Source organism: Ambystoma mexicanum, chromosome 5q, assembly GCF_040938575.1.
Source record: "Ambystoma mexicanum isolate Mex_15411 chromosome 5q, UKY_AmexF1_1, whole genome shotgun sequence".
NCBI lineage: Eukaryota > Metazoa > Chordata > Amphibia > Caudata > Ambystomatidae > Ambystoma > Ambystoma mexicanum.
Window position 1 is genome coordinate 731,589,653 of NC_090933.1, and position 72,089 is coordinate 731,661,741.

The following is a 72,089-nucleotide window of genomic DNA, read 5'->3' on the forward strand; positions in this document are numbered from 1 at the left end:
TTTCCCTGCTTGGCAGCGTCATCGGTGTTGAGTTGCCCTATTCCTAATTTTTATTGGGTTAAGTGAATTGCAGGTCTATGGTCGTCCCTGTGTCTTGTTGAGTATGCCATTGCTTATTGGAAGATACCTTCTCATTGTACAGTTACATCGATGACTGGTGTTCAGCGGACCCAGAGACCAACAACAGCCACTATGGTCATGGCTGTGTCTTGTTGGGTCTGTAGATTGCTTATAGGATGGCAACTTCTCAGTGTGCATTTACTTCAGTTCTGTTCTACCAGACATACGAGTACATCCTAGGTATGAAGAACGGTACTCTGTAAGCCTGAACGTCAAGCAACAGTACAAGCACAGTACAATTGTACTGTACAAGTGCTGAATTATATTGTATCATTGTCCCTTCTGAGAGCTAAGAGTGCTAGGGAGCTCATCTGATTGGAGAGCTACATAGTCTGGCTTCCCTTCCCATAATTACCCAAAATGTTAGTTGTGAAAACCCTTTGGGTAAACATGGGAATGATATATGTAGGGGTCGGGGAGGTAATACAACTGTTTCTGATAGTTATAATTCTACATTATGTTTGAACTATCAAACAAATCATTAAAACAGAGTGAATTCAATTATGTTAAAATGAATAAGAACATCATGGACTTCAAATCCCATAATGCTCTTAATAATGAGACTAGGAAGAGGGGCTCAGAGTTGCAAAACTGTAGTGTGCAGTCTAGTGGTTGTAATGACCCACACCTGAGTGAGACATTTAAACATTTAAAGGCCCTTCAGGTACGGGCCATTGAGAAGAAGCAGTGGGAACAGCAGAAGCAGGATGAAGAAGTAAACGCCAGAGTCGCCGCTGTGTTGCAAGCGGGATGCCATGTCGAGAGAGTGGCAAAGTTCGGGAATCCTGAATGCAGAGAACACGTATTGGGAAGCAGCACTAAGACTAGCTGTCCCAAGGGAGAGAGAAACTCTCCTGGTCCTGCATACTGCTCCGGTGGGTGGCGTTCACTGGAGTATGTGCGGAGCAGAGAAAGCTCCCTTTTCAGGAGGCACGAGCAGCAGAGTGTTACCAGAGCGGTCAGGTGCCCAGACCATCCAGACGAATGAAGAAACCAAAGCAACAGGTCCAACGGAAACGCAAGGAAAGACCAGTGAGTTGGCCCCCGGGGCGCTCCGAAACAGAACACTGACTCAAAGTAAAGCCTTTGAATAACGAACTGTTGGATTAAAGCATTTTGGGTGGAACTCTTTGTTAAAGAGAAACCAAGTAGGAGAATATTGTAACCACCATTGCCAAAGTAAAAAGGAAACAGTATTTGAATAAAGTGACTGTAATCTAAAAACAGGGAGATTACCTGTAAAAGAAGATTATAACCAGCATTGTACAAGCCAAAGAAAGGCAATCATAAATTAAAGAGGCTACAACTTTCCCAATAAGGGATACCTGGAAAGAAAACATTGTAGACTACATCACCAGCAGCTAATCGGTGGTGTAGAAGGAAATCAAGGATTGCAGGAGAGAAGCCCTCCTTGTATAAATCATCAAGGGGGAGAGGAATGTAACCTGCATTGCCTGTGGCAAATGAATCAGTGTGAGAGACAGTGGGCCTCATTACGGGTCTGGTGGTAACCCTGCTGGTTACGGCCGGACCTGCAAAAAATTATTGACGCCTGACTCCCTGGTGCCACTGGGCAATACCGAGTCCAGTGGCCGGGAAGTCAGGCACCGGTAATTTTGGTTAGGACTTCATGGAAATGGGGACATGGGAGCACCAGCACTATTATGCCAGTGCTCCCGTGAGAACTCTGCGAGCGGGTGCGATTCCGCCCGGCAGGTCTGACCCTGGCGTGCGGGATGGCACTGCCCGCAGAGTTGTAGTGTGCCGGACCAGAAACAACGGTGCCGATAGGCTTACCAGCACCGTTGTTTCCGGACCGGCACCAGGAAGAAGATAATTTGAAGTACTGCAGTGTGGTAGAAAGGTTGTGGTGGAAAGAAAGCGGCAAGTCCACTACTGTAAAACCATCCTGACAAAACTGTGTTGCTTATGAAGAAGAAATGTGAGTTGAGGAAAAGTGATTGATCTTCAAAGAAGAGAACAATTATATTGAATACTGACTGGGTGTGTGAAGACTAAGGGGGTAATTCATAGAATCCACCGCACAAGTGACGCACGCGGTTGGCGCACAGTGTGCGCGTGCGACAGTCTGCGCCAGCCACGTGCGCTAAAATCCATTTCCACGCACAGCGTATTCATGGATTTAAACATCCAAAACCAGCCGTGGCGCAGAGTGGCGCAGCGACCCTGCAGCAGCACCAGTTACACCCCAACCCCTCCCCGTGCGCCATGCACAGCGCACAAATCCCGTACATGGCGCACAGGCCATTGGACCAGCATACAGCCCCCCAAACATGAAAACGCCTGTAAAACTCCCCACACACCCCTCCGAATACATGTACACCCCTGCGCGAGGAGTTTGACACGCAATCGGCCCTGTGCGAGTGGGGTACGTGAATCACTGGGGTTCGCGGGGAGTTTCACACGCGATTGTCCCTGTGCGAGCGGGGTATGTGTATTTTGGGGGTTCGCGGGGAGATTCACACGCGATTGGCCCTGTGCGAGCAGGGTACGTGTGTCCAGTGCGGTGTGCGGGAAGTTTCACACGCGATGGGCCCAGTGCGAGCGGGGTACGTGTATTACTGGGGTGCGCGGGAAGTTTCACATGCGCTTGGGCCTGTGCGAGCGGGGCACGTGTATTTCGGGGGTTCGCAGGGAGATTCCCACGTGATTGGCCCTGTGCGAGCGGGGTACGTGTATACAGTGGGGTGCGCGGGAATTTTCACACGCGATGGGCCCAGTGCGAGCGGGGTACATGTATTACTGGGGTGTGTGGGAAGTTTCACACGCGATTGGGCCTGTGCGAGCGGGGTACGTGTATAGCTGGGGTGCGCTGGAAGTTTCACACGCGATTGGCCGTGTGGCCTGTGCGAGCGGGGTACGTGTATAACTGGGGTGCGCTGGAAGTTTCACACGCGATTGGCCCTGTGCGAGCGGGGTACGTGTATCACTGGGGTTCGCGGGGAGTTTCACACGCAAATGTCCCTGTGCGAGCAGGGTATGTGTATCCAGTGGGGTGCGCGGGGAGTTTCACACGCGATTGGCCCTGTGCGAGTGGGGTACGTGTACCCAGTGGGGTGCGCGGGGAGTCCCACACGTGAATTGGCAGTGTGGCTCCTCCCAGGTGTGCCCTCTACCCCCTCCACGGCCCCTGCAGGCAGCCCACACCAGAGGGGACTACCCTGCACCCCTGGTCATGTCCCGCAGGCAGCCCATCCACCATGGGCATGCCCCCCAGCCAGACCACATGTCACCTTGCACTAGTGATCACCAACTCATGCCCCCCTGCACCCCCAACCCCCAGCAGTGAGGGGCACCTGCCAGCAGGCCCCCACTCGTGTTCCCCAGCACCCCCACCCCCCAGCAGTGAGGGGCACCTGCCAGCAGGCCCCCACTCATGTCCTACTCATGTCCCCTAGCACTCCCACCCCCCAGCAGTGAGGGGCACCTGCCAGCAGGCCCCCACTCATGTCCCCCCCTACATGACATAAAAATGCACAATCATGGCCCACTTCTACACCAAAATACCACAGGACGCCACCCCATTCTTGAGACGCAATGATTTCCCAATCCATCCCACACTGACATGCCTATCTCAAGACACAAACCAAAACTCAACTATGTACACCAACACATGTCCGTCACACACACACACTGGTTTGCCTTGATTGTGTAAACCCACATTTTCACATGCATGAACCCAATGAGCGAATTACACACACGGAAGTACAATATCAAAATATATTATGGACAAAAAAAAGCAATGGAATGAAAGCATATCAAAATAGCAAACATGAAATGAAAAGCATGTGCAAAAGAAATCCAAAAGAAAAATAGTCCAAACTCTCCCTCCACCAAAGCAAATCCAAAGGAAACGTAAAAAGAAAAATCCATTAATTCATGGTGAAATCCAAAGAAAAAGTTCTAAATAATCCATTGTCCAACTATGTACAATCCATTGTCAATAAGAAAAATCCATAAATCCATGGTCAAATCCAAATAAAAATTCCAATAAATCCAATGTCCAACTATGTACAATCCATAGTCAAGGGTCCATGAGCTCAACGAAAGAAATGAAACCTACCTAAGAAAATAACTAAGAGAAAAAGTATATACAAATGTGTGGGGCATAGTCCAATCACCCCAAATCAAAGGAAAACGAAAATGAAACCTAATACTAAAAACTATTTACAATGGTGGCGGGCTAGTCCAACGGCTCACTTTTCGATGTCCCGGGCCATGGCATCATCGCATGGAGTTCTCCACCATGACCATTGTGAGCCGTGCCTCTTCCGCCCGCCGCCGCTCCGCACCTATGGCCTGGCCCAACCACTGCCACACGGAAGACACTTCCAATCCTGGGTCCTCCTGCCCTCTGGCCGATGCCTGCCCCTCCGATGTTGAAGGCCCAGCACCATCATTGCTCCCACCTTGTTGCTGCTGCTGCTATGCCTGTGCCTGCGCCCTGGCTCTTGCTGCCTGCACGTCCTCCTCTGGCTGGGGTGCAGTTTTTGTGGTGGCCACCCCTGCTGGATGTCCGACTCCCGACTGTGGCAGGGATGTGTCCTCCACCAGCCTGGCCGCTGGGTCAGAGGCAGCTCCACAGGGTACCCAGGTGATACATGGGTGGGAAGATGGCATGGAGGATGACTGGCGCGTAGGGGGTTCAGGTGAGGAGGGGGTCGCAAGAAGGTCCAGCACACGAAGGAATCCAGCACTGGTGACCCGTCCCAGTAGGTCAACGCGGTCAAAGAGGCATTCGAGATGACGTGCAGTCTGTTCGCGAAAAGACTGCAGGTCACCTCGCATGCCCCGTTGACGCAACTCTATCCCAGCCAGGACAGGCTCAACACGGTCCCGGATAGCCACGTCCGCAGGGAAAGGAAGGCCAGTTGTTGTGCGCTCATCCCCTCCCTGAAAACGGGTCTGGACGTAGGCATTCCTGCTGGTGCCAGATGATGCAGTCACAGGATCAGGGACAGGATTACACACAGGCACCTCCGCGACGGCCTGTGCTGCCTCCTGTCCCTGCCCCTGCACTGCACCACTAGCACCAGTGGAATCCCCACCTCCAGACCCCGTGTGTGTCCCTTCTGCGGCCTCCTCCTCCACCAAACCCCCCACCAACCTGGATGACTCTGTGCCATCTTCCTCCGTCGGACCCCGTGGGGTCTCAGCTGCCCCTTCTGCTGCCGAGGAGTCCACCTCCGACCTCCGCCTCTTGGACCTACCCTCGGCAGCTGCAGCCTGGGACGCGGCACCAGACTCCTCACTCCCCGACGAGATGACAATCTGGGAGGGGAGCCGGGCCTTGCGTCGCCGGCTGGTGGTGCGATCCCTGCCGCTTTGCTCCACAGCACCCTCTCCGCCCTCTTCATCAGTTGATGCTGCAGACAGGGAGAGATAAAACATAGGCATCAGGGCACTGAACAATGGACTGATACACACATGACAGTTGTACATGAGTGGCAGTGTCAAACATCAGACATGGCATCACACTCCCCAACACACATGTCATTTCTACTCACACACATTAGCAATTCCACAGCAATATTGCACCAGGCAGCACCATCCATACACATACAACAGCATGAGCATCCGAAGGTGAGCCTGACGTCACATGAAACACGGGGATTGCACAACACATGCACACACGCCACCACACTTACATGCATGTGTACATGTCCACCAACTGTCACAGTGATGAGATCGCCATCCATGTCACATCTGGCATTCAGCCTTCTACATGTCAGTGCCACGTGCATCCATGTTGCATCATGGTTGCACACTTGTCAAATACACACACATGCACATGTACAGAGTGCAGATACATGCAGCTGGAAGCACCATCCATGTGTGACACCACAACCATGCCAATGTACATACACAGTAATGCAAACTTGTGTGCTCCCACACCTGCATTTGGCCTGCATGCTTACCAACACATACACCATCCATGTGTCTCACACATGAGTGGATTCACATGTGTCAGCCTCATGCCCCTGTACATACACATCCATACATGGCCCTACAAAAACACATGTGTAACCTGCACACAACTGGCACACCACAACACGCATAGCATCCAATCAGTATGCATGTACACTTACCGCTCGACTCCAGATGGGTCTACCTCTCAAGGACCTGGACGTGGAGCGGTGGACGTGTGCGTTCCAGGACCCTCATTTGGTGGTCTGACAGCTGGCCCCGGCGCCCCTTGGCATCCACTGCCTTCAAGAGGCGCTGGGCCTTCTCGAGGGTCCTGGACCTGAAGTCCTCCAAGCGCTCCCGGACATGTTTGATGTCGCGGACTGCCACCCCCTCCTCGTTGATGGCAGTCACGATGTCTGTCCAGATCCTGGTCTGTCCTTCATTGTCGATGCGCAAACTTCCAAAGAGGGCATCATACTGCCCCAGGTCTTGCTCCACCAGGACACCAACTTCCCTGGCACTGAAACTGGTGGCCCTCTGCCTCTATGGCTGGGGGTTGCCAGTGGTGCCAGATGGTGTTGTGCCCGAATTGGCAACCCCAGAGGCAGGTGTGGGTGGGCAACTGGGTCCTGGGTCTGGGCTGTGGAGCGATGGTATCCCGGTCAGGAGTCTTCGGTTCCAGCAGGGGTGGTCACAGCAACTGTACCCCTGGCTGACATGCAAGCAGCAAATAGCAGGGCACATGGGCAGCAGGCAGGCAGGCAGCAGATGGCAGGTGGGAGCGTGCTCTGGGCTTTTGGGGGCAGGAAAATGGCCTTTTGGGCAGGAGCGTGGTCTTCTGTGTGTTTTCGCGTGGCCAGCTTGATACAGAGTGATTTGGCACGTGAAACAATTGCACGTCAGCGTGAAATCCGAGGAAAGGCCCACAACACGGGTGCATCGTGAATCAGCATGTGAGAAAACTGCACGTCACCGTGCTAATGGAGGAAAGGGCCTTAGCGCGTAAGCTCGTAAGTGACATTTCACGTGTGGGCTGGCTCAAAAGGTACGAGTATCACGCTATTTCCTTGTACGTGCTTTTTGTGGAGAGCGAGCGGGTGTATCTTGTACTTCTTGTCGGTTCACACGTGATTACTTCACAATGTTTCCAGTTCGTACTCCCTGTTTCCTCAGACTGCGTTCTTTTCTTCTTTTGGCGGGGGTGTTGCCTACGCGCACACGTGCGTCTTGTTCACATTCTTTTTCAAGGCAGACGGTGAGTCGTGCACGTATTTTCCAACTGTGTTGCCCCGGTGTGTCGCGTACCCCTTCGAAGGTCATTGTAGGCTGCGTGTAACATGCGTATGCTTATTTTTGTGTTTCTGGGTGCCACAGCGTAGTGCGAGTTTATTTTTCCACGCAAGTGGTCTACCAGGGGTTGCGTGCACCGTCATCTTCCCCCAGGGGTCACATATAGCCTTGCCAGAGCACTAGGGTACGAATTCCATCTAGTACCCTACCCCTTTCACCCCAATTGCCCAGGACAATTGTTACTGCTACTCCCATACGCACAACAACATCAGTGCCATGGTTGGGAGGCGACCAAGCAGTAAGGGAGGCAAAGGTGGCCGACCTCCAAAAGGTGGGCGTGGTGGGCGCGGTAGGGGACATGGCCAGGATTTGTAGGGCGCCCCCATACCCCTGTCTGTGGAGGACCAATCAGGGACACCCATGCCCCCCCCAATGGTTGTGGGAAACGTACCTGACACATCCCAGCTCAGCCCTTGTTGGACCGGCCCATTTAGGCACCTGAACCAGCACAGGATGACTCCCACGCTGACTTCCAGGTCAGCAAGTCTAAGCCACGTGTGGTGGGGAAGGTTGCTGTCACCAGGCCACGTGGATCTGGGGCAGCAATGTCATCTGCTGCCCCAAGTAGGCAGGGTGGGGAGGCTGCAGGGGCAGCTGCAGCTCTATCCACATCAGCTCTGAGTCTCCCAGCCCGGACAGTGACGGTCCAGGTCCATCAAACCGACTTTGGCCCTGCCAACATCACCCTGCAGCCAATGCCTGCTCCAAGACCTATGGTCATTGTGCCTTCGCACACTTCTAGTACCCAGTCCACCTGCGCTTCTGCCCTACTGACCAGAGCGGCGTAAGCCACTCAGGATCCGCACCACCTTTGAAAAAGAAGAAGAGTGCTCTGGCACTACAGGCTGAGACCCCAGACACGGCTACACACTCCGGCACGTCAAGGAAGCCTAGCTTTAATGACGCCGAACTTGATGCACTTGTGGCCTATGTGTCGGCACATAGCCGCGAAATAGTGGTGACTGCAGGGTGCAAGACCACACCTGGTCAATGTAGGGCACACTGGCAGACCATCGCGGACATCATTAGTGCCCTTGGATTTGTGAGGCGCACAGCTGATGATTGCTAAAAGCGGTGGAATGACCTGAAACGCAGAGCAAAGAACAAGCTGGCCTCAAATCATGCCTCTACTTTGGTGACTGGCGTTGGGTCTCCACCAGAGGACAACCAACTCACTGAACATGAGTCTGTTGCTGGAACCTTCGTCACAGAGGAACAGATCCAAGGCTTGGGAGACCTACCAGATTACGACGCATTGTCCAGTGAGTGCCCATGCATGTGTGGTTAATCCATGTGTATGTTGCTTGGGTGACGGGTTCTGAATAAGTGCCAGGTGAGGGTGTGTACTCCTGAGTGGTATGGGTCACCCATGTGCTTCCTCCAAAACATTAACCGGCCCTGGATTTGGGAATGACAGTATCCCTTCTGACCACAGTAGCCAATTAGCGCCACATTACTACGGTTGCCCTTGAACTGTCATCTTGCAACAACATTGTTCTGAATTTTTCAGTGTTCATTCAGGCTGATTGTTTCAATTCTCCCATTTTCGCAACACATTTTTCAGCCCTAATGCCACATATGTGACATGCTTCTGTCATTGATTACACCCCACATTGGCCCACATTTGTTACCTTGTTATGTGAATGATTAGACTATTCAGGCTGATTGAGTATTGGCCTGCTCACATTAATTTTTGGGGCCTGTTGGAATGTGGAACATGATAGTTGTTTCATGTCATGTTGAAGTTACCAACCATTGATGTGTACATCTGCCTGCAATAACTGTATCATTGTACACTGGATGTGTTGCAGTGTGTGGCACATGCATATTTTGTCACACTATTTGGCATTTTTCATCTCATCATGTCCATCTCACATGGATGGGTGACAGTACTCATTCACTGACATATGGCTGGACTTGTCAAATGTACCATGGCTATGCTACATGCCATCTGTGTGCTGGCATGTGTCATGTATATGTATTGGACATGCCACTCACAGGCTAATGTGTGATGTCAGTGCTACCCAGCATGCAGCAAATGTGGTGCTTTTCCATCTTGGTGTCCTCAGTCTCTTTGCCTCCCCTTCCAACTCATTGACAGTGCATGCATGCCAGGGTTATTGTCATGTGGGACATGTGTAAATCATGTACTGGATCTCTGGCTTGTCAAGCCTATGTGTGTGCTTTGGTGCTCATGCCTGTTTCCATTTGTTGTCTTTCATGTTTTTGCAGGTGATGACGCACTTGATGCTGTTGAGGTTGAGGAGATGGTGCAGACCCAGGAGGAATCTCAGCCACGACCGGGCACCAGTGGAGGACGTGGTGTGGTGGTGGGTGAAAACCCTTTCTTACTGCAGACCATACTGTCCAGGGGTGTCTCTGGGTGCACCTCCCCAGACCTCTATTCAAGTGCTGAATCGGATGATGAGACTTATGCGCTGTCGCAGGTGAGTGTTTCTGGCAGGGATTCTGTTCTGTCCAACCCACCTGCACCAGGGGTAGAACACTCTATGGGGATGTCAGTGTTGGTAGGTCCCCCTTTGGCGGTTACGGATGCAGGGTCACACTCCACAACATCTGATCCTGTTCCTGGGCCAGCAGATCAGAGGGGGAATGCAGTCCTGCAGCCTCAGGCAGTGCCGGCACAGCAAAGTGCAGATCGCCTTGCCCCAAACAGGTGTGGTGCCCGCTGACGTGTTGGCCGTACGCCACCAGGCAATACTGTATGGGAAAACTCCATTTATAGTATAGCAGCACAACAGGGAGCATCGGTTGAAATGATGGCTCAGGCAATGGAGAGGGTGGCCACTTCCATTCTCCACCCCCTGAAAGGCAGATGGAGCAACAACAGCAGGCAACAGACTCCATTTCCCAATCACACAGGGAAGACATGTTGGGGTCCAAAAGAATTTGTAGATAAAAACCATACTTCAATTAATTCTATATTACTCTTTCTTGTCTTTTAGGATCACACTCTCTCTATTAATACATAGGCGACCTCTTCTCCGAACACAGAGTTAAACTGAAGTCGTTGCCACTTGTTTTTTTCATATCAAGCAAAGATAATTTTACTGCACAATTACATCTCTGTGGCGTGCATAGTTGGAAGCAAAGAGAGCTGAGTTGCTCTTTCCTAAATATCATGTTACTCGGTTTGAAAGGTGACACAATCTTGCCCTAACCTGTTTCGAAGGGGTCTGTGCCAAATGCAGACACGTCCACCCTACCTCTAAAGAGCACGAGCAGGATGTTGACAGGCATTTCGCATACCACGTTAAACACGCACACTCTCGTGCGCAAATCATACCAACCGCACAAGAGAATATTTTGATTAGTTTAGGCGATGGGAACAAGGAAAACGCTGTACACTTGCACAGCTTAATGTGACAAATCTCCACAGCACATTCAGCAGGTGGGCCCTACTCTATTTGGTATCAGGTTCAAGGCAGCACTTAAATGTGTATGTAATGTATACGTGCATGTGTCAGTAATGTATACGTGCATGTGTACACACGAGGAGCACAGGGCTAATCTTGTTATTACGTGGCACTGAGAGGAATGTGGAACAGAGTGCTGCGTTTGTACGGCCACATCGGCAACGCTCTGCAAATATCATGTTTTGGATTATCATTCTAGTCACGCCTTGCAATTTCCTAAAAAAACAGAATCACGAGAGGCGCATTTTACATTAAAGTGAAGTCACGAGCGTCTCCGGTATAAAGACAGATTGGCGTAAGGGCAAATTCCGACCCGACGGAATAGTAAGGCGCAAAGAGGGCAGACGGCCAGCAAACGACTAAGCAGGGAAGGCTCTAACCAGGCACTGGCCACGCCAAGAGGTTTCAATCTGCAGAGGTTCCGGGTAAGATACGGGGCCCTGACTTTGCAGTGCCGAAAGGTGACTTTGCAGTGCCGACGCAAACCCTGATTCATGGAACTGTCTGCAACTTGTATTTTTGCAGTGTATAGTCATTTTTGCAGTACATAATGACGTTGCACGAACGTTGCACTGCAAAAATACACTTTGCACAGTTCCAGGAATCAGGGTTTGTGTGGGCAGTGCAAAGTCACTTGATGAAATCAGTGTGGTTCCATATCCATGCGCAGGCATTGAACTATGAAGAATTCAGGCCTGAGATACAGTGCTCGTATGCACAAGATGTATTAATTATGTCCTACTTGAGACACTCAGGGTGCCACTGATGGTGCCGACACGTGTTTCGACTGTATAGGTCGTTTTCAAGGCACATTAAATCCGCAATTCTCGAGTATGTCCTAGCTGATTAGCCTGATTAAAAGATTTGCTTTGTAATCAAGTCACAATCAATTGTGGTTGCGCATCACTTGTAGATTCAATATCCTCGTGAAACAAAACTTCTTCAGAGTAACAGGCACAATGCCACATACATTATATCAAGTGGGTGTGCTGAAATACAGCGACCCTGCCTCCGACCGCCGTCTTGAATGACACCAATCGATAAAACCCTCATTGTATTATCAAAACACATCGCCCATACAGTATCCCGTTCACTCTTTTTGTTTCAAAGTCACTTCAAACCATGCAAAAAATTCCATGACTCGGGCCCATGGGGTCTGTTAGGCAGAAACCTACAGGATGAGTGTGTTGTGTGCACAGTACTGTAGCTGACATCTGTAACATCAGCCGACACACTATGCACCCTAAGCATTTGCAAGCTAGACTTATGGGCGTTGGCGAAGCTGGTGATGAATAAATCATGTTCCTTGGTCGTTCTCAACAAGTGAGCTGCTTAAAATGTTGACCACACTTTTCTGTCTAGGTAAGTACAATTGCAACACAAACAAGTCCCAGTTTCACTGCGCCAAGTATAGCTCAATAAAAATCGGGAGTCCAGGTGATTTGTATGAAAGAACAGCCTTTAAAGTCCAAGGTTTAGTACAAGCAACAACTGGGACTTGTTTGTGTTGCAATTGTACTTACCTCTGTGGAATCATACTGGCAGTATATCCACACTACCCAGATACCTGCAGCCTTGACCCTCTGTCTAATTTATACTTACAAGCGCTGTGGATCATGACTTTTTCTGCCAATGTGTTCTTTCCTCACTCTTTTCTGTCTTCAATAGCGCCTCAGCCGGCTAAAAGTACTGTAACCTATGGAAGAGGTCCTCTCTCAGTGCACATTTGAAGGTGAAGACACGCATAGCACAGTGTGATTGGATGCAATACAATGGGAGATTTAGGCAGCTGCCTGGCGGGAACATGCTCTGTACAGGGATAATCACAATGCAATGTAAAGCCTGCATTCATCCTGAGCCACAGGCCCACAGCTACATGGGGAGGGGGCACTAGGTGCCAGATGTTATGTTCTGTTATTTGGCATATATATAGCGCTCTATAGATCATTGGTATGACCTCAAAGCGCTGGTAGGTTGAACGCCCTCAGGGACCGCAGTCAAGGTCAGTAGAGAGAGTAAGTGTTGTAGGGTGCGTGGGTGCACCAGTTATGTGTGCAGCTGATGTAATTGCCTGATGGTAGCTGCATCCTAACGTTAGGTGTGGTGGTGGTATGTGTGCAGTCTGGTGGGTGGACATCCACCCTGGGATTTGGCTGCGTTAGGCATGTAGGACGCTTATGTGTTCAGCTAGATCCCATGACACGCAGAGGAGTGACGCCGAGTATAGAGTGGAACTCAGGCGACACCCATGGAGAAGGAGTCAACAACCCCACCTAACCCCACCCAACACCGGCACTTGCCCCGTAGTTCCCACCAGGTACCACAGTGTTTTGAAATTGTCGCGATATTATCAAACATCACAATAACTGAGCTATGGACATTGACAGGTGCACTGGCCGCATGAGTGGGAAGGGAAGGCAGGTAGGGCTGCAAGGGAAATAAGGAGGAGGGGGGCCAGATTTGAAAGGGACCTTTTAAGGCCAGACAGACCCAGATCAGGACAGAGGCGCTGGGGTGCTCCCGAAACCCATCTGGGTAGACTACAGAAGCCGGAGCCCACCGCCTCAAGTGAGGATAGAAATGCCAACTAATCAATTTGCGCTAACAATTTCCGCCCTCCTCATACATCTCTCAAACTCCAACCCAAACACAACCACAAACCTACAGCACAACAAACCGCACAAACTTCACTACGTTGCAACAACAAAACAAAAACATACATAGACTCGCACAACAGTGCACAACGACTACTGGCCGCAAACACCCCAGGCCCAGCCAACGGACCCACCGGGCTGAGGCTGCCAACAGCACATCACTGCTCTCTTGCACTTTTCCAGCTTCCTCCCACCAACTCCCCTCCCTTCCTCTTTCAGAGCCGCCAGAGCGCCAGGGGACCACTCCGGTGGTGATAGAGCGTGGTACAAATGTCCTTTAACATAACATTAACATAACATAGCTGCGTTTTATTAGAGTGATAGGGTGTTCATGGGGTAGTGTTTGTATGTGAGTAGCTAAGCCAAATTTATTGAGGAGTACAGCTGTAGTCTAATTATGTGATGGTGTAGAGAGTAAGCGTAGTGATTTGATATAATGGTTCATCCACCAATCGTTTAAGCACAGTGCGCTTCGAGAGCGCTAGATGACAAGGGAGGCAACGAGGGAGAACACAAAGACACTCCCACAGGCCATGAGCGGATGCTTGATAGGTTAATGTGCTGTTTGGTGCAAACACGATTTTCACAGTTGTAGGCCGTTACAAGTTGGGCTTAACAAAGAGACGATGAATTCTGCACTATGTATCAGGAAGCTCCTATGTTCCGCCAAGAAAGAGGTTATCTAAAATACAGCCGGATGCAGGAAAATCCTCTACGCAATCTCTCGTGACTGAGATGTAATGCCGTAAACTTTTCATGGCACCATTAACGCCAATAGAAATTGAAAGATTTCCACATTCACAGAAGTCTACCATGCCCAGACAGTTTTACCTTGTCCGAAACCCCAGTTTTGTCCATGTTCCCCTTGATGACACACTCAACATGAATCACATGCTCAACTTAATGGTACTCAGTATGCCATCATAGGTTAGGTTAAAGGCTTTGCTGGTATTAAAAGATCTGACAGGCTGTAGGATGAATACGAGTATTAGTAGCAAGCACTTAACTCACTGAGCCATCTCCATCTACTTCTGTGCACTGTTTACAAGGTTATTAATCCAATTCAAAACAGTACGCTACTCCAACTTAAGCAAACTCCAAACTGGGAAATGTCATACACCTGTGAACACGTATACAGACTTCATTTGGGAAATGCTCTGTCAGTTGATATTGTGAGTACATTTCAGATTGTTATTCCAACGGATGTAGCTCTCACGGAAGCATGGTTCTCTTGATTTGGCAGCTAAAGCCAGCATCATTTTGAAAAGAAGTCACAGAGTCATTGGTGTCAAACCAAACGTGGTGTGTTTCCGGCCAACATGTGCTTCACACAACAAAACACACTGGGCTAAAATAAATCCCCCCCGTGTCTCTTAAATTAGTGGGCCAGTGGGGACTGGCACTGACTCTGTCACCAGGTGTCACCGAGGTAGTGCAGGAGTACCAGAGGGATTTCCAGGGGTAGCAGTTGCTCCCTCTAGGGACCCCCTTTTGACACCCCTGCTTGTCTTCCTTTTCTTCCAACCAAATCTTGCAATGTCTTAAGATATTGTTCGTGAAGCCTGAGTTTGGCTACTGCATCCGCAAAACTGTCTTGAAATGAGGCATTGTAATAGGAATGTCTATAGATTAGGAGAAAAGTCCACGTGGGCGTGTATGAGTTGGTCCAGTGCATCAGGAGCAATGCATAGTCTTGCATGGTCTGCGAGGCTGCTACCTTTCATTTAACGGAATCTCTATCTACAAGAGTAAGTTCAAATGTTGGGCTATCGGTGCAGACAATGCTTCTGTCTCAGGTGGATAGCTCAGTGGCAACGTGCTCGCCTTGGAAGCCAGACGACAGTGAGCAACATAGGTTCGATCCCCGGGTCCGCGCTTAGAAACCTCGGGGTATTAGGCCCATTATGAGTAGCATATCATATCATATCTCCTCTCTTGCAAAATAGAGTTGACACATTGAATCGTATTGTCAGATGGTATGGCTTTATGTAGCAGAGCAGGGGTCTGTAAGCCAGAATTCTGTGATGAAGAGTACATCTGTGTTCTCTCTAAGCAATGTGTGCTGTGTTCGAATATGGAGCGGGCATTGACGGGGAAGCAGTTCGTTCTGCGGTTGCTCCTGGTCTGCTTAGTTGTTCGCAGGGGTTCCTCGCGAATTTTGATGTCTGCGGTCATGGTACTGGGTTTTCTCATGTGTGTTGGATTCGTCCTGAAAGAGGAGGAGAAAGTTCCTCTGAGGGTTGAAATTGTCTTCCTGACTCAATGGAAGGTTGGTTTGAGGGCAGCGCCTGTTATGTATAGTGGGATAGTGTGAACCATGTTCGGGTCACTGGGTAGTCTGTTCCGAGTTGGTTGTTGTGACCTAGTCTCGAGCTGAGGTTTCGTTTCAGATAAGCTTTGACAGTAGAAATGTTTCCTCTCTCTCTATGTCCGGCTTTTCAACGTTTAGAATTGTTTAGGCAGTTAGGGGCTGTAACTACTCCTGATTGTAGCTGATACTAGAAAATGCTAGAGATGGATGGTCTTGCAGGTGGGTTAGTGAAATTGTGTCTACTGATTGTATAGACAGAGTGGAGTAGTCCAAGAGGCTTCCGTGCCTCCAATTCCCTGGCGGGAAGGGTTACATCCTTCAGCCACTTAAAGGCTCAGGTTCTGCAGTCTGGATGTCCCTTTGCCATAGAGTTCTAGGCTCCCAGCGACAGAGAACTGCCTCAGTGGGTGTGTGGAATTGTTCGGAAAGTGACACTTAGAGAAGGCAGAACGGCTGGGTGCACTGTCAGGGGCGTTTCAACATCTCAAACAAGCAGGGCGCAGAGAGGAGACTAAGGGCCTCATTCCGACCCAGGCGGTAAGGGGTTTACGGCAACGTAAACAGCGCCGACCCTTACCGCCTGATTCCAAGGTACCTTAGCACCATGAAGGATTTAACACCTGCTTTTAGCAGGTGTTAAAATCCATGGCGCTAAGGGACCTTGTTGTTAATTACGCCACCGTAATTTACGGTGGCGTAATTAACGCCTTCCCCACTCCCATTATGCCCTATGGGGCAAAAATGGGAATGGGGAAGGGTAAATGGGGATTGGGGACTTACCGCCCGCCAACCTCGGAATGGGGCGGTAAGTCCGCCAACCACCATGGCGTAAACATAGTTTACGCCATGGTGGTAAAGGTACGACACAGGCGGTAACTTACCGCCTGGGTCGGAATGAGGCCCTAAGTGCAACAACCAAGTGCACTTTACTAACGATCAGAGCGTGCATATCACATATCTCAGTGGACTTTACAAAGGAGCAAATACCACAACGCAAACACTAGGGAGTACAAAACACAGTGGTGTTTACTAAAGTACATTTGTAACAGTGAAAGTTATTATAAAGCAAATAGTACAGTGTTTTTTGTACCATGGAGCACCTGTCACAGTTTCCTTTGTCAAAGAGCAAGCATCCGAGAGATAATATCAGAGCAGGGAGCAAATATCCCAGGGCAAATGGAGAGTAACCGATATCACAGAGCGAATAGCACCGGGCAAATGTCAAAATGAGTGGCAGTAGCAGAGATCACAGTGTGAACAGCATGGAGCAAATAGTGCAGGGAAAATAGCGTGGAACAAGTAAACAAAGAACGCAGTGCAAGCCGAGGGGAGAAAACACTAGGGAGAAAATAGCAGGGAGCAAATATCACAATGCAAAGAATACAACGTGTGGGGTACTCTGAGAGTAAGTAAATGTTTCAGGGTGATGCCATTTACCTGGACAACGAGCAGCGTGTGTCATGTGGTCGGGAGGTGAGCAACACTGGGCAAGGAAGATCCTGCGAGCAGGCATCGCCTTTAGCCGGGACCCTTGGCTGGCCCTCTGGGCAAGGTTACCCTACAGGCCTGAATTGCAAGGCCTTAGTGACATGACCCACTGACCGAGGACAACTGAACCAGGCGGCACTGCAAGGCCTGGAAAGGGATTGGGCTGAAGGCTGTGGGCAGGGTGGAATCCAATGGAGTTGGACTTTGAAACAACCAAATCAATTTCCATCAAATGCATATAAAATACCACAATTGGATTTATAGGGAATACCAATGGATTAAAGGCAAAGAGCTACACTTACCCTGTGTTGCCCCTCGGAGGGGGTGCAGGCAATGAGCCCTTGGGTCAAGACCAGCAGTGCCTTAGTCAGGTGACCCTACCAGGTTGGGCCAATCAGATTAGGTGGCACTATGGGGGATAGGATTCGCTTTGGAGGGAGGGTGTGGGCAGGGAGCAATCTAGTGGAACTGGTCTTTTTAGATACCCAAAAATCTATTTAATCCAAATATGAAAAAGGCACATCAAACAGATTTACAGGCATTACGAACAGATTAATTGTACAAATGAAATGCTCAGACCACTGTTTACTCTGTCCTGCCAAAATTTCAATGGTGGAAAATCAACATTGCCTTAAGGTGCCCTCTCTGCTTATGGCATTGCTGATCTGCCACAAGAGACAGAGTTGGTGGATCAGAGTGACCTTTTCTGAACAATTCAGGGGAATGTGTGTGAGTGCAGTATCACAGAGGACATTTTACTAGCCCAGTCATTCCACTCTATGGGCCTCATTAGGAGGCTGGTGGTAGCCGTGCCTGTAGCCTGTAATACAGGCACGGCTTCCGCCTGTATTTTATTTTTCCGGCTCCCAGGAATGGGCAATTACTGGGTCATCACGGCCTTACGGGATCGGTAATTGCCCATTCCTGGGTGCCGGAAAATATTCTTCCCCATTCCCATTCGAGCCCCATAGGGCTCAATGGGAATGGGGAAGCTGGATGCACCGGCACCGTTATAAACAGTGATGGTGCATCCAACATGCTCTGCTCGCAGGTGCCGGTACGGCCACAGGCCAGTACTGGCGGCTGCAGTGGCACCCGCAAGCAGAACTCGTAGTTTGATGCTCTGGGAACGATGGGACCAACATACTTACCGGTACCGTAGTTCCCGGACTGGCAAACATATAATGAGGCCCTATATCTCAGATCTTGGAATGCTCTTCTTGCTTTTGTTGGGAAGGTAAGGAACCTCTCCCACCCCCCTAGGCACTTTAGAGTAAGGCGGATCCCATAACTACATTTGTGATGTACCGGGAGCGGGGGGAGGCGTGCTAACAGACCCTGCACCGCCACAATTGTATGCAAAATGTAGATGCTTAGACTTAGTGCGCACATATAGGTAGGTGCCAATTCTTTGCTATGATAGAAACATTCGGCCCTGCATGGCTGCGCGGTAATCACCGACCCAAGGAAGAAACCTAAACAGGCCCAAGCGCTGATGATAGAGAGACCCACATTGCTAGCTCCCATAGAAACTTCACTTTGTTCTATAACTGTTGCTAATACGTGTTATCCCAAGAAGGAATGTGCCCTGCAAGGCCGCGAGACAGTACCAGGCACCTCACAGTGCATGTTTATCGCAGCCAGGCCAAAGCAGGCCCCCAAACCCCACTCAGCCAACCATGAGTTATAACACCCACAACTGTCCCAGTCCAAGACCCCTGAATTACACGATAGTAGGTGACACCAGACCACCAACCATAAACCCACTGTCCATAAAAGATCTAAAAGAATATGGCCATTCCACCTTATTTCATAATGACAAACTTTGTAATGCAAGGTACAGGGTGGGATAAATTATAGTCCAAAGCGAGGGAGGAAGCCTTGGGTGCGGATCGTGCAATACCGAATGTGTGAGGAATGAGTGGGTCAGCTCGATCTTAAGCCTCCCCTGTACCCGTCCCGAGCCTCCCAGGCGCACGCCATAATGATAGAGTAGCATTGTCTTGCATAGTAACTAATTGCAAATTCGATCTTGGTTCCCTGCAGATGAGGAGAGCAACAGACCCCACGTGATGGAAGACGGATGGAGCTGGCACCATTAGCGGTCTGGTATCCCCTATGGAGCAGGCCACCCATGTATAGGGTCTCACCAACCAGCCACACAGGTTTCTGCTGTATATGTGTGCATCATTGATGACAATGTTTTTCCTTATAACATTCTGCAGAATGTTCTTGCGCAGCAGCGTTCTTTGCTGGCATATTTATTTTGTTTGTGATTAAAACTTGTTATCCTTGCACAAATCTCTTGGCCATTTTTTCCCTAGGCTGTATTTTTTCTGGTGTAAGCGATTGTGGGCATGCCTTCACTGTTACTGTGTCCTTGGCAACCTCGTGATAACTGTGCATCTTAGCATCAAAGAACAAAAGTGTAACATTTTCACACATGGGCTTTCTAATCTGTGACCCATGTTCATGAGTAAGAACTTTGAAAAGTAGGGGCGTGGCTTGCCGGCCATGCAGTAGGAGACACAATCGAGAAGCTCCTTCAAGATCCTGAAGCAGATCCAGCCAAATTTGCGCAAAACCACTAAAAAGCACCTAAAACTAACAGAAACAGATGTTGGGACATCCGTAGATCACTTGCTGAGTCTCCCGACAGAAATCGAAGCAGGAATGGAGGAGAAAAAAGCGAATGAAGACGGCACCCCCACACATCAAAATGGCGGGCGCGAGATGCCGAACCGCCAGAGAGAAAGTCAGCGCGTCATAACCACAGGCGAGGAGCAGCTGGCTGGGGACAGGCAACACCCTGCACAGTAGGAGCCCCCCCAGAAGGGCGGCCGAAGACGAACACAGGCGGTCCAGGAGAGGGAGCCCGGGTAGCTGATACGGGCACTACAGAGGTACGGAGCTGGAAAAGCCCAGCGTGGAGAACACACCGAGCTCCACTCAGCACTCAGACACGGGCGTGAGGGCACGCGGCCCCATTTCCCTCCGGAGCCACCCCACCTGCAAGATCAATAAAGTTAAGGTGGGTTAAGATAATCGGCCAGAAACACCCGAAGACGAACAGAGGCGGTCCAGGAAAAGGAGCCCAGGAGCTGAGACGGACACTAGAGAGGTACAGGGCTGGAAGAAGCCTGGCGGGGAGAGCGCACCCAAGGTCAAACACGGGTGCTGGGGCACACAGGCCCCATCCCCCTCCGGAGCCACTCCGCCGGCAAGGATCATAAAGGCAGGTCAAGATAATCAGCCAGAAACGTACGCGGCCGGCGGAAAAACATACCCAGAGGCTCGGGGAAGCAGCGGCAGGCGAGAGGGGCAGACAATATAAAGAGAGACGGACGCCGTAGCGCCGGACACCTGCGGCAAACGGAAGACACACGTGGAGAAGACCGCACAGCGCCCACAAGCAGACCAGATAAAGACTGGGAGAAACAGAGTATACAGGGAACGAGAACCAGCGCATACGGAGCAATATCTACTACGAGCTAATCCACGCAAACAAAACGTGAAACGGGACCGCCACCCACCCTATAGGCCCAAGGGGCCGGAGCCGTACAAAGAACTACTAAGGCACATTGAGGTGCACTAAAGAAGGGTCGGTACGAAACAAGCTAAGGCACAACATTCAGCACGGTAAGCTCCCCCAGCAGATGAAGAGGGCGCACAACAACTCACAGGACAGTTAAAACCCATTGCGGAGAAGCCCGGGAACTCGAGATATTTACAGACTGAAAGGGCAGGGACAGAGACGGACCCGGATCTGCCGACCACTTGGCAGCACAAAGGCGAGTTCCATAGAGATAATGCCAAATCGGAAAACAGAGGGAAAATCTAAACAAACCAGCATATAAGCCTTCAATAAAACACCCGGAAACAAACAACCTGTCCAGCCTGACACAGCAATGGCTACCTCAAACACAACACAACAGGCGGAAAACACAAATGAAGGACCGATCCTAGAAGCAATAGCTGCCTTGAAAACGTCTTTTGAAGCCAAAATGGACATAGCGATAGGCGCCCTCAAGGCATCCTTAGAAAATAAACTGGACACTGTCATGGTAGATGTGGGTCTCCTCCACCAGGACGCCAGAAATCTGACGGACAGAGTAACAACAACGGAGCAGCAAGTGCAGCAAAACACCACAGATGTGGCGGTCACGTAAACACAAATGTCAGAAGTGATACAAAAGGTCAAGATCCTCGAACAAAGGGCGGAAGACGGTGAAGGCAGAGCACAAAGGAATAATATTTTCATAGTTGGGCTTCCAGAGGGCGAAGAAGGCAGGGATCCCACCGAATATATTGAAACCATGCTGCTCCAAGAGATTGGAGCAGGAACACTGTCCCAAGGTTTTGCAGTGGAGAGGGCCGCACAGAGCACTGACCAAAAGACCTCAGCCAGGCTCCCCTCCGAGAGCGATGATCGCCAGGATCATGAATTTCAAGGACAGGGAGAAGATACTATCATTCTCAAGGGAAGGGGGAGTGATTACAAGGAACACCTCCAAAATTACCATCTACCCAGACTACACAGTCATGGTTCAAAAACAAAGAGCGAAATTTGGTCTGACTAAAGAGCGCCTCAGGACGGCAGGAGTGCGATACATGCTCTTATACCCCGCCAAACTTAAGGTATTACATCAAGGGAAATCATGGTTCTTTGACTCAACTCAAGATGTTCACACATGGATGGACCAGCAGGGCATCCCCCAGCAAAGACAAAGAAACCGGTTTAACAACGAGAACCAGCCTCGGTGAGAGGAAACGTCGACTTTAGGAACAAGACGTCAACATAAAGTAAAGTCACTAAGCCAGATGCAGAGCATGAAGGAGCGACTTGCTTCAATCCAGCTGTGATGGCTAAGGAAAACCACAACCCCAAAATGAATGTTTCATAAGTTCGGTTGCCAGTTTGGAGGCGTCACGCTGCAGCGAGCCTGTTCCACTTCGGCGGACAGAGCAAGAGAAGCGGCGAGGCCCGACCAGGGGGAGGATGGCTGGGCGTTAGTTTGGAAGTTTTGGTTTATGTGTTGGTTATCAATAAGCTTGGCCGGCTGGCACAAGGCACTCACGTGGGAAGGACAACTTAGGCACTCACAGAACAGCTCGAGTCAGAGGAGACCGGGAAGACATACAGCAACCAACTGAGGGGAATCACCCCAGACGAAAAGGCAGAGACGATCAAGAGGAAGGGGGCACACCCCAAGAGACAGACGAAAAAAGAAGAAACAGGGCGAGAAACAAGATAAAGGCCATGGGACAGCAGAGCCTGACTAAACAATACATAGATGGACCCCGACGAGATAACAAAAGCAACTTGGAATGTGCGAGGACTTAACGCCTACGTCAAAAGACTCAGAGTGTATGCCTGGTTAAATAAGATGAAAGTCAAGATAGCAATGCGGCAAGAGACTCATCTAACATCGTAAAAAACAGGCCAAGGTGGGCAGGAAATGGGGAGGGCAAGTATACAGCACTACATACTCAAACTATGCAAGGGGGGGCGCTAATTTGGAAAGCGCCGGGAGTACCGATCCAACTAATAAAGCAGGAAAGCGATCCGGAAGGAAGACAGGTGTTGGTACATGGAATGCAAGAAAACAGGGAAATATGGCTGATTAACACCCACGCCCCAAACCACGATGCATCAGAATTCTTCAGGAGCTTAGCGCCCAGGCTGACTCAATACAGGGAGGCCACGTTCATCTGGCCAGGAGATTTTAATTGTACCCTGGACCCGCTTCTCGACAGGTCGGACGATAAACATAGGAAGCCAGCACCCCCTGCTAAGGAGCTTCAAAGGACCCTTGCACGACTGCAGCTCTTGGACATCTGGAGGCAGGTACACGGAAGCGGGAAAGGGTATACACATTATAGCGCACCCCACGGCACATTCACACGAATAGACTAACTATTTACGGGTACTGAATCTCTGATAGAATTCACAGGAATTGACATAAAAGCATGCACACTCTCAGACCATGCCCCGATACTAGCAACATGGGCACACACCCATAGGAGAACCCCAATACCAACGTGGCCCCTTTGAGCAGAGGCCCTAAGGGAGGGAGAACTGGAAGAACATCTGCAAGTGGTGATAGAAGATTACTTTGAACATATTGAGGGTAGCGTAGAAAGTAATGCCACGCTCTGGGATGCATTCAAGGTAGTGATCAAAGGGGCGGCAATTGGGAAAACAGGAGGGCTAAAAGTAACAATCATGGAAGAACTGGACAAACTAGAAAGGGAAATAAAAATGGAGGAACGAAGGGCAGAGAGGGCGGGCGAGGAACCCAGGGAACTACTGGAACAAGAACAAGATGCATAGAACTCTGGGAGAAACTAGGGAAGCTGAATTATGGGAAATATTTACAGAGACTCCACGCAGAATATGGGGACACAGGGATAGAAATAGATGGAGTAGTACACCAGATCTCGTTGTATGCAGATGACATCCTCCTCTTCGTGGAAAACCCGTGTGCTAACCTAGCTTGCCTCTTAGAAGTGGCGGACGGATACACCAGGCTCTCAGGGATAGCCATTAATAAAGAAAAGTTTGTCCTGTTTCCGCTGGCTGACCTAAAGAGGTTCCCCCGAGAGAAACTTCCAGACGTAGGTCTAGCATGGGCACCGAACTCCTTCTGGTATTTGGGGATAGCGATACACCACAACACTGCAGAATCACACAAACGCAACACACAGGTAGCCCTAGAGAAAATACACAAGGCCATGGACTTCTGGGGGACACTCCCCTTGGGGATGATGGGAAGAGCGGCCATTCTGAAGATGGTGGTACTCCCACGACTGTGATACTACTTTACAACATTCTGCATGCCATACCCAGAGCTTTGTTCATGAAGCTGAACATAATAATACAAAAGTTCCTGTGGGGAGAAGGGAGGTGTGGGATCGCAATGACAACCCTAAAGAGGGAGTATGAAGAAGGGGGCATCAGATTGCCAGATTTCGGAAAATACTACTTAGCAGGGCAACTGCAATTTGTGGTCAAATGGCTGGGCGAGGACGAATCAATAGAAAAAACACTCTTCCAGCCAGCACTGAAATCATACTAACTACGAGAATTACCATGGATCGACAAATCCCTGCTTAGGACCCTGCCAAACATGCTTAAGCTTGCAACGGACCTGTGGGCGAGGGTATGGAGACTCCAGAGGGCAAAAGATCCCTGTTCAGCACAGATCCCATTAGCGGGATTACTAGGCACAGACACAAGTACACTCGCAGCATACAAATCCCATTGGGAAGCCAAAGGAGTAGCGCAAATAGGAGATCTGAGAGTGGACGAACAATGGATGGAGTTCCGAGACTTGGTGGAAGAATATGACATACACGAAGGTCAATTCCTCCTACATAACAGAATAATATTGACAATTAAGAAGAGGTGGCCGGAATGGCCAGAACAAGAGGACATAGGAGAAGAACTAGATGCATGGTACGATATATCGTAAGGGGGACACACAACCTCCAGGCTATACGAACAATTGCTACAATCCAATAACTCGCAAGAGCTACATATAAGAGGACGCTGGGAAGAAGAACTTGGGAGACCCCTTAGCGACCAGGAGTGGACCAGAGCGCTGAAATATCCCAAAAAAGTATCGAGGAACGCAAGGTTTAGACAAGCACAATTATACACCACGCACAGGGCATATACCTGACGCCCAAGAGGATGAACAGAATGAACTTTGGAGACCCCTGCACATGCTCCCGCTGCTCCGAAGAGGAAGCAGACATGATACACATGTTCTGGACCTGCCCAGTGATATGGGTCTTCTGGGATAAAATCAGACATAAAGTGGCCAGAAGTGGACTCCAAATACAAGCAGAAAACCCTGACCTGTACCTGCTGGGCCTGTTCCCAAGAGGAGGCAGAAACAGGTCGCACCTTGCAAAAATGAAAGATCTAATATGCATACTAGCCAAGCGGCGGATAGCAATGGCGTGGAATACAAAGGAGGGACTGACAATAGACTCACGGTGGGCAGACCTCAGGAAATGGGCAATGGCAGAAACGATGGTGTGGATACGAGTGGTGCAGAAAGGAGAAGGGGAAACAGGACAAAAAATAACAGCATGGAACTCCCTGATGCAGGATCTGTTCGAACATAGAGAGGAAAGTGAAGGGGATGATCATAGGGGGGAGGAGGAACAATAAAGAAAAGACACTTGAGGAGCCCCCAAGAGCAGGAGGACACAAATCAGAAAAATCTTAAGACTGCCACGGGCGCAGAGTTAGCCGACAACAACACGATTGCCGGATCACTCCAAGATGGAAGATGAGAAGGGATACCCACGCAGAGTGCCAAACAGCCATTTATGTTATATGTTATATGTTTTGTTTGTTTTGTAATGTTATTATAAAATCAATAAAGAGTTTTAAAAAAAAGAACGTTGAAAAGTAGCTCCCTTGGGTAAGATGGGCAGGCTTGATTGTAGATGTGATGTAATGCCCTTTATCTAATGCAAATAAGCAGGGCAGCTTGAGCGTCAAGGTTTTCTGCATCAACTTTTGAATGATGGCACAGCAGTCCTCTCATTCCACTCCTTCCTGCAAATCGGAAACACGGATACAAGCCCTGGTTCAATTGACCTTCATGCTCCTGGGGTTTATAACTGAATATGCACCCATGGGTGTTTCTGGTTTATCAACTACCTTTTATAGAATCTGTTTTTCTGGTTTGTTACAAGTATTTCTTTTATCACATATAAGATCACTGTTTATTGTTGTTTTTGTTCTAAAATGGTACTGTCTGTATTGATTATTGAAATTCTGGACTGTGAATGCTCTGCAGCCTGGAGAATAGGCTAAGTTTTCCCCTGATGCCCAAGGGCAATGGACTCTGCGGGCCTGGATGAAGTGCTTAATTTGTGGGGGCGGGGGAACTGGCCAGGGCTCAACCCCAATAATTATTTCTGAGCCCTGGCACTTATGTATGATCCCAGCTTGGTTATGTTGTAGTACTTTGGCAACTTTATTATTTTAACTGTCAGTCACACAACAGTGTGCAGTGGCCAGGGTATCTGCATCCTGAGCTGGCTCATTGCTAGTCAAAGACCTGATGACCCTGGTTAGTAGGGCAGGGCTATTTATCAATTTTCATGAATGACAGTGAGTTGTAAGGTGACAATGCGGGGCACTGATGTGATCCATGCCCACATACTGCTCCACTAAGCCTGCATGACACATATTCTCTACTGCTATAAAAATCAGGTGGGTTGACAACAACAGGACAGTGACCAGCCAGCATCCCCAAGACATGGGCAAGTTCAGTGAAAACGCCAATATCGAATAGGAGTGCCTATCATGAGAAGGTCTTGCTGCAGTGTTTGACAGGCAAGTTCATCGGTTCACTTATGATTTTGCCTGCATTTGTACATTTATTTACAATAGGACGAAAGCATGTTGGCTCTTTGTTGTTTCTGTGAATACATGGATAACATGCTCCACTTGCCACCAATAGGATCAGAGCAAAATGTTAATGATGATGTCTTTTAAAGAAACACTTAAACATTTATTTTATTTCAAGACACAACTAATATGATATCACCCTCAATGAACCGGTGGGGTTGCAGGTTTAACCCCAAATACGTTGACACTCCATGGAACAGACATGGTTGTTGTCAACAGCGGCCCTCGAGCTGCCCACCCCTATTTGTCACAGGCATGCCAGAAAATATTTGGACTCTGGCACACCTTTTCTTACAAATTAAGCACTGGCTGAATTTGTTGGGAACAGTTAGAAAACTACATTGGTGAGCAAGAGGAGGACACAGCAGGGGCTGCTGAGTAAGAGGAGACTTTAGATGGGCTTGCAGGACTGCCTCGGCCCAGTTAACTCTACCCACAGCAAGAAATCACTGGGCCTGCTTTGCGATCGGTTTCCCCTCTGCGGGGGTGAAACATCAGCCCTGGGAGAGAGTGGATTTCCCCACCCATGCAATCTCATCTGATGTGGGTGAGGGCCTCAACGGAGAAGGAGGCCAGTGGGGAAGCATAGAGCGTGGAAGGAGAGGCAGTGTGCAAAGGGTTGGGCTACACTCTCCAGCCAGTGTCTCTGTATGCAAAGGAGTGAGTTGCCAGCAGGCTACTAATGCTGGCTGAGGGATTCCTATCAGTGACCCGAGTTCAGGAGTCCTGCAGAAGTGTTGTGTGAGTGGAGGAAGTATTGGATGGTAAGAATAAGGGAGAGCCCACTGATTATGATCATGGCCCTGCTCAAAACATGATGTGGTAGAGCAGCATTGTCATGGAGAAGGGACTCTGGGCTTTTGGGGTACGGGCACAGCCCCCCACCTCAGATGGCCCACAATGGTGGGGGCTCTGTGTTTGTCCTGCCTCAGTGGGCAGAGCGTTGCCAAGCGGAGTGTGGTGTGCATTACCCACCAGTGATGGAAAAGGGTTATTCTACTGACGACTCCACTACCATTCTAGCCAATAGAGGAGGATAGAAATATACTGAGATTATTGGGGCCAGGTGGAACTTGAAGGGAAAATGGTTAACCTTGATATTAGTGAAAACTTTCCTATTCATGCCTTAATATTTTTTGTTTATGAAATACTTATGATTATGTCCTCTGAGGAGGATTAGGTGTGATGGTTAGTGAGTTATAGTGAGTGTTAATGTGTACTGTGGGGTTTCTTGGACCACCCCGGTCTCTGTGTGACATGCTGGAGGATAATATGATATATGTATAACCAGAGCAGATGGGGAAAAACAATAGCAAATGCCATTGCTCAGGACCTTCCAGTCAGTGTGTAGGCGTATATTATATCCACCTGGTGTAGGCAGCCTCTACCACATCATGTTTTGAGCAGGGCCATGACCATAATCAGTGGGCCCTCCCTTATTCTTACCATCCAATACTTCCTCCACCCACACAACACTTCTGCAGGACTCCTGAACTCGGGTCACTGATAGGAATCCCTCAGCCAGCATTAGTAGCCTGCTGGCAACTCACTCACTCAACAACCCCAATACCAACGTGGCCCCTTTGAGCAGAGGCCCTAGGGGAGGGAGAACTGGAAGAACATCTGCAAGTGGTGATAGAAGATTACTTTGAACATAATGAGGGTAGCGTAGAAAGTAATGCCACGCTCTGGGATGCATTCAGGGTAGTGATCAAAGGGGCGGCAATTGGGAAAACAGGAGGGCTAAAAGTAACAATCATGGAAGAACTGGACAAACTAGAAAGGGAGATAAAATTGGAGGAACGAAGGGCAGAGAGGGCGGGCGAGGAACCCAGGGAACTACTGGAACAAGAACAAGATGCATAGAACTCTGGGAGAAACTAGGGAAGCTGAATTATGGGAAATATTTACAGAGACTCCACGCAGAATATGGGGACACAGGGATAGAAATAGATGGAGTAGTACACCAGATCTCGTTGTATGCAGATGACATCCTCCTCTTCGTGGAAAACCCGTGTGCTAACCTACCTTGCCTCTTAGAAGTGGCGGACGCATACACCAGGCTCTCAGGGATAGCCATTAATAAAGAAAAGTTTGTCCTGTTTCCGCTGGCTGACCTAAAGAGGGTCCCCCGAGAGAAACTTCCAGACATAGGTCTAGCATGGGCACCGAACTCCTTCTGGTATTTGGGGATAGCGATATACCACGACACTGCACAATCACACAAACGCAACACACAGGTAGCCCTAGAGAAAATACACAAGGCCATGGACTTCTGGGGGACACTCCCCTTGGGGATCATGGGAAGAGCGGCCATTCTGAAGATGGTGGTACTCCCACGACTGTTATACTACTTTACAACATTCCGCATGCCATACCCAGAGCTTTGTTCATTAAGCTGAACATAATAATACAAAAGTTCCTGTGGGGAGAAGGGAGGTGCGGGATCGCAATGACAACCCTAAAGAGGGAGTATGAAGAAGGGGGCATCAGATTGCCAGATTTCGGAAAATACTACTTAGCAGGGCAACTGCAATTTGTGGTCAAATGGCTGGGCGAGGACGAATCAATAGAAAAAACACTCTTCCAGCCAGCACTGAAAACATACTAACTACGAGAATTACCATGGATCGACAAATCCCTGCTTAGGACCCTGCCAAACATGCTTAAGCTTGCAACGGATCTGTGGGCGAGGGTATGGAGACTCCAGAGGGCAAAAGATCCCTGTTCAACATAGATCCCATTAGCGGGATTACTAGGCACAGACACAAGTACACTCGCAGCATACACATCCCATTGGGAAGCCAAAGGAGTAGCGCAAATAGGAGATCTGAGAGTGGACGAACAATGGATGGAGTTCCGAGACTTGGTGGAAGAATATGACATACACGAAGGTCAATTCCTCCTACATAACAGAATAATATTGACAATTAAGAAGAGGTGGCCGGAATGGCCAGAACAAGAGGACATAGGAGAAGAACTAGATGCATGGTACGATATATCGTAAGGGGGACACACAACCTCCAGGCTATACGAACAATTGCTACCTTCCAATAACTCGCAAGAGCTACATATAAGAGGACGCTTGGAAGAAGAACTTGGGAGACCCCTTAGCGATCAGGAGTGGACCAGAGCGCTGAAATATCCCAAAAAAGTATTGAGGAACGCAAGGTTTAGACAAGCACAATTATACACCACGCACAGGGCATATACCTCACGCCCAAGAGGATGAACAGAATGAACTTGGGAGACCCCAGCACATGCCCCCGCTGCTCCGAAGAGGAAGCAGACATGATACACATGTTCTGGACCTGCCCAGTGATATGGGTCTTCTGGGATAAAATCAGACATAAAGTGGCCAGAAGTGGACTCCAAATACAAGCAGAAAACCCTGACCTGTACCTGCTGGGCCTGTTCCCAAGAGGAGGCAGAAACAGGTCGCACCTAGCAAAAATGAAAGATCTAATATGCATACTAGCCAAACGGCGGATAGCAAGGGCGTGGAATACAAAGGAGGGACTGACAATAGACTCATGGTGGGCAGACCTCAGGAAATGGGCAATGGCAGAAACGACGGTGTGGATACGAGTGGTGCAGAAAGGAGAAGGGGAAACAGGACAAAAAATAACAGCATGGAACTCCCTGATGCAGGATCTGTTCGAACATAGAGAGGAAAGTGAAGGGGATGATCCTAGGGGGGAGGAGGAACAATAAAGAAAAGACACTTGAGGAGCCCCCAAGAGCAGGAGGACACAAATCAGAAAAATCTTAAGACTGCCACGGGCGCAGAGTTAGCCGACAACAACACGATCGCCGGATCACTCCGAGATGGAAGATGAGAAGGGATACCCACGCAGAGTGCCAAACAGCCAGTTATGTTATATGTTATATGTTTTGTTTGTTTTGTAATGTTATTAAAAAATCAATAAATAGTTTTAAAAAAAAGAACATTGAAAAGTAGCTCCCTTGGGTAAGATGGGCAGGCTTGATTGTAGATGTGATGTAATGCCCTTTATCTAATGCAAATAAGCAGGGCAGCTTGAGCGTCAAGGTTTTCTGCATCAACTTTTGAATGATGGCACAGCAGTCCTCTCATTCCACTCCTTCCTGCAAATCGGAAACACGGATACAAGCCCTGGTTCAATTGACCTTCATGCTCCTGGGGTTTATAACTGAATATGCACCCATGCGTGTTTCTGGTTTATCAACTACCTTCTATAGAATCTGTTTTTCTGGTTTGTTACAAGTATTTCTTTTATCACATATAAGATCACTGTTTATTGTTGTTTTTGTTCTAAAATGGTACTGTCTGTATTGATTATTGAAATTCTGGACTGTGAATGCTCTGCAGCCTGGAGAATAGGCTAAGTTTTCCCCTGATGCCCAAGGGCAATGGACTCTGCGGGCCTGGATGAAGTGCTTAATTTGTGGGGGCGGGGGAACTGGCCAGGGCTCAACCCCAATAATTATTTCTGAGCCCTGGCACTTATGTATGATCCCAGCTTGGTTATGTTGTAGTACTTTGGCAACTTTATTATTTTAACTGTCAGTCACACAACAGTGTGCAGTGGCCAGGGTATCTGCATCCTGAGCTGGCTCATTGCTATTCAAAGACCTGATGGCCCTGGTTAGTAGGGCAGGGCTGTTTATCAATTTTCATGAATGACAGTGAGTTGTAAGGTGACAATGCGGGGCACTGATGTGATCCATGCCCACATACTGCTCCACTCAGCCTGCATGACACATATTCTCTACTGCTATAAAAATCAGGTGGGTTGACAACAACAGGACAGTGACCAGCCAGCATCCCCAAGACATGGGCAAGTTCAGTGAAAACGCCAATATCGAAGAGGAGTGCCTATCATGAGAAGATCTTGCTGCAGTGTTTGACAGGCAAGTTCATCGGTTCACTTATGATTTTGCCTGCATTTGTACATTTATTTACAATAGGACGAAAGCATGTTGGCTCTTTGTTGTTTCTGTGAATACATGGATAACATGCTCCACTTGCCACCAATAGGATCAGAGCAAAATGTTAATGATGATGTCTTTTAAAGAAACACTTAAACATTTATTTTATTTCAAGACACAACTAATATGATATCACCCTCAATGAACCAGTGGGGTTGCAGGTTTAACCCCAAATACGTTGACACTCCATGGAACAGACATGGTTGTTGTCAACAGCGGCCCTCGAGCTGCCCACCCCTATTTGTCACAGGCATGCCAGAAAATATTTGGACTCTGGCACACCTTTTCTAACAAATTAAGCACTGGCTGAATTTGTTGGGAACAGTTAGAAAACTACATTGGTGAGCAAGAGGAGAACACAGCAGGGGCTGCTGAGTAAGAGGAGACTTTAGATGGGCTTGCAGGACTGCCTCGGCTCAGTTAACTCTACCCACAGCAAGAAATCACTGGGCCTGCTTTGCGATCGGTTTCCCCTCTGCGGGGGTGAAACATCAGCCCTGGGAGAGAGTGGATTTCCCCACCCATGCAATCTCATCTGATGTGGGTGAGGGCCTCAACGGAGAAGGAGGCCAGTGGGAAGCATAGAGCGTGGAAGGAGAGGCAGTGTGCAAAGGGTTGGGCTACACTCTCCAGCCAGTGTCTCTGTATGCAAAGGAGTGAGTTGCCAGCAGGCTACTAATGCTGGCTGAGGGATTCCTATCAGTGACCCGAGTTCAGGAGTCCTGCAGAAGTGTTGTGTGGGTGGAGGAAGTATTGGATGGTAAGAATAAGGGAGGTCCCACTGATTATGGTCATGGCCCTGCTCAAAACATGATGTGGTAGAGCAGCATTGTCATGGAGAAGGGACTCTGGGCCTTTGGGGTACGGGCACAGCCCCCCACCTCAGATGGCCCACAATGGTGGGGGCTCTTTGTTTGTCCTGCCTCAGTGGGCAGAGCGTTGCCAAGCGGAGTGTGGTGTGCATTACCCACCAGTGATGGAAAAGGGTTATTCTACTGACGACTCCACTACCATTCTAGCCAACAGAGGAGGATAGAAATATACTGAGATTATTGGGGCCAGGTGGAACTTGAAGGGAAAATGGTTAACCTTGATATTAGTGAAAACTTTCCTATTCATGCCTTAATATTTTTTGTTTATGAAATACTTATGATTATGTCCTCTGAGGAGGATTAAGTGTGATGGTTAGTGAGTTATAGTGAGTGTTAATGTGTACTGTGGGGTTTCTTGGACCACCCCGGTCTCTGTGTGTCATGCTGGAGGATAATATGATATATGTATAACCAGAGCAGATGGGGAAAAACAATAGCAAATGCCATTGCTCAGGACCTTCCAGTCAGTGTGAAGGCGTATATTATATCCACCTGGTGTAGGCAGCCTAGTCTCTGTTGCTCCCTTCATACCTCACAGAGAGGACATGGACCCTATAGCATCAGTAGACCAATAGACCCTTACCGCGCATTTCCTGATTCAGTTTCTGTTCATGCTGATGTAGCCCGTGTTTTCCGGCCCTGGTGCAAGAAATGGTGTCCTCCTCTCTCATCCCGAACCAGGAACAGTCCCATGGGAACCACCCCCCAGTTCCCAGGCCAGCCGGCAGGAAGGAGGGCTGTACTTCAAAATAAAATTCACAGATTACTAAATGGACACAGAAACCAAAGTGAATTTTATAAGGATACCAATGGGGACCCCCTCTTTATTTATAAAACACATTATTTTGTAACTATTGCTTATCCCTTTCCTCTCATCTCCATGGTGTGAGTACCAACTAATAGGGGTTCTGCTATGTCAGCGCGTCCTATTTTGGAGGGGTTTCAGCGATCCTTAGGGTGAGTCTAATGCAACAGACCCCTTCCATAACTTCAGGGTGGCCCGATCAACAAGGGGGGCGGGGGGGCAGTCACACTCACTGCCATGCCTATGGCCTTTTGGTCTTCAGGGTAGGCCCCTTAGGCAGGGGGCCCACCCGCAATCACTGCCGCACCTGCAGCCACCTTTTGTCTCTTCTGGGCGACCGCACTGGGGTGGGTACCAGCCATATCACAACCAGGCCTCGGGCACCATTGTTACTTCAGGCAGCGTCCCCAGTGCCGTGGGGCCACTGTCATACTCACTGTCATGCTTGGAGCCATCTTGAAATCATACAGTGTCCCCATGTGAATGGGAACGCCACCGTTGTCACCAATGTGTGCCCGCTTCCTTCTCTGATGCCAGATCTTCACCCGGCTGCTCTGCCATGGCCGCCGAAGACTTTCCTTCACCTGGGCTACCCAACGGAACAGCCCCGGTCTTCCTGTGTCCATCTCTTCACCCAGGATGGTCGGTGAGCCAACCCGGGGACATTACTTCACTGCTCTGCCCTCCTGAGCAGAGCAGACTTTCCGCTCTTCACCACCCGGGCCGCCTGACGTACGTGGCCCGGGAGCACTTTTAGAAGGGGCCCAACTCACTGGCTAAGAGGTGCAGACTTGGCTGTTCCTTTGTTTGGCCCAGGCACACACACTGTCCGGGTCCTTGAATAGTCCTCGGCACTTCCGGACTAGCCGCCAGGCAGGCCGACAGCTGCCAAGGCCCTGCGGGCTCTATGGGAGATGCCCAAACACACGCTGCCGGTGCCCAGATGCCTGGCAGAGTGCTTGAGGATGTGGCCCCTCAGGTAAGTCTTTTCCCTTTCTCTCTGTCCTCTCCATCCCCTCTTCTCCTTTTCTTGTCTCGGCTAATCTTCTTAATTCTAAATCCCCATAGGATTCTTTTCTCTCCTAGTATTCCTTGTATTATTTATTTCATGTATTTATTGGTTATTTGGAATGCACACTTTACAGCAAATTTGGTTCAAGGGGCATCAAGACAAGAGATGAGGAAAAAGGTATAAAACAAAACAAAACATTTCTTAAAAGGTCTGAAACATTCGGAATGTGCTAGTGCTATGGCATGAAAACGGGAGAAGGAATGGAGGGGAAGTGCAGGAATGGGGAAAGAGGGTAGAAGAACAGACAAAAACATTCTGACTAGGTTGTGAGACAATTTGGAAAGTTCAAGTGCTTAAACATGAACAGGGGGTAGAGGGGAGCGGAAGGGGAGTGCAGGAGGAGAGAGGTGGGAGGTACATTAACAAGTTACAAAAAAGTGCAGGAACAAGTAGGTAAACTGCATTATGGAAAACCAGAAATGCAATTATGACACACAGGTATGAGTGACTGCAGACTGGAAAAGCTGTGCCTTATGGAATGAGGGGCTACATCGGGCATTGTAAGGAACTCATGGTGGCAACAGTAAAGATAGACACAAGTGATCACAGTACAAGGGTGTTTATTGAACAATGAATGCAGGGTGGAAAAACGCCTAACCTGAACCAAAATCTAAGATGGGAGCAAGCGTTCACCATCAAATGAAAACAGGGCAGTCCTTGTGGTGTCTTGTCAAAATAATTGGCCTATACTAAAAAATTAAAAATTGCCAAATCCTTACAACTAAATATAGAAATAGTGTGGGATAGAGTTTTACTAAAGAAAGAATTGTTCTCAAATCATAAGTCAGGATGTGAATGCCAGGGGTCTCCCTTCCCCACGTTTTAAGCACGGCACAAGGTGGGGCCTTGGAGCACGGCACACGCTCGAGCTTTCTCAGCACGAGCCGACAGTTCTGTTCCAGCTATCAGGTTCTTGGATGGTAAAGTCTCTTCTCATTAAAAAGTATTTTGCCCTCGAGGGCCTGATGTATTCCACAACAAACAAACAAACAAAAAGTTATTTTCCACAGTTCACTTTGGGTGACGGCTTCTCCCCTGGGTTCCCCTCTCCTGGGCGCCAACCACTCCCGTATCATATTCAACTAATCAATTAAACAGTTACTTTCTCAAAGAACTTTGGGTGATGACTTTTCACCACTGTATCTCCCTCGGCCGGCTTTGGACCCCAAATGACAAGTGGGACAATTCACTTCTCCTTGTCTTGCAATACTTCTTGCTTTCACGAATATTAATGTCTTTTGAAACAGTTCCTCAGGGTTCACCCCTTTTGGTTGGCCTCCATCTGCCAGGTTCACTCTTGCTGCCTTTATAACACAGTTCAATATGGGACTTTAGACTTTGCTCCTTCTCGTTAGCATCCCTCCACCGGGTTCACTCTCGCCAACCTTTATAACACAGTTCACTATGGGACTTCAGACTTTGCTCCTTCTCGTTAGCATCCCTCCGCCGGGTTCACTCTTGCTAACCTTTACCAAGCGGGAGTGATTCCCTTTCGCTTCCCAATCATCTGTCGGTCAAAGACTTTCGACGGTACAGAGGATTTTGTAAGAACCCTGTATGACCACTTTGACCCCCTTTTCGCCTTCTTCCAAGGCCGTCTGGTTATCATAGTTTCTACCTTCGGGTAGTCACCCAGAATTTCCTGCTTGTGCACCCACGTGGTGCCGGACTCCTCTGTTGCTGGTTTTCCCCCCTCTTTCATCAATGTATCATTTAAGCTTCTCAAAAGTTTAAATTAGCCGTTGGCTATTTATCGTTCAACACAGTTCGGTTTCTTATGGGCTCTTCCCTCGACTCACCGGCTGAGATGAACCGCCTTGCTTTCTTCTCCTTCGAGTCAAGGTTGGTACCATCGAGACCCGCGTCTCTTCCCGGGTTGGTTATCAGCAGAGCGTCTCAGGTGCTGTAGACATCTGCTACAACACACGCTAACTATTGTTCGCAGACTTACAATTCCTTCTGCAGAGGTTTCACAGGCCTTGGTCGGAAAGGGCAAGGTCAATTCTCTCCTTGACACCCTATCAGTCTTCGCTGTCTTTCTCCTTCTCTTGAACTGCCGTGCTGAGTTAGCTCCTACGTCGTGCGGTCTGGCTTGCTCGTTTCTGCTTTCTTTTATCCCTGTGGGGAAAGGAAAGAGCCGTCAGGTGTGTGTGATTCTGGTTAATTGCCTGACTTTGCCTGACCATCGGGTTGGGACATGTCAGGTAAACGACTTTAGTGTCAGACCATTGTTTGTCATGATGGGAGAAAGTGAGAAGGGGGTTGTTAGATTTTCCAGATTTCCCACAGGGTAGGAGGTGGAAACGGGTTTGTATGAAATTATAACCTTCGAAGGAGGGGGTTTGGTAAATTCTGAAGGGCATGATTTGTAAGGGTTGTGGAACAAACTGGAATTATCAGGATTATTGCCAGAAAATAAACTAGGGGGATTGGAGGAACAGTAGTGTATGGTCCACGTAGATTGGGAGTGTGATAAACCATAATCAGAGGGACATGAAGAAGAATGACTGTGAGTGTTCAGTTAGGAAACAGAAAACCAGGGATTCTGTGAGTTGTGGTTTTTAAGTGTTATGGGTTTTGGGCTCCAAGGGGATTTGCGAGATATGGAGGGGTCATTGGATTTGGGTAAGGGATATTTTGTGGGTGGAAGAGAGGTAGACGCGGAACAACCCATAAAGGTTTCAGGGACTTCGTCCTCCTCGCCTTCGTCCCTGGTGTAATACTGCATCTCACCTTGGATATTCCACCAAACATAACCCTGGGCTCCCCTACCCAGGTGATTTTCCCTCGCTCGTCCACCCCCCGGGGTTGGGATCTGAGAGCACAAACCCGTCCCTGGCCACCTGAATAAGGAATTCTAGAGGTCTACTTGCGAGAATACCCTCAGGTTTCTCACAGCATGCAGACATGCATTATGACAATCGGGTCTGAGGACTGCAGACTGGAAAAACCACGCCTCATGGAACGAAGGGCTACATCAGCCATGCAGACATGCATTATGACAATCATGTAAGAGTGACTGCAGAGCTGGAATAGCCACGCCTCATGAATGAGGGGCTACATCAGGCATGCGTAAGGCAATACAAGCAAAAAGGTGAAGGAATACAGTAAGAATCAAAATCAAGATCGGCGGCTGACAGTACAAGAGACGAGAAGCAGCCCAAGGCTGAGAAATATATCAAAGTCAGCAGATTGCAGTAGGAGGGAATGGAAGAGCCCTCAGGCATAATATGAAGGGTACATACAGTGGCAGGCCTCATCATGTAAACGGGGGGCTAGATTAATATGCAAGGCGATAAAGGCAAGATATTGTAATATGGTAGGTGTGGTGCACACATGGGGTGGCAACACCACATGAGTATGAAGCAACAACAACAGACGGGTATACATCTCCATGACACCAGAACAATCTAGTAGCAGTGTCTCTCAGAGCATAATGCAGTAAGTGGCACATAAGGGAAAAACCGGCAGTGGATCATGTGCAGAGGCAATCAGAAGTTGACAAAAGGTAAAGTGGGTTGCATATGGGGTAGAAGGCTCTGGGATCAGGATAAGGTGCGTTCAAGGGCAGCTAACACTGCAGAAAAGTCATGTTAAGAACAAAGAGGTACCAGTAACAGTCACAAAGGATAGAATGGGCGGAAAGGGGATCCCTCCATCCTTACCTTGGGTGTAGTGTGGCACAGCATTGTGACAACACATCAAGTGGCAAACCAAGGGTAAAACGGGTTGCAGCAGAGGTAACAGGGTAGCGAGGAAGAGAGTAACGCACTGAGCCGCCGACAGGCCTGGACAGGCCCAGACAAAGGGCCTTAAATGGGGGCCTTGAGGTGGACGCTGGCAAGCCTGCCAACTTACAGTCACTGGAGTAATTACTTGTGGGTATCCACCAATCAGCGACCAGGCAAGGATGCCACAGATGCAGCTGGTAGAAGGAGCGTCGGCGGCTGTATCTGATCGGGGGACTGGATGGTCGGAATCAGAGGCAGGCGGCCATCATGAAGGAGAAAATGCTCCATGATTACAAAGACAAATCAGATGGTTTCAGCATAGGTTTCCTTCTACCACGCGGTGTGATGCAGGAGGACACTGATGCCTCACTCCCCAATGTTGCTGGGAGAATGCCACTGTAAGTTGTTGTTCTTGTTCTAAAATAGTACTGTTTGCATTGTTTATAACACTGCAGGCCTATGGCTTCCTTGAAAGGGGAGAATTTAGATGGCTCAGCCCACTGGATTATGGGATGGGTTTCCCCCTAATGTCCAAGGAAATTGACTCTCTGGTCTGGATGTGTTACAGACAATTAGAAAAAAACATGAGGTGTGGAGAGAAGGTGCAGAACAAAAAGGGAGAGGAAGGGGAGAGGTAGAGGGGGAGAGAGAGAGAGAGAGAGAGAGAGAGAAGAGAGAAATAACAGGGGTGTCCCCTGCAGGTGGCCTCCTAAGAGGGGGCCTGCTGGCCTGCCTGAGCTCAATTAACTCTGTCAATAGCAAACACCAGGCCGGTACTGAGATATCTTCCCCCTCTGCAGGCGGAATATCAGCTCACACAGAGCTTGGCGTTACCCACATGCATCCAATCTATGGTGGGTGGGTGCCAGAGGCCGCTGGTTGTGGTGCTCCCATGTGAAGAGAAAGCACCAAGCATGGAAGGAGAGGCAGCACTATGAAGGGTTGGACTGTGCTCCCCAGCCAGTCTCTCTGTGTGCATAGGAGTGAGCGGCAAGTAATCCACTGAGGCTTGCTGAGGGATCAGTGAAGGCCATATAAGTGATACGAGGTCTGGAGATATGCAGCAATCTGGCACATGCAGGGGAAGCATTGGATGGTGAGAATGAAGAAGGGTGCCCATAGGATGATCAAGGCCATGACTGGGACGTGGCATGGCAGCTTGTCAGTATCATGGAGAAGGGACTCTAGATGTTCAGGGCTCAGGCTCCTCCCCTCCCCCTTGGATGGTGCAGAGCTGAGTGGGCTGAGTGTTTCTTGCCAGAGCAGGCTTGGCATTCTAAGCCAGCATGGGGAGGGGGTTATTTTACTAATGAGTCAGCTGTCATGCCAGCCAGCCAAGGAGGACAGAAAGGTATTGGAATTATCGGGGCCCCATTGAACTTGATGGGACAAAGGCAAACCCGTGTAGACTGAAGTTGCCATGGGTCTGAATTTTCCTATCCATGCATAAGTATTGTTTCCTGGTTAGGATATGCTCAGTCATCTCAGGCTTATGTCATCTCCTTGAATAGGGTTCAGTGTGATAGTGAGTTATAGTGACTTTTAATGTGTACTGTATGGTTTCTTTCACCACTCTGGCCTCTGTGTCATGCCACTGGACTTGCAAAATAGAGAGGATCTGGGAGAACCAATAGCCAATGCCACTGCTCAGGAGCAAACAATCAGCCTGTAGGGGAATTTCATATGCACCTGGTAGGTAGCCCGGTCCCAGTTGCTCTCTTGAAGACTCATAGAGAAGACATCGGCCATATAGTATCAGTAGACCAATGACACTTGCCGCGCAGGGCCTGGTTACGTTCCGGATCACGCTGAGCATAATTAGTAGTCAGCTGTATGTGTGACGGGTGATGTGAACTCTCCAGCCACATCTCAGATCCTATCCTTGAGGATAATTTAGGAGATGTGGATGAAGGGGATAATGCAATCTGTTGTAATCAGTCATGTAGGAGACTTTACAATTAAGGCCTTCTGCAAAGATACCAGTAAATACAGCTTATGGCACAAGAGCCTCCACAGTAATTTCATGGTTTTGCGTGTTTTGCTGCACTAATCTGTCATGATAATTTACTGGCAGAGCTGCATGTAATAATAACGTTTTGTTTTCACCAACGTTCACCCCACGGGGTTGTAAATGCTTCCTCATAGGGACTCACTCCTGTTTTTATAATGTACAACAGTTTGCCTTATGAGATGCGCACTTCCATTTCAGGACGACTGGGTGAGGATTTACATGTAGTGTTCCCCCTATGTCGTTGAGACAATGTGCAGTCAGAGTAAATACACCTGGGCTACAGCCTGTTGTTGTCGAGGCCTCCGGCAGTTAATGGATCTGTTTTACTGCAGGCTTAAATGTATCATGTTAATGTTTGTTTTCTTTTTTATGAGGCTTTTGTGTCAACTCCCTGCTGCCATCATTTTAGCTTTTGCCTAGTCATTATTTTGTTTTACTAGTCTAATTTGCATTAAGAGCATATATTTTGTCAAGTGGGTGCCCTCACTCAGTCACCCAGGTCTAAGGTTGGTCAGGTTTGAAGATTGAGCGGCATCCTGTTGTCCTTTGTCGAGTCCTTTATAATCAACTATGCTTGCAACCTCAATACTTTGGGTGACATCCCCCCATGCAGAGGGGTCCCGGCCAATGATATCAGGCACCTCAGATGTCAGTGGAGCCACCATATTTTATTCGACTCAGAAGTGAGTAATACTGGTAATAAATACCCAGAAATGATGAACATGGTAGTAGTGTGAAGGCATCATGAAGTAGACACAGACAACAGATTGAAAATTAGTTCTCAAAAGTTTCATTAACTTAAACGTCAGGATGGAATAAGGCCTAGCTTGCCCTATACTAAGGTGGGATTTCCTTACCTAAAGAAAACTAAGGATACTCTGTGTCAGGACGTCCAAATCTGCAGGAGGGATGATTCTTCATCTGCAAGCACAAGGTAAGCCCTGATGCGTTTCAGGCTTGCCTTGTGCAAATTTGGATCGACTGTGGCGGTGAGCGCCACAACTGCACCAACTGCACTGATGGGCCTTGCCTCGTGCACTGATGCGCCCCTCACCCCCTTCTAAATTCGAATTTCCTCCTTTCTGCATTTTTGCCCTGTTGGGCCTTTGTGTTGCTTGGCCTTCCATACCTCTTTCATGGCCGACGGCATCTCAGAGCACTTTGTTACAAGCTACTGGAGTGCCCAGGTATAAGTGTTTCCCTGGTTTCCACTCACCCGTCACACACAGCAGCTCCCTTCTGCTTGTTGTCCTTCGTGACGGGCCTCCCAATGCTCCTTCAGCTGTCTGGCTTCCCCAAGCTCTGCATCTCCCTTACGGCAGCCACAGAGAGCACTACTCGCTGTCTGGTTTTCCTGTGGCAGCTGGGGATCTTGGGAGTGCCACAACTCCGGCTGCCTGTACCCATCAGGAGGGTAGCAGGACCTCCAGACCCTCTCACAGCCGTTCTCAGCATCTCGGTCCCCTGCTTGACGTGGCTCCTGGCACCTGGGTCTCTAGCTTCCTTCTCTCCCGCCTATTCCTCTTCCATCCATGCGGCAAGCATTTTTATATCCAGTAGGAGTGTTAAGTGACCCCAGGTGGGGGTCATTAAGTCCAATTGCCTGAACATGGCGAAACTCATTAGGTGAACGTGCCTGGTTGTTCCACCTGTATTCCTCAATAACCCACTTCTTCATCTCAGTACCAGAGTGATGTTTGGGAAGGTTAATGAAAGAAGCATGTATTACTCTGTTTTGTCTCTGATATGTGTTTGTATCAATCCAATTAGGATGTATCTTCCCAGTTGATATCTTCCTCATCCGAGTATTGAGGTGGTGTTTCTGGGGGACAGTTTGGATGGAAGAAAAGGAAACAGGCTGCCAATATCCTACAAAGGCTTGAAGGATAGAGGGTTAATTGTGAAAAGGAAAAAATGTGATACCATGTCTCACCTAAGGATGTCCTCTCCCCACTCCCCAAGTTCCCTCCACCTAGGTGATACTCGCTTGCACATCCACCCCCAGGGTTAGGATCCAAAAGTGTTGGCCTTTCCCTGGCCACCTGAGAGGATGATCCAGGGGAAAAGAAGTGAGTAAGCCCTCAGGGTCATCACAATACCCTTCCCCTGTGTGGGTTGGACCTAGATGTTTCACAGGGAAACCAGGAGAGAAAGTCGGCATTGCCCTGATCAAGACCCTTCTGGTGTTCTACTGTGAAATAATATCGGTGAAGGTCCAAAAACCATCGCATAATTCTCCGGTTGGTTTCTTAGCGTTAGCTGATCAACACTATAAGGGGAATGGTCAGATACAAGTATGAATTTACAACCCAAGAGCTAATATTTTCGATGGAGTATGGCCCACTTGATTGCAGGGACACAAGCTCAATGACTGAATAATTCTTCACTCTGGGAATCGACGTCCTACTGATGTAGAGTAGGGGGTGTTCTAATCCATCATGATTTTGAGAGAGAACTGCTCCCAGTCCCATTAAAGAGGCACCTGTTCGCAGAAAGAACTCTTTAGAGAAGTCAGCTACCTTTAAAATGGGGCTCTGACAAAGGGTCTGCTTTTGTGTAGTATAACAGAGTTCATCTTCTTCATCCTCCTGATCTTTTGAGGCTCAGTGTTTTTTAGTTCATCCGTGAGTCTTGTGGTTTAACTTGAGAAGTTTTGGATAAATCAGCGGCAGTAGCCGATCAATTTTAAAAAGGATCACAGGTGCTTCTTGGTCTTTGGTGTGGGGGTATGAAGGACAGCCTTAATGTTTTCCTGTTGGGGCTGTACAGTACCATCACCCATGAAAAATCCCAGATATTTGACTGCGGATTCAGCCAGTTTAGATTTTTTGGATTAGCTGTTAAGCCTGCTTTTCTCACTGCTTGCACGACTGTGTAAAGGTGATGTACATGATCCTCCCAAGTTTTACTGTGTATTGCAATATTGTCTATATAGGCCTGCAGAAGTCAGTGCAGGGTTGTAAGAACTTATCCATCAATCTTTGAAATATTACAGGAGCCCCATTTAGTCTGAATGGGAGTACTTTAAAATGAAACAGACCTATAGGGGTGGCAAAGGCATTTTCTTTCCTTTGCACGACCGTATAACAGAACCTGGCAATAGCCTTTCATAAGGTCTATGGTCGAGAGATAGACTGCATTACTTAACCAGCCAATAAGGTCATTAATACATGGCATAGGGTAAGCGTCAATGGCAGATATGGCATCAACTTTCCTGAATTTGATACAAAATCTCCAGCTGCCATCGGGTTGTATTTATTTATTTATTTATTTATTGAGCATTTGTTAGGCGCCTGTACAACAGAATGGTGTTTCCAGGCACCACCAGACAAAATGAGGTGGTAACAAGGGGATTAATAATAATGGCAAAAAAACATTAAGTATACAATCGTGGTCCTACTAGGCCCTGTGACATTCGGACATGCAAGTGCAGTGAAGAGTAGTGCAGGAGATAGGGAAGGATGGGAGCAAGGTATGGGCAAATGCTGTGAAGAGCCTGGGAGGGAAGTGCCAAGAGGTGCCAGGGGAGGAGGCCTCTGGCTAAATGCTAGGGCAGAGGAATACCAACGGTGAGATGCAGAGCATTACCCAGCCAGTCAATAAGGTCCCCACTAGGTAGTGGTCCCACAAGGGCAGTGCTGGGCTGAGGGGGTAGGGGGAGCTCTGGTGTTGACTGGGCATGGGCTTGGTAACCTGTGAGATTCATGAAGGTCCAGGCCTCCAGTCTCAGCAGCAGTGGGATGATTAACAGGGAAGGGAAAGAGGAAAAGAGGTATTGAAAAGCAGAGTTTTGAGAAGTTTACAGAACTTAAACAGGTCCGGCTCAAGTCTGAGAGGGGCAGGGAGACTGTTCCAAAGGGAGGCACCAGCCGAAGAGAGAGACCTGCCCCCTTCTCTGCTTGGAGAAGCGTTTGACAAGCAGAGAGTTGGAGTTAGAGGAGCGGAGTGCTCTAGCAGGGAAGTATTTAGGGAGAGAAAGTTGGAGATGGCATGGTCCCAGGACCCAGAGGGCCTTGCGGATGATGCAGAGGGTCTTCAATATGATCCTCATGGCCACTGGGAGCCAGTGGAGAGATTTTAGGGCTGCAGAGATACGGTCCCTGGACTTGAGGCCAAGGATAAGTCTTGCAGCCCTATTCTGGATTAGCTGAAGGGGGCATAGGGAGGAAAGGTTGAGATTGAGGAAGAGGCTTTTGCGGGAGTCCAGCCTATAGAGGACCATAGCTCTGGAAACATAGAGCTTCTGAGGAAAGGTGAGGGAAGGATGAATGCCTCTAAGGGTGTGAAGATGAAAGTGGTACTTTTTGGCAAGGTCCAAGATATGAGGGGTGAAGGAGAGAGAGGAGTCGAAGATGGCCCCAAGGTGTTTGGCCTCACAGGATGGTGAGGATAGAGGACGCAAGGAGGGCGGCCAGAGGCTAGGAGGGAAACAGGGCTCAGGTGTTCCAATGAGAAGGATCTCCATCTTACTGGCATTAAGACAGAGGTCATTAGCTGCATGCCATGCCTGGATAGCATTCAGACAATCAGGGATGAGAGAGGAGGATGAGGAGGCAGCAGGGTGCTATCAGTATAACACTGGAAGTGAGGAGGAGGGAAGGAGGAGATCAAGTGAGCAAGGGGAGCGAGATAGATATTGAAGAGCCATGGCGATAGGATATAGTCCTGGGGACGCCACAGGTAGAGAGTGAGGTGGTGGAGGAGAAAGGACTCAGCTGCAACTGGGAAGGGCAGTTAGTGAGGAAAGGTGTCAGCCTATCCAGGTTTTGCCACCAACATAATGGGGGAAGACCAGGCGCTAGTAGATAGTTCAATAATATTAGCCTCATGCATCTGCTTGACTTCCTGGATGATTGTTTCCTTTCTGGATTCAGGTAATCTGCATGGTTTTAATTTTATTTTATTTTATTTTATTTCTTGGGTTTTTATAATGCGCCTATATACACAATGTGTTTCAAGGCGCAAGAAGACAAGGGGGGACATGGATGACAAAACAGACACAAGAGGGGTTCTCGCTGGCAGCAGCATACTCGGGGAAGCCTTCCAAGACTTCCCGAGCCTCAGATAAGAACAAGTGAAGTGTAGTGAATTTGTAGGATTAAACCTGAGCGTGAAAGTTATGAACTGAAATGCAAATTAATTCTATTTTGAACAAATTTAATGCAACCTTAAAGCACATGTATAAGAATGGGCAATAACCAATATGCACTGTATATGATTAAAGAGAAAGTCACATTTGCAAAAGTAGCGACTGTACAGGTGTAAAACTGTACATTTATGTGCCTTGAGAAAGCCCAAGAAAGGGTGAAACAATAGCACGTACCTCCGAGAGGGAGTAATGTTGGCACAACTGTACCTAAAACCTGATTTAAAAACCAATAAACTCTTGTATAAATGAACACAAGACTGTCATTAATTAAGCCTTACAGAGGCTGGACTTTTGGACTTGGCACGTAAGAACTTGGTGCAAACCACTTTTCAAAACATTATAGATCAACTGACTGGTGGGTATCAGTCAACGGCAGTCCACGCAGCCAGATATATCATAACAAAAATGTATTAAAAAGAATGATACTAATCACCAAACATAGACAAGGAGGATGCACACCCTTTACTCACCTCCCTTTTTATTCTACTTACAGACAATATACTGACAAGTCCTGAAGACAGGGCCCTTACAAAATAAATTGCACACATTGGATATCAGTAGTATGACTTTATGGTGATGAGGGAAAAAGCAACAGATAGACTAGGGGCAAATACAGAGTAGAACATCTCCCTACATTGCACATGTTTATATCTGCATACTAATAACAGCCCAGCATAGATGCATCTGGATAACAGATTACTTTTTTTTATTAAGATTTTACAATCAATATATAAACCAAACTGTTTTTATCATCATTGCAATATTCCATTAATATACATAACCCCCAATTTGCTTCCCTCCCCCCTTCCCCGATCCACCAACTGTTCCAGGGTTCCACCATTACTTACGCTGATTGCGGACTCCCTGCTTCATCTGCAGTACTACTGTCCAAAGTCGAGGTTAGCAACGACACTGTGAGCACCACCCACTATTGCAAGTCTTCACTTAAGTCTAGGTTCTGTTCCCGAAGTGCATTCTCCCATGCCCCTGTTTCCGCCGCCACCCACTTTCGAAGGTCTTGCTACCACTGTGCCACACTTTGACTCCAAAAATCTTTTAGTTTGTTCAATGGCTTGTTCTTTCGGCTTCTTTTGTATCTACCAAGGATGCATGCTGCTGGGGTTTGTATGTCCAGGACTATGTCTGCCACTTCTGGATGACAGATGTCTCTGTATAAAATGGGAGTGCACACTCATCCAGTGTTTTTGGAATAAGGGATACAGGCAGCTGGAAAGGGATATGCATTGAGGTCATTTGTCCGGCTTGTTTCCCTGCCTGATAGGATTCATGAAACGGAAGAAAGCAGACAAGATGATAAGTAGATTCACAAACCTTGGGTATGTCGTAGCGAAAAGAAAAACAATGTTGTTGTGGAACTCATGCAGCTCACCTGTGTCTGAGAAGTGGCTGAGTGACTAACTGGCATGGCCCGAAGCTGAGTTGGAAGAGTTGGAGAAATTGAAGGCTTTGGAGCAAGTGGGCGCAACTCTTCCTGATTGGGGTGTTTTTCTCAGTGCACTGCAATTTCCCCAGGACGCTTACCTTTCCTGGAGTGTGAGCGCAGTCTAAGAGCACAATCATTTGTGTCAATGGCAGCATTGTAGATTGAACGTTTGGAGGAGGTATGGCGACTGGCAATGAGGCCAATGTATTACTGACATGATGGATGCCCTCATGCAGAATGGCCATAAAGGCAACCCATGAATTTCTCACCTAATGCTTTTCCTCTGATGTTTGCTCTTATGTCTAACTGATTCATTAATGGTACACTTCTTCCCATCTTTCATATTCATATTTTTCCTTTTCTTTATGCATTTGTGTTTTTTTGCTTTTATCAGGGTTCTGTGTGTAAGTGATGTATTGTTATAATCAGTTTTGCTTTGATATGTATTGCTTCGAAATGATTGGCTATGATGGATAATGGTGACACAAATAAAGAAATGTAAAAAACAGGTGACTAGTAACTGGTTTACTGGAGAATGCTAGACTTTTTTCAACAACTATTAAGCATTATAAGTCTGGTACACAGACATGCAATTCTTGCTTCTTCTGTTTCATGACAGAAGAAGTAATCGGATCGATAAACAAGGGTCGCCCTTGTCTGGGTTCCAGGGACTGGACAAACGGGCAGTAAAGGGAATGGTAAACAATGACGCCAAATGTTGTTTCCTTTGACAGGTGGGGTGGGCGAGCAGAGTTTGGCTGCTCTTCCCACTCCGACTGCCAAATCTGCCTGGTTTCCCAGCAGCATGTATTTTCGTGCTGGCAAAAAGCAATGGATTCCTCTGATATCCATCTGGCTACTACATTTAGTAAAAGCAGGCAGGCTCCTTAAAAAGCCGTTGTAAATACCCCCTTCAGTCATTAGTAGAGGGGTGCAGTTATACCTTTTCACAAAAGTAGTGGAATTGTGTGGTGCAAAGGTGATTTCGCCTGTTTTATACACTTTACACTTTCACAACGTGATGGAAAAATAGAACATTGCAGAGGGGACCTTCGGCACAGCAGAGATCAAAGTAGGAGGGAACTAAAGCGGACAGCGTTCCCTTCTCAGGGAAATCTGTTATAGTTCCCTTACTTTATAGGATCTGGAGTACCGTTCCAGGCAGTGGTCGAAGTGGGCAGGAGCGGTTGGGAGCACTGTTCCTCTACTTTTTTTATTTAGCTTCACTGTTCCTATACTTTTATTTTAAAAATAAACCGAACGGTTTCGTTTTAAAATAAAAGTGTAGGAAGATGTTGAAACTTGCACTTTCAGTGCACTGCACAGGACGTTTCCTTAAAGAGCAGGCACATGTGTTTTGGGGATTTTATTGTGCATCGGGGGGCACGGCGATGAGGTCTGCAGGGAGCGGTGCAGGCCAGTAGGGAACATAGTTCTTTTCGTACACTTCGACCACTGGTTCCAGGACGGTAGTAGAGGCCAGTTAAAAAAAATAATGATCCCCAGCTGGGGATTCGAACCTCCCAGTAAGAATCCTGTGCCAAGCCGCATTGTGATATCTCACAAGTGCTAGCTAATATTTGTTTGGTTCAATGGACTGCTCACACACGAAACCCCTCCCCATGCAATCAGGCAGCAATCTGGGTATTGTTGTAGACGCTGAGGTGCTTGTGTAGGTACAGAGGGGTTTGCAGGTAATGGGAAGGGTTTGCCAGTGGCTATAATCCTGGCCATGTCATTTTCAGAGGTGTGAATGGTGGGAGATTGGAAGGGGAGCCAGCAAAAAGCTGCATGCTGAGGGGGGGGGGACAATGATAAACGAATAGTGGTCATTTAAATTCATATACTTTCACTATGTTTTCTTCAGTCTTGCGAGAACTGGTTTACCAAACACTCTGGCGTCTGGTTGAGCGGAGAAAAGGAAGGATCCAGGTTGGGGGTTTGAATTTGGGGGGTAGAGGTGTAGGGGTGATGGTGGGTATTTGGGAGTGAAGGGAGCAGAAAAGGGGGCGGGCGGGGCAGAGGGATTCCACAACTTTTTATTGCACACTTCGACCACTGCGGCACAGAAGTTCAAATGCTGTTGTGCCTTCAAATGCAATTAACATTTGTTTTAAAATGACCCCCTTAAACTTTTATAAAAGGACCAGTGCAGGCAATGGGCCGGAACCAGACGGAGCGGCGCTCCAGCAAAAAATGTCTTGCCGGCCACTCTGTCCTCCAGACCAAAAGGGGCCCAGGCACTGTGCTTGTTGTAGCGCAGGCTGCTCCCACTGCACAATCCATTCTTCATCCAGGGTTCAGAACAGCAGTACTGGAGCCTGCATACAGAAACTGCCGAAGCCTCACATACAATTTTGCACCTGCCCAAATTGGTATACATGTCCTGCATTTTACAGACATCTCTTTATTAGGGTGGATATTGTGACCAATCAAAACAGAAGAGTCCATTATTCGCTTAAAGGGTTTTCTTAATGAATAAGAGATGTTTCACATTTAAAATTGTGGACATTATGTTTTTCCCATAATGCTCTTTGCTTTTACGCGAATCGCCAGGATTGGGTTATAGCTATACTGTGTTGCGCAACCTGGCCAGGGGCCATGCCCCTTGGCCTCCCCCCTCCCCGCCACATCCGCACCCCTCCTAAGAAGTGAAGGTTCCCCAAAGAAATGTTTTCCATTTCCAGCACTGAAAAGGACCCCGAAAGTTTAATTCCAGCAAACATATTCATGCTGGCGCTAAACCAATGCATGCCAATGTAATCCACCTGCTTTTTCAGCAGGCGTATGCCATAGGAATCCAGCATAAACGGACACTGTAATCATTAGTTGCAGGAGGCGTTTAAACTTTTTCCAACACGTAGTGTGAAACAAAGGTGTAAAGTTGTCTTCGCCTGCTTTCACTATTTTCTTTACCACTGCCGTTGGAACGGATTACACGTAAATTCAAACGTAATTGTCCGTGCAATTTACGTGCAGACCTATATGATAGCTTCGACATCGACTTTCTGTCCACAGGTTGTCAGCTACACAAGTCTCCATTTGATTTCCTCTTTTACCCGAACAGATCGCCTCCTGAATGCCACTGGAAGTTAGGGCAGTTGTCCATGTCCCGCGCATATCGCATTTCGGATGTTCCATCTATGCTTGCAACACAGCCTCACACGGTCGCTTTGCCACTCGGATAATCTGCACGGATTTTTCCTGCCATTCGCGCGCAGAAGCTATGCTGATTTTCTCCTGGCTGACTGTATTTCTATGACAATAAAGCACGATCAGGCTGCTGACAACGAATAACAGCATCCAGGGCCCCTCCCTCCTCATCCGGGAGTAAAAACAAAGCCACGAGCAGGACGTCATTGCACAAAGAGACAACATAATTGAGAGGCTTTTGTTTTCCCGAATGACAACACTGTAAATTAGTTTTGTATAAAAACGCACAATGTTCCTTGCTAAGCAAAAGCGCTTAGCAATTATCGACGTGCCACTGCTTCCACCGCTCTGTCATAGGTCCAATTTCATTTGCATAGCTTAATAACATTTTCCATGCCGCAATATTGTTAAAACAAAAGCGAATTTATTTTGCGGGGTGGGCCTGTCAACTTCGAAAGAACGTCATGCTCGGTAGGACGGAAAGCTATGCCTTTTCGACGTCTTTTGAAGATACGCATAGCTCTCAACTGGGTGTTTTCACCCGCCTTGGAGACAAAAAAGGTTGGGAGCTATGGATACGTCAAAAGTCTAGGTTACAAAATGTACATTTCTGGACACAAGGTGTCAAATGGAACGCCTGACTCATCACTTCAGGAGAAGGCAAATCAAATGAAAGAGTGGGGTCAGAGTCACAAAGATTTTTCCAGGTGCAAGTTAGACGTGCGCCGCGATAACTTTGTAATACGTGCATGATTCACAAAATGAATTAGAATTGCAAATGTTCTTCGCATGATTCACAAATTAAATTAGAATTGCAAATTATCGACGTCATTTTGGCTGATGTGTGGTGTGCAGAATGCTACGAAAACCTACGTTACGTAAGCACCTTAATTGCTAATGGGCGTCAAAAAGTGTGATGATGCAGCCTACTGCCTGAAAGGAATGGCCGTCAGAAGTCAAGTGATGACGTGCACCTCACAAAGGGGCAAACGGCACAACGGTTTTCCAATTTACAAAGCGTGCGCAAACATTTTGCCTCAATGTTCCCTGGAAGAAAACTTCCACTGGTTGATACTGCCATACCTCACGAGGGTTGCTAGGGTAGACGAGCGGGAACTAATATGGAGTCCATCCTTACTTTCCCTTGCAGTGGATGCAATGAACACTGTCCACTTTGAGAAATTGTACTTCGTATGCGCATAAAAAAGACGTGCTGCTCACGTGATCATGTCAAAATTCACTTCCCAGGCTTTTGCGGCGGCCCCGTTGGGGAATAATGACGTTTAATCTGCATACGTAACCTAAAGAAATGTTTGTGACTCATCAGACATTCACAGGCTACATATTGGAACACATTATGCATACTGTATTTCACTCATGTATTTTTGTACCTTTGTCCAGTGGCGCTAGCACACGCAGAGGATTTGGCAGGCTGGGTGTCAGAATATTTGCCCAGGCTCTAAGGAAGAGGCTGCATTCTGCTCCGGAAATAGACGCACAGGGCTCTGTAAACTCTCCCTCTGTCATTTTTGTTAGTCATTGCCCAGCAACGTTGGCCAAGCCCGAGGAAGTCGTACACTGTTGTTTAATCAAAGTCAAATCATTTGTGGTAATTTGCTTTGCTAAAATTATTTATTTATTGCATTTCGTTGATAGCGCCCAAGACCCGGAGGTATCATGGCGCCAGGGGTTACAAAGTAATCGGTACATTAAAGACACATTGTACAGGCATTATATCATACGGTGGTTATCCAGGCATACAATATTACAGGGAGAGTACTTGTAGTCAATCATACTCGTTGAACAGAAATATTTTCATGTTTTTGTGGAAGGACATGTAGGAGGTGTCTTCATTGATGTTGGGGGAGCATGTTGCAGAGGGTGGGAGTGATGAATGTGAAGCTAGATCCTCCTCTTTTTCTGGAGAACCTCGGGGTATTTAGAGAGGTGGAAGAGGAGGAGCACAGGCTATGTGAGATGGGTTTTTTGAGATGCAATGGGTGAGGTAGGGTGGGGGCAGTGTTATTGAGCTTAGGGCCCTTTAGGAATGCGCATGCAATGGATGGGTTCACAGAATAACTCAGAGCCCAAATAACCAAACCAACTCAGGAAGATGGCAAAGTACTGCTTTATCAACAATTATCTAAAACAGGGAGTTACAACGAACATCAAGGGATGTACTCTCAATTTCTCTCAGCAATCTTTTCACACAACATAGACTTTATACTAAAAATATGTCAGAGGTGATGTCATACTGCGTGGTAAATAATGAAAAACCTACTGAGGATCAGGCAGTGGCGTCACCAGGAATCAAATTTAGGATCAGGCAGTGGCGTCACCAGGAATCAAATTTAGGATCAGGCAGTGGCGTCACCAGGAATCAAATTTAGGAGGGGCACAGAGAGGGCCAAAGACGAAAGTAGTGGGGGCACAGACAAAAGTAGGGGGGAGCCTATGAAAGGTAATGAGTGACGCAGTGGTAACACAAAATGTGGGGGCCCTCCTGCGAACCATGATGAGGGCCCCCCCAACTCGGCAACAAATCACGGCTCGCCCCACACTCTAGGCCCGCCTAGATTATCACGCTTGCACAATACGCACAAGCGTGCTGCTGAAGGGGTATGCCGCACACTGAACTAAGAGAAAGATATAAATGTGTTTTTAATGCAATATACAACACAATTTTATGAAAACATTTGGCTATGAAGCCATAGTGTTTGCAATTGTTTTGTAGCGTAACACCAATCCAATACGTGCAAGTCACCAGCAGTGCACAGGAATATGAATGATTTGCTATTCAAAATGCCATGCCACAATCAAAACACGTCCAACTGACTGCACAATGTAGACCAGTGTAGACACGTAATAACATTACAGTAAAGCATTCCAGGCCACATTTAGACATACCTCGACTGGTTGCACCAAAATGCCAGTCGAAGCAATAACACTCATCAAGAAGAGAGCACACATTAAAGCCTGCGTCTCCACGGCCTCTAACAACACGGCCAAACTCTTTACAATCTGGAAGGAAATGGTCAATACTGTTGCGGTCTCTACCTCTCCTGTTCCCTCCCAGGCCCTCTGTACATCTCTGGCCTCACACTAAATCTCAGGACATCCTGTCCGCTATCTCCTGTTCCTCTCCCTCTTCCTCTCTCGGCCTCCTTTGGCCATCTCTACCTCTTATCCTACTTTTTCCTCTTTCTCTCTGACAACACCTGAAAAGGTTTCTAGACAAGTCAGATCTATGAAAATGTCATCCAAACAGGTGCTCCCCTGCTCCTCCAGAACCATCAAGGACCATATTGACACCCTCTCTCCAGCCTTGGGCGATTTCTGTAATCACTCTTTTGCCACTGGAACATTCCCCTCCCCTCTTAACCACTCCCTTGTGCACCCACACCTCAAGAAGCCGTCTGCCGATCCTAACTGCCCGGCAAACTATCGGCCATTCTCCATTACCTCTTTCCTGGGCAAATTCTTGGAAAAGCTTACTCTCCACACTGAATCTGTTGGTTGTCGCCATGACCATCAGTCTGGCTTCAGAGCTGCCAGAGGCACGGAAAATGCTCTCCTGAAAACCTGTGAAGATCTTCTCACTAACCGTGATTCAAGCATTCCTTCTGTCCTCATCCTCATCCTCCTTCTTTCCTCAGCTTTCGACATGGTCAACCACGCCATCCTGATCAATCGACTCTGTGAGAACCTGGGCATCACGGATCAGGCCCTGTAGTGACTGATCGCCTTCTTATTGGACCACCCCTCCCCTCTCAGGTCCAACTTGGTTCCTTTCTCTCCGCCACCTCTCCCCACCTATGGCATTCCCCATGGGTCTATCCTCTCACCCTGGTTTTTCAACCTCTACTGGACACTTTGTCTCACCTGATCTCTGCCTTCTCCTCTAACTTTCAGTGTTATGCGGATGACTCAGCTTTCCTTCAGGCTCCCCTCAGCCTCCTCTCCTCTCTCGCTCATTCCTGAATGTCTATCTACGATTCAAGGTTGGTGCACCTCCAACAATCTCTACCTTAATGCCATGAGATCCGTCTCATTGGGACCCCTGCTCTTGCTTTCCCTCTCTCACTCTGGCCTCCCACCTTGGGCCCCCTTCCTTCACCTTCCTGAGAGGCAAAAAACCTTGGTGTTATCTTGGATTCCACTCTCTCTTTCTCCCCTCACATCTCCGACGTCGCCAAGATGTCCCGCTAGCAGCTGCTCCTCCTCGAAGGGGCTCTTCCCTTTCTTACTTTCCACCAGAGGCTCACTGTATCCAGAGCACTGGCTCTCTCTAGACTGGACTAATGCAACAGCCTCTTTCTCAATCTGCCTGCCTCTACTCTCCATCATCTGCAACTAATCCAGAACAAGACTGCAAGTCTTATCCTTCGCCTCAAGCCCAGGGATCATATCTCTTCAGCCTGAAATCTCTCCACTGGCTCGCAGTGGCGGCAAGGATCAAGTTCAAGACCCTTTGCAAGGATTCTTGGGGCCATGGCCCGCACTACATCCAACGCTCTCTTCCAAAATCCCTTCCTTCTCGAGTCCTTCGCTCAGCTACCACCAACTCTCTAAGGGTTAGACCCTTCTCCAGGCAGATAGTGGGGGGTATATCTCTCACCTCTGTAGGTGCCTCCCTCTGGAATGGCCTCCCTGCTCCTCTCAAACTTGAGGCAGACCACCTGATGTTTCGGAAGCAGCTCAAAACGTTCCTCTTCTCGTCTGCTTTCTCTCTCTCCCTCCCCTGCTGACCTACCTGTCTGCTGTACCGACTGGTTGCTTGGCTACCCTCAGAGTCTCTCTTAGTCCAGGCACTTTCTTGATCGGTTACCCTTTCACTGCCTCCGGGCCTACCATGCACTTAGGGGCTGTAACTGTAACCCTGAAATCCCTTGTTCTCCTTGCACTACCCAGAGCCGTGCTGCCCTGGCTGCACCTACTCAGAGCATTGCTGCCCTGTTTTTCCTTCCCGTCCTCCCTTTCCCCTTGCACTTCTCATTCTCGCACTTGCACCATCTGAATGACACATGGCCTAGTAAGATTGTTTGTCTTGTCCTCCGTCTATCTTCCCTCCCTTGTCTTGTCACGCCTTATGTACGGGCGCGTTATAAATGACTTATATCATATCATATCATTTTATCACAGATGCCCAGAAAAATATGCAATGCAGCAGTAAGAAATTACTAGACTGGCAGCACTGAAATGCCAATCTATCCCGGTAATTACACTTAGCAGGACTGCTTTTTCAGAAATGCCCAGTTAAAAGAAAGTCATTCCAAACTGAGGAATGACTAGACTGGTTCCACCAAAATGCCTCTGTAGCCCCTAATGCCACATATCATGCCTGCTTAGCCTGGACATGGACAACCTTTATGATTTATCACACAATCCCGCCCCTCCACACCTCCCCTCTCCCACCCCCTACCCCAACCTCCAAAATCAGCTCCTTGGCCCAGAATTACGTCCACGTCCCTCGTTCTTGTCCAAGAGCTTACGTATGAGGCTCTTTGCCTCATAGGTAAGTACTGGGGTGAGGAAGAGTGGGACTAGGAGTAATGAAGATTACAGGTAGCTAAGTCAGACATTACCGCCATGTACCTCTTCCTCACCCCAGTATTTGTGTATGAGGCAGAGTGCCTCAAACACAAGTACTGCCTCATGCATAAGTACTGGGACGAGGAAGAAAAGGGCTAGGAGTAATGAAGATTACCAATAAGTAATCGATGCATTAAACACAAGTAGTAGTGCAACACCATTGAGTTGACTGTGCTTCCGCACCGCCCCCCTGAAATTTTGTGCTATGTTGACTCGACCTGGCTGACCTTTAGAGCAGCTGCTTGACAGAATAGGACTCAGATGTTAAACGGCACCTGGGTTTCACTGTTAACAAGGGCCCAGAAATTACCAATGTAAGGCATTTCACTGTTAGTACCTGCCTTCAAACGCCACATTTTTTAGGCAATTGAAATTGTGATGTGGGATTAGTACTTGCATGCCAGGGGAGTGATTGGTAGGGTGGAGAGGGAACAGGAGACCGCTCATTCTCACAGTAGTCCATAGCTGGGTGCTTTTAGACTTAAATGAGAGAGTTAACTGCTTGTAACATTGAAACTGCACTAGAATAGTCTCATTAAAATGCGTAAAGAAGTTAGATGCCCCCACACAAATACGTTTTCCCCTCCCCACCGCTCGTGAAGTTAGCGCCTCTACCAACATTTGTGAAGGATTAGCCCACCCAAAATGTAGGTTTTGTTGCACCCCTGAACATAAGCACAGTCACCATTCACCATATACACACACGCACACCCAGCCATCCATACATTTAAGTGTGCACCCTTTCACCATACACTCACACAGGCTGCCACTTATACATTTAAGTGTGCATCCTTTCACCATACAGGCACACTCAGGCAGCCACCCATACATTAAGTGTGCACCCTTTCACTATACAAGCACACACGTGCAGCCAGCCACCCATACATTTGCGTGCACCCTTTCACCATACACTCACACAGGCAGCCACCTATACATTTAAGTGTGCACCCTTTCACCATATACTCTCACACGCACACGTCATGGGGTTGAGGGGAGCCTTATTACTTCAAAAAGAAACGTTTTTTTTTAAGTCACTCAGACTTCATTAAGAAATGATTTCCGGTAAGGACCGAACCATAACGGAAATAATTTCTTTATGAAGGCAGAGTGACTTCAAAAATAAACCATGGGCCTCATTCTGAGTCTGGTGATAACCGTGCTTTTGCCACGGGAGGATTGCCGCCAGACTCGGAATGATTTACAGCGCCTGACTTCCCAGTGCCACCGGGAGATTACAACCCGGCAGCCCAGAAAGTCAGGCGCCGGTAAAATGTTTCTCCCTATTCCCTTAGGACTCTGTTAATTGTTAATGGTGCTGGTGCTTGCATGGCGGTCTGCCTACCATGGGCGCTGTGCTGGGCAGGGTCAGACCTGCCGGCACGGTGGCTATGGCAGGCAGACCTGTAGTACGCTGGTCTGGAATCAACGGTGCCGGTAAGCTTACCAGCACCGTTGTTTCCAGACCGGCATAGGTGTAATGAGTCCCTATTTCTTTTTGAAGTGATAGGGATCCCCCCAACCCCATGACATGGAAGCCTCGAGCCTAGGGGTGGGGGAAGTTAGGGAGGGCAGACTTCAAAAAGAACGTTTCTTTTTGTAGTCACTCTGCCTTAATAAAGAAATGAGTTTTGTTAAAGAAATAAAACTTTTTGTAGGGGGGGATGTTTAATTTTTTTTCTCAAAGTGGGACCCCTCCCAGGGGCCCCCTGAACCGTGGGGGCTGCGGGGTTCCCTCGGTATGCCAGTGGTGGCGTCACAAGCACTCCTGCAGAGAGGCTTTTGTGCACAACAACTACCCACAACCCACGCAGCTCCCCTCCCTCCCATCAAAATGCAGGCACGAAACAATTCATTGACTAATGTCCCATCATTAGCAGTTTCGTGGCTACATTCTGATGGGAGGGGCTGCAAGCTGCTCGAGCACTACTCACTTTGAGACAAAAGGAGTATTGCCGTGTGATATGCAGACATTTGCCTCAGTGAGTGACATAAAACCACAAACAGAGAACATGGTCACTGCGCGCCTTAGGTAGGGGGGGGCACAAGGGGGGGCACAGGACTTCAGAGGGGGGCACTGGCCCCCCCAGCCCCCCCTGGCGACGCCACTGGGATCAGGATAGGGGAACATTAAGTATACATTATATAGGAACTAGGATTGTAATTGGCTACCCACTGTCAGGTGGACAATATATGCCTACCTCTAAAATATGTAATCTTCGAAAACATTAAGGACACAGTTTCTAATTGGTCTTCAAACTATACGGTCCTTCGTTATATGGACCCCTACAATTGATTGGCACACTTGTGCCATGTCTGGAACATTTGGTTCATTTAGCAGCATGTAAGCCCAGACCCAGGCGCAGGGAGGTGGACCTGACTCTTCCTCCCCACCCAATTAGCCCAACATCTCTCATCACCCAAGGCTTCTACCATGAAGATTGTCTTTGAACTTGGCCATGCAAAGAATACTTGTCTCTGGGAATACATGGCAGTGCAGGCACTCACTATTGTTGTTCTAGGACTCCAAGTTCGACTCTATTTTCATACTTGGCTCACGTGACAGGGGACCACGATTTGGTACATTTTGCAGGTCTTAAATGCTCTAAATCAATACAACTTGGCACTCTTGGTGTTATTTCTCTACACCTTAACGAGGGATGATTCATCCTTTGCACGTTCACTCCTTTCCAGAATAGATAACCAACCTTGGCTACTTCAGTCTTGACTCCAGGCCAGACAACCTCGCCATGCAGCTCCACGATTCTGCTTATTCTTGCCGCAACACAATTCTCCCTCTCTTCTTCAGGGATCCTAGCTTACTAAAATTCATGATACGATGTCCAGCTCCTGTACAATGGCGGCTCTGCCTGCATTCTATTCACTAGATATAGCCAGCTTCTATGACTTAGTCTACCTTGCGTTTCAGCGTCTGTACAATTATGGAACAGTTTATTCTCTTCAGTACTTTGTGCATGTGTAAACATTTTCATATTAAAAAGTGAACTTGACTCTTTACCTCGTCATTAGATTCTGTAGGATCCATACATCCTCTTCAGCCAATATCCTGAGACATCATTCATACTCTTTTATGACGTCACAGACTTCTTTCTTTGCTCTTTTTCATATTCCTTCAGGGAGTTCCTCCCTCAGATTATTGTTCCTTCGGGGATACATTCGATAGGGTTGTCTCAATTGGTACCTTCTTTTGAATATACCCTGCGGTATAGGCACAACTGCTGTTGTCAAGCATGGAACAATCTCAGGATTGCAACATAGAGGAGGTAGGGGGGTGGGATTTCCTGCAGAGGCCTGCAGCTGCTCCTCTACATTCCCCCCTCTGGTTGAGTCCTCAACCACCTCCTCAATTGTTTCCACATCCTGATATTTTTTCTTGAATAAGTGTTTCTCTGGTGTGCTTATCTTCATCACCCCCCTCAGGGTGCCGGCGATTTGACATGTTCATCTACACCCCAGGTCATGTGATTACATTGCCCATTTGGGGTACAATAGACCCATCATCCCACATACTTCTAATGATTCTATGGATACAGAAACTTTGTTCCCTCTGCTGCTACAATGCTAGCCTGTATATATTTTCAGACAGCTTCATCAGTCAGCTCCTTGGCATTATGTTCAGGTTTGACATCGATCATGATCTTTATTCCTATCACCTTTTTTTGCTGCTTTCTTGGATTGGGCAATCACTATCCTGATTACACAGAATCTGAACATCACCAACACTAATATTACTCCAAGAATTTTGAATATATTTGCCAACCACTGCGGAATCCATGAGAATAGGGAGGCAAACCAACTGTCATCACCAAATGTTAACATTTCTTTGTGGGTTTGTAGCTTGGCAAAGCATTGTTTCTTATACAATTCTACACCGTTTCACCAATCTGCACCAAATTTTGCATACTTACCTGTTAGGACCCTTTTGACATTACTGGATACATGGCATATGGACACCACACCACTTTCCCCAGATTTCAGCAAAAGTTAAAATGTGTTTGTGGGTTTGTGGCCTGCCGACAAAGCTGTTAACCAGGTTCACTGGGAAGGGAAACAAAAAATCTATGAGAGGCAAATGGACCTGGGAGGCGAAGGTGAAGACAGGTAGCATTGCAGAAGTTACCACATTTTTGCCACATAAGGGGAAATTACTTTTCCAGAGGATATTTGTGAGATGGTGCCTGCCGACAAAGCCCTAAACCAATGTTCACCAGGTAGGGAAACAAAAAATGTTGTTTGTCAGCCGGGCCTGACACGAGGAACAAAACTCTGTTTCAAGGTACTAGGATGCATGGTTTCCGAGATATTTGCAACGCAACGAACTGCACCACGCCAGGTTGAGGCAGAACAGTGACCTACAGTATCATTCATTTTCAGCAATTGATGAAAGTGTTATCATGTCTGTCTACGGAATACGTTCGGAGAACGGGTACTTCTGCTAGTGGGTTTTAAAACATTCTATATATGTAAGTGAGATGCTTACAGTGTGTGCCTCTGGCATGCGTACCCCTATATGTGCACCTCTAGTACCTTTCAGTAAGAACCAAACACAACCATCCTCCCTCTTTCCAATCATAGCCCACATGATGTTTTGTACACCAAGGATAATTTACTAACTGTGGCTTGTTCCATATTCCCATATTTAAATTTTAGCAATGTGCTAACCTGCATCCACCCCTTCACAATGTCAGGTGTATTGACCCATGTTCGAGTTATTATGCTGCAACATTTGGTGCTGTGGGCTTAGAAAATCCAAGATGGCCGAAAAGCCCACATTTACGCCAGAATCCAGGAAAACTGTGCAGTTTTGCGCACACCAAAATGGTCGCCTGACCTGCCACTCACCAGTGCGAGCATGATGGGCCAGAAGCGCCATGAGTGAAACGTGGTGCCAAAGGAAAAACAGCAGTGCCTGTTTGCTCAAAAAGCACTTTGAAATCACCTTTATTTCTCTGAATGCAAGCTCAAAATGCATATTTCAAACATTGCAAGATAGTTAATACAGGAGACCGTCGCCAGACCCTATCCTTTGGCTGCACACAGAGCGAAATCAGTGTAAAGGAATATGGTGCTGTTCAAAATCCGTTTTAATTAATGTAAAAAATTGCTAAAATCATGGGCATGAAACCACCAAACAAAAAAATCCAACTTCTGGTGGGGTGTTCTACATTACTCTACTGCAGAATCCACATCAATACAATGTTAGCAAGGATCATATGCTATCAAGTAAAATCCCCTTTTTGAAATGTATTAATTCAAGACAGCTGCCAAAAAATGGGTGCAGTACAGGTGCATGACAATGACTGGCGCTAGCGATCTAAACTCTGAAAGGAGACCTGTATTTCAGGAGCTGAAAAGGAACCGGAGTCAGCTGGGACTTCAAAGGCTTGCTGGTCAATGAGAATTCTTCACACCTACTGTTTCCAGGCCCTATACCAGAAGGTAGTCTGATTTAATTAAAAGTTCAGGAGGCCTCTGTCCATGGGAAACCTCTGCTGCCCCCACCAAAAGGAGATCACACCTCTCTGATTGAATCAGGGGAGGGGTACCTGGGAATGCAGGGAAACAGAACAATGAGCTTCCCTTTGCCTCAAAGCAATTGCTAAATCAGGGGGTCGAAAATGGCTTCCTCTTGGAAGGAACTGGGAGGGGCACTGCCTCTGTGAGCCAGCTGAGCTTGGAGACAGGGACGAACAAATAATTCCCCCATGTGCTTTGGGACCCAAACACCCCAATCTGGGCCAGAGCATCATTTTAACAAGATGGATAATTCATAGTACGAAATTGTCAAAAGTATATAAATAATATCATTATTCCTGTGATTTTTCTGTGCACATTTTAAGAGGTGTTAGGACTCTGTACGATGAGACCGAACCTTATGATTTATTAATACTACAGCCACTGTGCTTACACTAGAGAATTGAAAACTTATTGTAATGTGCTCAGCGAGGGGTTGCAGGTCTGTGTAAAATTTGATGCCGAACAGACCATGGCAAAACCCACTAAAAGCGCAAAATGTTGTCGTTTCTGAACCCAAGCTTGTAGGAACATGGGGGCATGAACAGAGAACTGTCTTAAATTCATCTGTGATGTGTACATGTATTATGAACCACTTGTGTATCTGGGAAACATGTTTGATTATGAAAAATTGGGTTCTAAGAAAAAGCAAACAGGCGTTTCTTCAATAGATTGTAAAAGGGTAGCATCACTCTGACTCACAACTCAGTTATCCAGTTAAAGGACAGAAAATCCTCTAACCTATCAGGATCCTTAGAGGGTTGGGCATAGAAAGTTAGCCTTCCCACCCACTTTCAAAAGACATAAAAAGAGCCACTGAGACCCAGGTAGGGACTGCTCTTTCCACTATCTTGCGAAGCACTTTGCCGGACCAGACGATATCCAGAAGGTCCATATCCAGAACTTAGACTCCAGATTCCAGAACTTTGAAGCAGAAGGCCTACTGCAAGCTAAAAGTATTCTCAGCTGGCCTTACAATCTTGCAAACTGATTTACCCCAGACGTCCAAGGGGCACATCAGAGTAAAACAGCCGGGCTGTGCTGTTTCTGCTTTTTTGCCAAGAACTTTTGCCAGAACCAGACCCAGAGAGCAGTGCTGTATCCAGAACCGCAGGGAGAAAAGTGAAAAACAGATGGACTACCCCTCTCTTTTAGTCTTGTATGGATCTTGCGTGAGAGTTAAAGGCAACCTAACTCTGTCATTAGTTAGGAAGTCGCAGGCGGAGAAAAATTGCACTAATCACTCCAACTTGTAACAAAGGTTCTGTCTCTTTAATAGTTGTAAAACATCTTTAAAAAGCATTTTTAAATTGATACTCAATCATATCACTCATTCTACATACATCTCATCTAACAGGGGAGTTCTAAAGTGAATATAAATCTTTGTAGGCATAACATTTCAGTTTGAATATGCATTTTTGACATGGGAAAAAAACATTTGATTTTCCTTAAACAGTCGACATATGTTTCGGCCCGTTATGATATACCACTTTTGTCAGCAGTGGTCACCAGACTAAGTATAAGGCCATCTTCAGGACACCAATTGCTTTGTAGTTGATTAATCTTGATCCCCTTTTAGTACATACACACGTATGTCCACATCTTGTATTTATGTGACTAGAATTCTGCGGTTTATCTCGCTGTCTGAGCTTGTTGTACTCAAAAATTCTCGCGAAGGTAACTTAAGTTGCGCTCTGTGATGTTGGTGCCTCTTAGATGATATGAGGAGAAATAATGACTTTCAGTTTGGCATCAGCTGTTTTTGCATAAATGGTCGTTAATGCCTTGGTTGAATGTTGCCAGGTGCCTTCTGGTGATTTAGGATGGACTGAAAGGCCGTGAATGGATTTGTTTCCAGTCTCTACAGAATCCGCATCCCCAAGGACGACTTGACAGAAGAAAACAAGTGGGTTCACATCAACCAGCTCAGGCATACTTTCCGGCAAATAGAAGAGCCTGTATGCCTTCTATCACCCAGAGCGCTGTTCCACTCTGCAGTATTTTCTGAGCAGCCTGCATAACCGGTAAGGTTAAGTACTCATATTAGGTCCCCATATGGTTCTTCTATAAACTATCTACTCATCCCTCTCGTGTGCTATATTACCGTGCACTCTCCGTGTTGCAACGATGAGCTGCACGGTAATATAGCACACGAGAGGGATGAGTAGATAGTTTATAGAAGAACCATATGGGGACCTAATATGAGTACTTAACCTTAACGGTTATGCAGGCTGCTCAGAAAATACTGCAGAGTGGAACAGCGCTCTGGGTGATAGAAGGCATACAGGCTCTTCTATTTGCCGGAAAGTATGCCTGAGCTGGTTGATGTGAACCCACTTGTTTTCTTCTGTCAAGTCGTCCTTGGGGATGCGGATTCTGTAGAGACTGGAAACAAATCCATTCACGGCCTTTCAGTCCATCCTAAATCACCAGAAGGCACCTGGCAACATTCAACCAAGGCATTAACGACCATTTATGCAAAAACAGCTGATGCCAAACTGAAAGTCATTATTTCTCCTCATATCATCTAAGAGGCACCAACATCACAGAGCGCAACTTAAGTTACCTTCGCGAGAATTTTTGAGTACAACAAGCTCAGACAGCGAGATAAACCGCAGAATTCTAGTCACATAAATACAAGATGTGGACATACGTGTGTATGTACTAAAAGGGGATCAAGATTAATCAACTACAAAGCAATTGGTGTCCTGAAGATGGCCTTATACTTAGTCTGGTGACCACTGCTGACAAAAGTAGTATATCATAACGGGCCGAAACATATGTCGACTGTTTAAGGAAAATCAAATGTTTTTTTCCCATGTCAAAAATGCATATTCAAACTGAAATGTTATGCCTACAAAGATTTATATTCACTTTAGAACTCCCCTGTTAGATGAGATGTATGTAGAATGAGTGATATGATTGAGTATCAATTTAAAAATGCTTTTTAAAGATGTTTTACAACTATTAAAGAGACATAACCTTTGTTACAAGTTGGAGTGATTAGTGCAATTTTTCTCCGCCTGCGACTTCCTAACTAATGACAGAGTTAGGTTGCCTTTAACTCTCACGCAAGATCCATACAAGACTAAAAGAGAGGGGTAGTCCATCTGTTTTTCACTTTTCTCCCTTATAGATTGTCCCTTCCTCCAGATGAGACCCCCCGTCAACAAAAAATAGGGTTCACCCATTACTTAAAACCTCCAGAACCGCAGACCAGACCAGACTGCTGTGCAGTGCCAAGAACTTTTGCCAGAACCAGAGATCCAGACCAGCAGAGCAGAGCTGACCCAGATAGCTGTGACTTCAGAACCACCCGCCAGAAGTCCAGTCTAAACCTGTTGACCAGATCTTGACGGCCTATTTCAAATTTATAGTGTGAGTATCCAGCCAGAGTCTAAAATAATCTCATCCCATCCATTTCAACCTATTTAGAACTGCATAGAAATCGTGTGTCCATTCTGTGATTCAAACTTGTGAAAGTGTCATTTGTCATTTGAACCTTACTTTATTTCTTATAGTTGTTCCGTAATCGCGATCGACGCACTCGGAAAAAGTGCAGCGAATTGCAATTTGACTCAATTTCTCCACCTGTCAAAAATAGCTGTCTTTTGCTTGCAACTGCTGAAATTCATTTTCAATCTGATAATCATTCCTGAATAATTGCTAGTGTTGACCTGAACTAATTCAAAGTAGCTGTCACCTACCCGGAATCTCCTATAGGGAATTAAAATAATTTTGAGCATATTTTTCACTTCATTGCAAATCACATTTAAAAGTATTTTTGACTGTTTAAAAGCATAACGGTTGCTCTAGGCTTGCTAGGGGGGAACTGGAATTTGTATTGCATTTTGTTTGTATTCCTGAGAACTGTGTGCTCTCTTTTCCATCTCTTTATATTGCATAGGGGGGGGGGAGTGAATTGTCACAAGGAAAAGTGATCATATTATCTCTTGTTGAAACCATATCAGTTTATTTCTGTACTGCATTCTTTCCATCATTGCTTTTCCTTGAAACCATAAAAGTATTCTCTGCTACCTTATCCTTTCTATACTAACTCCTCACTGATTGAAAAGAGTGGGCAATTGTAACAATACCCATTGTTGATCAACATTATATTCATAAGTGTACTATCAAATATTGATTTATTCATAAAAGTGTGACATATATATTGTTTAATTTTTCAAATAAATCTTTTAATTTGCAAAACAAACCTACTTCTTGGCTCAGTGAGGTCAGGGGGATTCAAAGAGAGGGGCGTTATACAAGGGTTTATCATCCAGATTTATGAACTAGTCATAAAAATATATAAATAAGGGGTTCCCTTGGGCATCCCAGACTAAGCATTGACTTAGTTGGAGTGCTGAATTGGAGTCACTAACAGAGTGGGGGCTCGAACCGGGACGTCTGGATTAGATCTACTACTTGTGCAGCTTAATACAGTGTGCTAACTGACAGGATACATAAATCCTGTTGGATCACCACGCTGTGTTACACTGTAAAAGCATCCCTCAAAAGAAGGACGCTCTAAGGAGACGGTCTGTTTTGCAAAATAAAATACTAACTTCTGTAAGTCAGGAAGGAAATCAATTTCCAGACAACCTTGGTAGATAACAAAATAGCCAGAGAGCACCTCTTACATAAGCTATTTGTGAGAGGCGAATGGACGGAACAGGACCAGACGGCGTGGTTGCAGGCAATCGCACCCCAGATCACTGCAACAGGGTCAGACATATGGAGAGATCAGGGTCCACTACATGTGGCCCTGAGTGAACTATATATGGACCCTAAAGCCAAAGATGAGCACGACAAGATTGTCAGGATAGCGGCATATTTATATTTATATATGGGAGCCATACAGGACAAATGTGTTAAAGGCCAAGATCTGGCAAATAGGCAACAGATGGCATTAGAGAAGGCCCAATCTGACCTGGTCTCTTCTGAGCAGAGGCTGCACATGAGCCAAGAGTCAGAAAATGAGAGTAGACAGTGGAGGTCATTACAACCTTGGTGCTAAGTGCACCAACTTTACCACCATGGTGTAAACTCCGTTTACACCATGGTGGATGGCGGATTTACCGCCCCATTCCAAGGTGAGTGGGGCGGTAAATCCCCATTTCCCATTTTCCCTTCCCCATTCCCATTTTTGCCCCATAGGGCATAATGGGAGTGGGGAAGGCGCTAATTACGCCGCCGTAAATTACGGCGGCGTAATTCGCACCATGGCGGGTTAGCGCCAAAAAAAAATAAAGGCAGGCGTTAAAATCAGAATCAGGCATTAAGGGTTAACGGTGGCGTTAACCCTTAACGCCTGAGTTGTAATGAGGGCCAGTATCTCATTAAAATCAAAGAGGATATGGGTATCCTGCAACAGGAAATGTCTGACCAGGATACCAGATTTCTGGCCTTGCAGAAGGAGTACCAAGAAGGTTTGAACTCCCTACTGCAGAGCCAGAAAAACCTGGTGCAACAACTGGACTTCAATAGGGCATGCGCAGAGCAGGTAGTCACCCTGCAAAGCCACCTAGATAGGAAGAAGGCAGAGAGCAACAAACTGATTCTGAAAGACCTGGATACCCAGACAGAATTTGAGGAAGAGCGCCAGAAAGCTGGTGCCCTTCAAAGGCAGAGGGATGGCCTGGTGGCACAGAGGCAGGCTATTAGTCAGGAAAGGGACACCTTAGGCCAGGAAGCCTGCCACTTAAAAAGAAAAATGGAAGAAAATCACCTGGCCCTCCAGGGACTGGGTGACCTCCAAAAAGAGCATCAAAACTTGTTGGAGCACACCAGGAGGGTGAAAGATGCTCTGGCATGAAAGGAGCCGGTCAGTAGGGATGGGACTCAGGAGGTAACCCTCCTACAGCAAAGATTGGCCCAGTACTCCAAGACTAACCAGGAAGCACAGAGAGAGAATGAGGCTCTCTGCCAGCACAATGATAGGCTCCAGCAACAGGTAGCCATGCAGGAGAGACTGATAGAGTCTAGTAAGGCCTTGACTGAGGAAGTGAAAGCACAGGCTCTTGCATGGCAACAGGGAGCAGTGGCTGATAGAGATGAGGTTAGCTGGGAAAGGGAAACACCTGAGCATAACCTCAGGAGCCCTAGTACCAGAGGCCTTCATCTCTCCCAGTCCCTGGACTCTGCCACCCCCATGTCCCCAGGCGCGCATGAGCACAGGGCCACAGGGATGGCAGATTACTATACAGCCAAAAGTATGGGGCTCATAGGTCAATACCACCCATGAATGGATGGGCGGGCATGCGGGTATGGGCACCCAAGTACAGTGCAATTTAGTGGGGAACCCCTGGAGAGTAGGCCCACTAAGGGCATCCTGAAAACCTCTGCCCAGTTAGGTCAGTAGGGAGGGTACCCATCAAATCCTGGCAGCAAGGAGGAATCTGAAGACTCCTCTGAACGTCACAGGACACAGGAGACCAGGTCCCCACATTCTGCCAGCCATTCCCATGCTCGCAGAATCCAGGAAAACCTGGAAGATCAGACGGGCACCTCTGAGAGCAGTGCGTCTGAGTCAGAGGATGAATGGACCAGGGTTACCCGAACCAAGAAGGCCAATAAGGCAAAAAGGGCCTTGCTTAAGGACCCCTTAAAACAGATTAAGGGAATCAGGAGTGTCATCACGCCTTATCACAAGAACTCCAAATATTCTGTTTGGGAACACTTGGAGCTCTTTGAGCAAATGATGGAGACTTTCCAATTGAAAGACAGCAGTAGCTGCATTCAGTATTTAAAATGGACATCCTCCCCAGAATACTCCACTTTCTTTGCGGGGCTGGAAGACCAAAACCATTCAAGATGGTCCACATATAGGGCGGCCATCTTGAAACATTTTTCTGTGCACAGAAATCCCCAAGAGGCTCGCAAGGCAGCCTACAATTTGCAATGTGGGGAGGTTCAGGCCCAACAAGAATTTGTGCAGGAATTGAAGCGTGCCTTTGCGCAGACTACCAGAAGGGTGCGCATGGACAGTAAAGAGTTTGTTAACACTTTTTTCCATGCCTTGCCCAAATACATCATGACCCAGCTAGTGAGAGATTTTCATGAGAAAAGGTCACTAGACTGGGTCATTGAACAGGCTACCCGGATCTATGAGGTGCAGAAGCCCATTGAAAATAAAAATAACACCCAGAAAAGCCCCAAATCAACCAGCACCCCTACTGCTGCTAAGGTGGCAGAGGTAGAGGTTGCCCCCATTTTGGATTTGGAGATGGTGGGGCCTAAAAACCTGCCTGCACAGAATAATTCTAAGCCCAGAAGGCCCTCGGGGCAGTCACAGACAGAGAGTCAAGGAGGTAGTCCCACAAATGGGGTCCCTAACTCCCCTGACTACGTAAGTCCCCACTACAGGGGAAACTGACCCATCCTGGGTTATGTGTGGACTCCTCCAGCCCAAGGGGGGATCCAGCCAAGTACCTAACCCAGGGAACTTTCCTCCTAACTTCCCACAGGAGGGCAGAAATTCACCAAACCCTGGGCAGAACTTTTTCCCCAGGTACCCACAAGGTTTCCAACCCCAAAATCATCCATCCTTCTTTCCCCAATTCCCTGAGCCCAGACCACCTAATCCGGGAGAGGGGAGGCCAAGGGCGGAGGGGTACCCAAATCTTCCCAACCCGGGGTACTACCAGAGAAGGGATAGCTACCCTTCCCGGGATCATCCCAGGGGAGAAAACAGAACGCCGTATCAGCCTGAGTGGGTTTCACAGTTAGAGCGCCAGGCCCAAAATATGGCACGGGATCTGGGTCACATGCTGAGGGCTCAACAAAACCCTCAGATGAGCATGCCAGCGCAGAATGCCCCAAACTCTGGGCCTGGTGCTCCAGAACAATGACGGGGGCAGCACCTCGATAACCCACCGGTTCCCAGGGAGGAGGCACAAGGGGACGGGAGGTGTAAAGCCTTGGAGGAAGCTTCCTTCCCCACTTGTAAACAGCCCCTGGAAACCCAGGAACCGGAAACAAAATCTCCTACCCCTGAAAGTCTGGCACCTAAGGAGCAGAGAGGAGGTAGGAGAAACAAAGGACCCAAACAGACCCATTTTGTGGAGGAGGTACAGATCTTCCAATTTGAGGGAGAGGGACCCTTAGAGGATCCTGGGGAAAGGATGTTCTCCTTCAGAGATGGGGGAACTCCTCCCAAAGAAAAATGGGTCCCAAGGGATCCAAATCCAGACTGGGTAGATGTGGGGACTGAGCTAGCGCCACCCATCATCTCATCCCAGAACCAACAGCATCAAAATCCCGTGTTCAAACCCATTCTGGTGACTGCCTCCAAAAAGGGAAAAAGGGAGGGGCGGCCCAGAACCGGAACCAGGGGAACCCACAAAGGCTCTGATTTCCAGTTGCCAACTTTTTCTTGCAGATTCCCATTACTCTCCACAGAATTCTGCCCAGATCTCTTCTCTCGCAATGTCCAAAACAAAAAAATTAGCCCACCAGTTGTCCAAAAATGTGCATTATCTGTGCCCCCGTGAGGAGAAGGAGGGAAGATACTATGCCCCGGTTCAAGTGCAGGGGCAGGGTACAATTTTGGCACTGGTGGACACTGGATCCCAAGCTACCCTTCTGTCCAAAAGGGCCTTTGATGAACTAAATGCAGGAAAGGGGGAGAATTACCAAATTCCTCTCACCTCTCTTCCTGGACAACTTCAGAACTTTGACGGGAAGGAAATTCCTGTCGAGGGGACTGCAGATTTGGACATTAAAATTGAGCGACACAAGGTGAAACACCCGGTCATAGTAGTGACCCCAGAGGGCACCCCTTGTTTACTAGGGAATGGCCTCCTGAGAAGGTTGTCACCCCTAATAGATTGCGTAAACAAGGTCCTCTGGACCCAGACTAGCCGACCAATCAAATTAAAACAGAGTGTCAACCATGTTAGTTTAAACGGCACATGCCACATGGTTGAACAAAAATCTGACCAAGTAGAATTTCACTTCCAGAACAACCAAATTCCAGACGTGACAGTACTAGCAGTAGGACAACAGACCGGTGATGGGGGGTCCTCTCTATTTCTGCAAATCAACCTTCCTTCCAGTTTAAGGTGGTATTCAACACTGGAAGGAAACACTCTGAAATTCTTTACTAATCCACAATCAGACATTCCCACTCCAATAGTCCAGAAAGATGTGAAATCAGCTCAGAGCATGGTTGATATTCAGCAAATTGGAGAGCAGTTGTTCATCCCTGTTCAGTTAAATGATGGGAAGGACTCTGTTCTCGCCCGAGTGTGTGTGAACAACGTTAAGAGCTTCATCAGCGAAGCCATGTCCCGCCAACTCCCAAAAGACCCAGCCATTCCCACATTCAAACTGATAGAAAAATGGGAAATGGATCTGGAAACACCCAATTCCAAACATCTCCTGCCAAGCAGGTGTATGCTCAAAATCTCCATTGGCAACAAGAGCATAGTTCATAATTGTTGGGTCGTGCGAGACGTCACTGCCGCCTTTTACTTAGGCAGTGACATTCTCAATCGCTTGGTCCCAAGCGGATAATCCCATGGGCTTTGATGATCCAGAAAAAGCATTTAGGTCAGCTCAATTGCTACCTTATGCAGTTGAAATTCAGATTAAAGAGGAAGTCACCATCCCAGAAAGGACCCGACAATTCTCCCTGGAAGTGAAAGTTAAAAGAGGACAAAAATTGAAAAACCCTGATGCTTATATTCATCTAAATGCTTCTCTCCAACAGCAAGGGTTGGGGGTAAACCCAACACCATTAGTCAACATAGAACATGACACCATTCCAATAGAAGTGGATAACAGCGACTTAAAGAGTATTACTCTAGCCGCAGGCACCATTATTGGAATAGCGGTTGATGACCGAGATTTTTCCATTGATTTAGGAAATTAACTGTTAGGACCAATCCCCAAGAACTGTTTTGACAGTGACAGTGATGACAATACAACACCAGACAGGATATTTACCCGGCATGGGGGGAACCTCCTGGTGTACACTTACTGCCCTTATGGTAAGGAAGATGTGACTTGTGACTTCAGAAGGGATGAGGTGATTTTCCAGGTCCATGAGGGCTGCATTTCCCACCTGAAGCCTCCAGTCCAAATCAGCACCCTGACCAGGGACTTCTCCACCCAGCTGGAGGAGGCCGCTGAGATAGCAAAACCAGAAGTCTTTCCAGGCTTCAGGCAGATGGTTGAAGAGGGAGTCAACCTAGCTGATGCCTGTGTGACTCTGGAACAGAAGCAAAAGTTGAAACAAGTTTTCTTGGATTTCCAAGATCTCTTTGCGGTAGACTCATAAGACTGTAGTCGCACCGACATCCACACAACAACAATTCCCTGGCATGACTCCGGTGTTTGTGAAGCAATATTGCTTGCCTCTCGCATCCATGGAGTCCCTTACTGAAATAATGAAGAACCTGGAGTCCCGGGGGATAATCCGTCCAGTTCACAGCACCTTCAATAATCCGGTGCTGGGAATATTGAAGCCAAACGGCCAGTGGAGCTTCTGCGCCGACCTTAGGGAGCTCAACAAACGGGTCCATACTTCCCGATGGCCTCTTCCATACATTGACCAAGGGCTGGCCCAGATCCAGGGGTCACAGGTATTCACTGCAATAGACCTGACCAATGGATACTGGACCGTGCCTGTCAGTAGGGAGGAACAATACAAACTGGATTTTACCTTTGGGGGCCAGCAGTACACATGGACGCGGACTCCCTTCAGATACCTCAACTCCGGAAATTATTTCAACATTTTCCTACACAAGGCCATGCCCGACCTGGGTGCAAGGGGTAACCTGGCTTAAGTAGATGATGTCCTCATCAAAAGTTCATCTGTGCAGGCACACACAGCGCAGATTCGTTATGTTCTGACACAGTTGAGGGCCGCCGGAGCAAACATTTTCCTTTCAGAAAGCACAGTGGTGTAGAACCCGTGTTAATTTCTTGGGGCATGAGATTACTCCTCAGGGTCTCTGTCCCCAGGAAAAGAAAGTGGAAGCACTCCAGAAACTAAAAGACCCCACAACTCTGCGGGAACTAAGGAG

The 72,089-nt window shown here is 47.7% G+C and overlaps 1 long non-coding RNA gene across 1 annotated transcript; it reads right to left on the reverse strand.

The window, feature by feature from the left end:
• Window positions 1-34,990: 34,990 nt before the first annotated feature.
• LOC138498633 (uncharacterized) lies at window positions 34,991-51,119 on the reverse strand. The gene is made up of 2 exons (XR_011278797.1): window positions 51,019-51,119; window positions 34,991-36,565 (listed from the first exon to the last, which is right to left on the reverse strand). It is a non-coding gene; the product is annotated as an uncharacterized lncRNA (long non-coding RNA).
• Between the last annotated feature and the right edge of the window lie 20,970 nt (window positions 51,120-72,089).